Source organism: Orbicella faveolata, unplaced genomic scaffold (assembly GCF_042242905.1).
Source record: "Orbicella faveolata isolate gen_17 unplaced genomic scaffold, um_ofav_v1 contig_14, whole genome shotgun sequence".
Lineage (NCBI taxonomy): Eukaryota > Metazoa > Cnidaria > Anthozoa > Scleractinia > Merulinidae > Orbicella > Orbicella faveolata.
Window position 1 is genome coordinate 23,998,457 of NW_028301541.1, and position 62,580 is coordinate 24,061,036.

Consider the following 62,580-nt stretch of genomic DNA (forward strand, 5'->3'; position numbering starts at 1 on the left):
TAGATAGAAACTTTATTAAGAATGCCATCAGCCGACTAGCTGGGGGAAAACTCCCCTACTAATACGGGGACATAACAAAAACTGAAAAAAACAACCTAAAATGTGCTGTGAGTAGAATTCATTCTTAGTAAATCATCTTTGCGCGCTCATTGCTCGAACAGAGACAGCCGGCAATACCTCTGAAACTCTAAGCAGTTCACACGGGCCTCTGTCGGTATGAAATCAATCAGAGCTTGGAGAAAATAGCTCCACTTTAACTAAGTTAATTGAAGGCGGTTTTACCCGACAAAAACGAAACTAATCATCAAACCGAGTAGCTACTCAACTCTACGCACCTCAGAGAAAAATCCAGCCACCGACACTGCGTCCCGATGGTGGCGAATTGACGTCCGGCCAGCAGATGATATATGCCTCGATCTAGACACCGGCACAGGAGAGAGAACCGACATGAATGACATCAGACCATCATGATAAAAGGGGTCAATTAACTTCGTTCGCCATTGACCGAGAAAATTGAACTTGAGGTGATACATGTCTCAGTTAAAAGCGACGTTTCGCGTTAGTTGAAAACACAATAAGATAGATAGATAGAAACTTTATTAAGAATGCCATCAGCCGACTAGCTGGGGGAAAACTCCCCTACTAATACGGGGACATAACAAAAACTGAAAAAAACAACCTAAAATGTGCTGTGAGTAGAATTCATTCTTAGTAAATCATCTTTGCGCGCTCATTGCTCGAACAGAGACAGCCGGCAATACCTCTGAAACTCTAAGCAGTTCACACGGGCCTCTGTCGGTATGAAATCAATCAGAGCTTGGAGAAAATAGCTCCACTTTAACTAAGTTAATTGAAGGCGGTTTTACCCGACAAAAACGAAACTAATCATCAAACCGAGTAGCTACTCAACTCTACGCACCTCAGAGAAAAATCCAGCCACCGACACTGCGTCCCGATGGTGGCGAATTGACGTCCGGCCAGCAGATGATATATGCCTCGATCTAGACACCGGCACAGGAGAGAGAACCGACATGAATGACATCAGACCATCATGATAAAAGGGGTCAATTAACTTCGTTCGCCATTGACCGAGAAAATTGAACTTGAGGTGATACATGTCTCAGTTAAAAGCGACGTTTCGCGTTAGTTGAAAACACAATAAGATAGATAGATAGAAACTTTATTAAGAATGCCATCAGCCGACTAGCTGGGGGAAAACTCCCCTACTAATACGGGGACATAACAAAAACTGAAAAAAACAACCTAAAATGTGCTGTGAGTAGAATTCATTCTTAGTAAATCATCTTTGCGCGCTCATTGCTCGAACAGAGACAGCCGGCAATACCTCTGAAACTCTAAGCAGTTCACACGGGCCTCTGTCGGTATGAAATCAATCAGAGCTTGGAGAAAATAGCTCCACTTTAACTAAGTTAATTGAAGGCGGTTTTACCCGACAAAAACGAAACTAATCATCAAACCGAGTAGCTACTCAACTCTACGCACCTCAGAGAAAAATCCAGCCACCGACACTGCGTCCCGATGGTGGCGAATTGACGTCCGGCCAGCAGATGATATATGCCTCGATCTAGACACCGGCACAGGAGAGAGAACCGACATGAATGACATCAGACCATCATGATAAAAGGGGTCAATTAACTTCGTTCGCCATTGACCGAGAAAATTGAACTTGAGGTGATACATGTCTCAGTTAAAAGCGACGTTTCGCGTTAGTTGAAAACACAATAAGATAGATAGATAGAAACTTTATTAAGAATGCCATCAGCCGACTAGCTGGGGGAAAACTCCCCTACTAATACGGGGACATAACAAAAACTGAAAAAAACAACCTAAAATGTGCTGTGAGTAGAATTCATTCTTAGTAAATCATCTTTGCGCGCTCATTGCTCGAACAGAGACAGCCGGCAATACCTCTGAAACTCTAAGCAGTTCACACGGGCCTCTGTCGGTATGAAATCAATCAGAGCTTGGAGAAAATAGCTCCACTTTAACTAAGTTAATTGAAGGCGGTTTTACCCGACAAAAACGAAACTAATCATCAAACCGAGTAGCTACTCAACTCTACGCACCTCAGAGAAAAATCCAGCCACCGACACTGCGTCCCGATGGTGGCGAATTGACGTCCGGCCAGCAGATGATATATGCCTCGATCTAGACACCGGCACAGGAGAGAGAACCGACATGAATGACATCAGACCATCATGATAAAAGGGGTCAATTAACTTCGTTCGCCATTGACCGAGAAAATTGAACTTGAGGTGATACATGTCTCAGTTAAAAGCGACGTTTCGCGTTAGTTGAAAACACAATAAGATAGATAGATAGAAACTTTATTAAGAATGCCATCAGCCGACTAGCTGGGGGAAAACTCCCCTACTAATACGGGGACATAACAAAAACTGAAAAAAACAACCTAAAATGTGCTGTGAGTAGAATTCATTCTTAGTAAATCATCTTTGCGCGCTCATTGCTCGAACAGAGACAGCCGGCAATACCTCTGAAACTCTAAGCAGTTCACACGGGCCTCTGTCGGTATGAAATCAATCAGAGCTTGGAGAAAATAGCTCCACTTTAACTAAGTTAATTGAAGGCGGTTTTACCCGACAAAAACGAAACTAATCATCAAACCGAGTAGCTACTCAACTCTACGCACCTCAGAGAAAAATCCAGCCACCGACACTGCGTCCCGATGGTGGCGAATTGACGTCCGGCCAGCAGATGATATATGCCTCGATCTAGACACCGGCACAGGAGAGAGAACCGACATGAATGACATCAGACCATCATGATAAAAGGGGTCAATTAACTTCGTTCGCCATTGACCGAGAAAATTGAACTTGAGGTGATATTTTTATTTTGGGCTTTGGAACCTGGCAAGTCGCGGAAGATCCGGTTGCCAGGTTACATCGGTAGTAGTTATTTCGTTCCCAGGATAGCTCGGTAGATAGGGTCGCAGAGACTTGTTGGATTTTAGCACGGTTTTACCCGAATTAAATCCCACAAGTCCTTGCAACCCTTTGGAATATCTACCGAGAGACCCTGGGTACTAAGGATATCTGATATATATTTGTGCGTTGACCACTGGACCGATGTATTAGAGGCTCAAGAAAACTGTGCATGTGTTTCTTCGCACAAGTGAGTAATGAACTGAAGTGAAAAACGTTTTACGTCGTTGGCGTCGGAAGGTAAGCTGTCGCTTTGTTTTATTATATCCAACGAAGCGATTTTTGATGATGTTCGGCGTTAGTATTTCCTCCTGTCTGCTCATCACTTAGTTTTTGACATTCGACAACGAGTAAGTTAAACATGAGGATTTTGGTATTGTTTTGGGCATGAGGTCATCTTGAGATCTGTTTTGCCTATTTGTTGAAACTTCTGGCATAAAATCCCTGTGTTATTTCTGTGCAACAAACTATAGGCAGTGTTGGAGTGCTTTCAATACAATGATAGCATGTTTTTGTCAGCAACGAGGGGCACATGAAAACTTGTGTGTTATGTTTCACAGAATGCTTTGCCATCATGTTACAGTAGACAAAAATTGAAATGAAACCATTCAAACTGGACTTTTTCACTACCGCTTTATAAATTGCCGCTTAACTTCTATTGGCAAATAATCATAACTCGTGGCAGAAAAAGGTGAACCATCAACATTGAGATTTGTAGAAAGGTTACATTCAAAAATGCTGTCAGTACTTAAATGAACACTCTTTTTCTTGCTAAATTTCGCAGGTAAAGTTACTCTTCTGGCTGGAATAAAAGTTAACCACTGAAGGTATTTTAAGTTTGCACTGGTCAACTGAGAATTGCAACACCATCTCTTGTCCTAGTTTTTGGAACAGGCATGAGTAGCAATACCTTTGCTGCTTGTTGACTGGTGCTAATCCATTACAGGTTAGATGGGGAACATTTGGGGGTCTGGGTGCGGCGAAAAATTAACACCGCATCACTGCAAGATGAAACACCATCACCACAGCATATATTTTCAAAGAAATAAGCTACGTATTTCAGTCCTGAGTTCTTGGTCAAACAAGAAACTACAGTACACTGTATAGTAATGAACACAAACATCACACATCCTGTTTGAAGCTGTGAAAACTTAAACTCACCAGAAATTTTACACCTGGAGATGCCAGATACAATGATCAGCTTCCTGTAAGGTTGGGCCACATGAAGCGAGGGCAGTTGCAATCTTGGCAAGTTGATCTGCACTGAAGATGGAGGTCCAGTAGCTCTGATCGTGAGAGTAGATGACAAGTAGCTCCTCTCCAGCATTCACCTCTCGTGTTGTTTTAATCCAGATCTCATCATTCCATTTAGAAAACTCGCAATTGACTCTTTGGGCTATTATTTTTGAAAATTTAGCTTTTGCAAGTGATAGTGGAAAACTACCATCGTTGCAGAAAATTCCCAAACCTAGTTCGAAGGGGTTTTGTTTACCATCTACAGAAAGAATTTTGTCTTTGAAAGTCATTTCAATTACATAGTCACCATCCAAGTGTGACTCTCTGAGGTTGGCAGTAGGAGCATAGGCACACACGTATCTGTCTCTGGGGATTTTATGGAGGGTGAACAAACCTAGACCAGTGTCCACTCCACCCACCCCAACCACTAGACTAGGTCGGACTTGAAGGAATGCCTCGCCAGTTTTAACCACTTCAAAATTCTTTTCTGGATGACCTGACCTGTAAATATTAATTGACAAAGTGTAAGGACCTATTTACTTGTTGGAAGGTTGGTCATAGCACTTGGATCATTAAAACACCCCCACCTGAATTACTGAGAAAACACAAATGGCTCTCTTAAATTCCTTCACATTAGACAGTGATAACATGAGGTCAACAACTATTATGTTACGTTACGATTATTTTCTCCAGGAAAAGTTTGTCTTCAATTCAAGTGCACAAGGCCAGCCTTCTTCATTTCCTTCTGCAACTCATTAATAATTCATCAATTTGAAACAATGGAAATCATAACTGCGACTGTGTCTGGATATCAGATCTTATTTAGCATAGATTCTTACGAGTGTATTTCTTGTATTAGTTTTGGTTTTGATTGAAGAGATATATCAAACACTTGAGGCTGTATTTTATCACGTTTCCAAACATTCCAAAGTTCATCATAAATACTCCACTACACATCATGTTCTCAACTCTGTTCTTGGTGTTTGGAAATGTGATAAAAACTGTTTCTCATGTGTTACAGAATGGTTTTTCAATACTGATTTTAATTTTTGGCATTCGGCATTTGAACAACCAGGTCTGTTATATTTATCTAGTACCTTGTAATCTCGTTGTAAATTCCAAACTGGGGTTCTTTCTTGGGTAAATGCTGAGTTTGGTGCTCATGAGCTTGTGCTCGGGTAGTTTGGTTAGAACAAATCTGTTTGGTAGTTTTTCTCTCATGCCAAGGTAGGAATGCACTGGACTTGTTATAAGGATATCCTTTCCGCTGCAAATTCCTAGTTGTCTCAAGGTTAAAATGCTTCAAGATGTGGTCAGCACTGTTATCTGAATTGCACCCATAAATGAAATTTCTAGAGGCACCACACCAGATTGGACCCATTTTTTTCTCTTTTGCCACTCCCTGTAGACCGAGTAGTAGCTTGTCTTGGCAGTATCTCGTGAAAACATGGCAAAAACCAGTTACAACAAGGAGTGCATTGAGTGATAACAAGAAAGGACTCGTTGTAGTTGCATTACATACTGGAAATGGTGACATTAGCCTCTTGCGTAGCTCTGATTGAGTACTGACTAGCTGTTCAACAAACTCAAGGAATCTTGTCTCCATCTCATCAGAAGGTGGTGTCGTATACTTGAACCAAAATTCCTTTAACGGGCGGCCATAGTAATCGTGAGGGAGATCTATTCCCTCCGCCGGAATTTCTTCACACAGATCAGCTGTTCCTTGCAGAACAAACAAGCGCAGGAAAAGATGAACTGCACAGAGGCTTATGTGACCCATTCTTTTTAAATAAACATGTTTTAAATCATCTGTTTTCACAAAATGGATTGCTGCCAACTCCGGTGCATCTATTCCAAAAAGACGGGTGAAAACTGCATTCTCTAGGGGTTTGTCAGAATCAATATTAATGTTCATAACCAAACCATCACCATCACAGGGAATAACAGTGGGATAACATATTTTTTCGGAAAGTTCTGGACCTCCATCATCACACACCACAGATCTGTATGGACTTGTATTGTTGTAAGCTTCGTAGATGTTGCTGGGCACATCACACGTATGGTGTATTCTTGCTGGTAAATTAACTATGGCTGACCGTACTTCAGCACTAACAAAATGGCTCATTGGCTCGTTCACATAATTTAGCAATGGGAACTTGGAAACTGAATTGAAAACTGCAATCTGGTCATGGAGATTAGATGATGATGCTCCAAGTTCATCTATTCCATCAAGAATATCTAAAATAGAACTGTAGTTTGGCCTTCCACGAGAACGCTGCTGAGGAACATCTGGCATGCTTTCACTATGGTGTTGGGCTATGCATTCTGTAAGAAATCCACCTATGGCATAAGCCTGCTGTGTGGCAAGTTGATACCTTTGCTGCAAGGCTTGATGTAATTTTCCAATAACCTAACAGGTAATAGTCATAATATTTAATTCACTGCTTGTGTTTTGTGTAGTTTGAGGTTATTCAAACTCAAAAGAGGAGGCCAAACTATATAAACAGAAAACCTCACTGCAAAGTTACAAAAATCAAATCAAATCTCTGACTTATCCTGGGTTAGCTTAATCGGGTTTTGAACAACATGACCCGGGAGCTCCCCTTTTAGGCTTGGCTAAATCTGTATATTATGTAATAAGGAACAATCAAAATACAGCAGACAAACTTTGCTATTATCTGCATGTGAGCAAAGTGGCTCATCAGGCTGGCGCTTATCTAGGGTTTTAGTGACAGTTTCAGTTCTGAATTTGTAAAATTATTGTAAGGCACATCGGGTGTGAGCTAATAAGCCCTGTAATAATTTTAATTATATGTTAAATATACTATTGTTTTAAATTATCATGCATAAATTAAGTACTCAGATCCAGCCATTTCAGCAAGGTAGTTCAAAGCTTATGGAACAATGGCGGAAGGTATTCTAGGTTATAACATGTAAATGTTGATAAATTCCTAGAATCTGTGAAGATGGCTGATGATGGACAATTTCAATATAAATGTTTTGGGATATAATACTGATGAGCTGCTGTAAACTTTGATTAATCTGTGGTGAAGTGGAATTGCCCATAATACCTTTGTCATTGTTTTATATGCCTTTATGGGAGAATTACCAATTAGGGTTCCATGAGATTAAGTAGCAATTTACAAAAGAGCCAACCAATGTCTTAACAGGATGATACAAATGTTATTTTAACACACTGTGATTCTGAAAAGTTTTTTACCTGTATTGCCATGTCAGGATTGTCCTCAATAGAGAGAAGTTCTGTCACATCATCATTGTCAAACCGAATGATTGAATTGGGTGCCATGGTGGTATTAAAATCACAATTTTCCAGATATGTCATGTAAATGGCTGCTTTAAGTGATGGATCTTTAATAGGTGCCAAATGCTCCTTCAAATATTTGAATTCTTTGTTTTCTGCAAAGTTTACCTGAGGGACTGATTCACTTTCCAAGGCAGCTGGTGGTGTATGTGGAGATTCCTTTGAGATTGAAAGTTTATAAGCATCTTGGAGGTTTCATTTTATCTCGCTAGCCAACATGTAATAATTAATAAATCATGACAGCTTATATACCCAGACTCTGGTATTCTGTACATGCCTTGAGTTTGAATTGTAATAACCTATTAGTAGTTGTTTTACTCCATTATGTCAAAGAATTAAGAACACCAGAAGTTCGAGTAACAAGTGGACAGAAACTTTGTACCAAGATTATTTGCATCATATTGCAAACTTCTGTGTGACTATTTTGAATATCTTCTCAAAAGAAATCATTTCTTACAACACCAAATGTCAAAAACAAAGTTTGAAGTTCATAAGAAACACTTGAAAGTACTGGTGAAATAAAACTGACAATGAAATTTTACCTGTGATTGCACTATTTCTCTGAACTTCAAAATTCATTTTCTCCAGTTCCTTTGGAAAATTGTTTTTGGTGTTATTTCAGGCAATTATTTATATCTTTAGCTTTAAGAAAATGCAAAAAGGATCTTAATATACTTAACATTGTATTGGTACAAGATTTTTGTCCACAAAAGTCTGAAATTGCTCAATTTCCTATCGGATTTCGTCTTAAAAAATTCAACACTGCACATCAACTCAGTTGATTAATATGCAAGGTTACCTTAGAACATTTGATCTTTTTCTGAACCCTGCGTTTCCTCTTTTTCACTCTGCTAGTTCTTGCTCTATCTGCAGTCCAAGCAAGTTGGCAAGACCATAATCAATATTTAAGGCCTTTTAACTTATTATGTGTTCAAGAAAATATCAGTTCCATAGCCTTCCCAGAGTATTTTTTTGCTTAAGCCCTGTAAATTACAGTTTCCCCCACACTTACTATGACAAATGTTTAGGTTTGAACCCCCCCTCAAGTGCATAGATATTTTCTGAAGTTGCAGGATACGAGTAATCTGTACAAGTGCCACTTATTGTTTTGTAACAGCTCATAGGCTCATTGTGTTCACTGAAATATAACTCATTAAATTCATTGAAAAGTCATTAAAAATGTATTGTTTTCTTAACATACCTGATGTATCCATTGGGATTGGAGACATTTCTTGTGGTGTAGTTGTACTTACTAAAAAAGAAACCATTTGGGAACAGTTGGACTCAACTGGCTAATCAGCATACCTGCTTTTTAAATTAAGTAAGCAGTGTGCATAGCTTAATGAAACAAGTCAATATTCCTCAGAAGCAGAATTAAGTTAAAGGGTATTCCAAGAGCTCAGAGTATCTGAATTAAATGAAGTGAATGAAGAAAAAATGTTTTACCCCCAGGCCCCCTTTTTACTTGTTCTCACACCAAGCTCTCTTGGGAACTATGTGTCAAAAAGTGACATGAATATTTAACCCTTTACCCTCTAAGAGTGCAAATGGGCACACAAGGTCATAACTTCTATGAATAAGGTCAAGGTCGTAAATTCTATGAATTTTTGCCATGAAAATTGTCTTGTGAAGATCTGCTCATTGAAGTCATAAAATTTTGACCCCCTCCCATCCAAGACATGTTTGACCACCCCCAGAAGTTTTTAGTTCCTTTTTCAGGATGCAAATGGAATGCAAGGCTTGTTTCATATCAAGCTATGCATTAAGAGCTGCTAGATAAGCTATAGTTTAGTGGTATACCTAACATAGTAGAAGATTGACACATTTTTGAAGTCATTCATTTTCACATTTTAAAGCAATTTCTCTTAAAATGTCTACCTTCTTCATAGCTGCTGATGTCAATTCTTAAATAAGCTGATTAGTGGCTTTCAAATGGCATATTGTACACAGGCAGAGTGTCTTTATTTGCTGATTTGGGAAAAACTGCCGTTCGCCTGAGGGGTAAAGGGTTAACTTATCACAATGGGCAGGCATTAGCCTACATTTGTTTTTGCGAAAACTCAGAGCTGCATTTAAAATTACCTGTTGGGTTGGTGGGCTGATCATTGGCTCGGGTTCCTGGGGAGAGGAATGAAAAATTTTCAAATTGTGGGTAAATTCAGGGGCAGATCCAGGATTTTTCGTAGAAGGGGGTGCACCACTAAGGAATGGCATAACTGACTGGTGAGGTACACAAATTTTAAAAGCAAATACAGAGAAGGCTTCATCACAGGGGGGATGCACACTCCCTCCACCCTTTCCCTAGATCTGCCCTTGACATTATTCAACTGTCACAGTATGAGCTAAATTCCCTTTTCATACCAACCTGTTGTGTCGGTCTCTTGTGTCTTGTTAATTGCAGATGGCACTGGTACCTCCCTGGAGGGTACTTCACTAGCTGGTAGCATATCCGTATCTAAATATGAAATGAATAAAAAAATTCTAATTTGTATGGACAAGCATTAGTATACATAAACTCGAGAATGCATTAATCAAAATTACCTGGTGGGCTGGATGGCTGGTCAGTGATTGGAGAATCTGGAAAGAGGAATTAGTAAGACTTTTCAACTGGGGATAAATTATGCGTCTGGTCCCTAATTAAAAAGGTACTCTGGAGAGAAGTCAAGCAGAATATTCAATGGCTATTTAAACATACCCGGGATCTCACATTCCGATGAGCTCACTTGAATTTTAATTTTGCCAATTGTGTCACGAACTTTTCCAATAAGTTCCTGGGCATCGTCCGAAAGCGTAGGCGCCATGGACTCAACCTGTCTCCAAAGAACAACAAATTCTTGGAACAAAGTCTTCGGCAATCGAACGTAGTCGTCCATTGTCAAAGGAAACTTTTTTAAAGTCAGTCTTTTTAGTGCAACCGTTGGTTTTTTACCCACGTCTCAGCCAATAGGATCACGGCAAATTGTTTTTTCAAATTTTTCAACCAATCACGGAAAGAACTTGGCAACGGAAGTCTGCGTGAAGTCCTAGTCGTGATTAAAACAAATTAAATAGGACAAATCTAGACCACAAATAAATATCTACATTCATTTCCTATATAGAAATACGGATAAAAAGCCTGCTTCATATTTTTTAAATAATACGTAAGTTTAAGTTACTGTGAAACTCAGACAACCGTGAAAAAAAAAAAACGAAAACGTTCTTCCGACCGGAGGAATTTGAAAACGCCGGCTTTTCCCTCTAGTCTGGATGGAAAATATTTGAAAACGGAGCTTTTCGACAACTATGACATCACCATAATGTGAGTTTCTCTCCGGAGTCTTCCTCAAACACAAATCCAGACTTTTCGGTTGTTACGTTTTCAAAATTCCTCCGGTCGGAAGAACGTTTTCGAAAATTGCAAATAGTTGTCTTTTATGCTGTAATTAACTAGTCTTTTTGCGATTGGAATTCTGTAATTTTTATTAGTGTAAGTGTCCCCAATTAGCTTACTGTTTTACAGTGAGCTAGAATTTTGACACGTTAATAAAGTTATTTATTTCAAACTTTAATGCGTTTTCAGAGTGAGGGCTCCGTTTTGTGCCAATGACAGCATTTTTATTCTTTTGCTAAGAATTGTGTATTTAGGTAGCCCTTTACATAAGCCTTGTTGGCTTCTCTAGGCTTCCTTGCCTATAATATACAGTGATGGGAAATTTTTATGTTTATAAATGGCAAAAATAAGCAATAAACAAAATTTTGGAATTTTTCCGACGTAGTGTGGACGGTGCCTAAAGCCCTTACCACACTAATGCGGTTTAGTATGAAAACGCATAATTTTTTGATGCGTTTTCGCCTATCATCCCCACTAAAACGCCCGAAAACGCTGATGAAAACGGAGGCTTTCGGAAACGATTTCCAAAGTGGAGCATTTTGAAAACGTTTCGTTTGTAGTGTGGACATCTGGAAACGAAAGCTTTTGAAAACGGTGACGAAAAAAGCATCATATTCTAAAGAACTGGTTCATGCTTAGCGCGCGTGTATCGAGTTTTGGATGCACGCGGGAAGTTTCGAGGGCACGAAAGAAGCGTAAGAGCTGCTCGAGGCGATAGTCGAGAGCAACTCTGGCCTCTTGAGTGCTCTACAAACTTCCCAAGTGAACCCATAACTCGATATAGGCACAGCTAAAAGCATAAACCAATTCTTGTATAACATGGCGACAAAAACTTGGGCGCTAAAATATGCTTTATCTGTGATTGACTACAAGGTTCTCACAACACACGGTGAAGGAAAACAAAGGTTATTAGGATGTTAACACGCCACAATCAGTTGAGCAACAGTTGAACAAAACGGCTTATTGTCATAGAAAAATTCGCTTTTCCGAATTAATTATAATAAAATACAGGCAAACAAAGTCAAAAATACTCAATGAAGATGTAGACAAAGAAAGTCAAAATACTCAAGTTTAAGTAAACATCTTAGCTTGGCAAAAGTCAAAGGCTCGAAGTAGGGTTTGGATTGTTCAGAATAATCTTGACATTTCCGAAACTTAAACAAAGGGAACTTGCACCAAACTCGACGAAAACTGCACACGTCATGTTTTATACGCACGGCCGTATGAAAACGCACAATTTTTTGATGCGTTTTCGCCTATCATCCCTACTAAAACGCCCGAAAACGCTGATGAAAACGGAGGCTTTCGGAAACGGTTTCCAAAGTGGAGCATTTTGAAAACGTTTCGTTTGTAGTGTGGACATCTGGAAACGAAAGCTTTTGAAAACGGTGACGAAAAAAGCATCATATTCTAAAGAACTGGTTCATGCTTAGCGCGCGTGTATCGAGTTTTGGATGCACGCGGGAAGTTTCGAGGGCACGAAAGAAGCGTAAGAGCTGCTCGAGGCGATAGTCGAGAGCAACTCTGGCCTCTTGAGTGCTCTACAAACTTCCCAAGTGAACCCATAACTCGATATAGGCACAGCTAAAAGCATAAACCAATTCTTGTATAACATGGCGACAAAAACTTGGGCGCTAAAATATGCTTTATCTGTGATTGACTACAAGGTTCTCACAACACACGGTGAAGGAAAACAAAGGTTATTAGGATGTTAACACGCCACAATCAGTTGAGCAACAGTTGAACAAAACGGCTTATTGTCATAGAAAAATTCGCTTTTCCGAATTAATTATAATAAAATACAGGCAAACAAAGTCAAAAATACTCAATGAAGATGTAGACAAAGAAAGTCAAAATACTCAAGTTTAAGTAAACATCTTAGCTTGGCAAAAGTCAAAGGCTCGAAGTAGGGTTTGGATTGTTCAGAATAATCTTGACATTTCCGAAACTTAAACAAAGGGAACTTGCACCAAACTCGACGAAAACTGTACACGTCATGTTTTATACGCACGGCCGCACGTATATAGAGATTTCGTTCATGATGGCTCAATAGGAATTAAGTAGGACAAGCGCGCTCTGTTACAATGCAACATTTTAGAAAACAGCCCTGTGAAAATATACGCGCTGATTGGTTAATAATCGTGTTTCTATTAAGCAATTAGATTATGAGTTCGAGAATATACAAATTAAAGCTTATAGAGCTGGTGGCTATCACCCTGTCCCGAGTTTTTAAATACAGTCCAACCTCCACCAACGACCACCTCCTTACAACGGCCACCTCTCTACAGCGGCCATTTTGTTTCGTCCCGGCGGACGGCCCATAAATTTACTCTTCACCTCTCTACAACGGTCACCTCTTCATAACGGCAACGGCCACTAATTGCCAAAATAACCTCTCCACAACGGCCAGTTAATCAACGACTGACGAATGGTGTATACAAAAACCCATTTTATATTGTAAGTCGTCAGGAACCTTGATCCGTACCGCGCATCGTTGGTCTCTGTTTCTGTTTGGTTTTTGTTTTTTTGACATATTTTGACTGTTTTAGGTATTTCGATGCTAATATAAGCATTGTGTTTAATATACAAATGTTGTAGCCCCCGTAAAAACAGGTACCATCACACCCCTACCACCCCATAACGGCCCCTTACCCCAAGGTAGCCGTTGTAGAGAGGTTTGACTGTTACATGGATTGTCTAATTTTTCACGACCTCTTCGAAACATTTTTATCCGAGAACGATTTTTGTACGATCACTCCTTATTCGAAAATGTTCTGTAAATTTTCGCTAGAATTAAATATGGCAAAACACGGACACGTTTTTATAACGCTTCGGATCCGGAAACCGTTTTTTAGAGGTCGTGAAAAATTTGGCGTTTTGAAATGGCACGAAGTTCACAAGTTTTCTCGAGCTTCGGAGGTTCAGAATTTTGCTTTAAAATATAGGGATATATATAAGTGCGTTCTCTCTGATCGGCTCAAAAAGCTTTGCTTCACCTGAACATAAAACATAAACTGAAAGGCATGTTTCATGTCAAAGTCGAACAGTGTGGTCGCGTATGGACTAAGTAGTCATGTTAGAACCCACGCAAAGATAAACAAGATGATACTATGGATGTATCGAGCAAAACATAAGCACGAAAGAGTCTTCACGTCAAATCGGTAATATTCGAGAAAAAAGAACTAAGGACTTTCCTTGTTAGATCAAGGGGAAAAAAACCGGTCACGGAAAGTGGAACGCCCAAATCTCAAATGGGATGTCACAATGATATCCACTTGACCACTAAACCAGTGAAATCTTAGCGTGGCAATACGCTGTAGAAGGAAAGTCGTGTTTTTAGGATTTAAGAGAAACCCAAGTACACGCAGTTATGCGTCTACTTTAATTTACAGAAAACAGGGAAAAGTCATTTTTAAACTTTGTTACTGTCTACTTAATTGGAAAAAGGGATAAGAATCTTAAAAGGTTTTGTGAGTGATCAGCCCCACGAAAAACTTCAATCAAGACAAGCGCAATTGAGTGCAACCAAAACTATTTATTTGCGATCAACAATCTAACAATGTAATCAGCCTTCACTGGTCATGTTCTGTCTTATAAACGTCACATGTTTGACTTGCTAACTTCACAGTAAAACTCTGGAAAAAAGACAAATACATTTTCTTGTAATTGAGCTATAAAGAAAACTCTTTTCATCTGTTCTGTTCTGTTCTGTCTTATATGACCAAAAAAAGAACATTAACCTGACTGGCTTCATAGAGCCTCAAAGAAACTGTGAAATCACGAAAATTTTAGATCACTGCGCTAAACAAACACTCTGTAGTATTTGCCAATCTAAACGTAACAGGAACTATATAAACTCATATATACTAGGCTGACTTGGACAACGCTTACTCTTACTGGGGATTGAAATCGCGAAAATTTTAAATTACTGCACTTAACAAACAGTCTGTAGTATTTGCCGATCTAAACGCAACAGGAACCAAATAAAACTATATATGCAAGGCTGACTTGGACAACGCTTACCCTTACTGGGGGATTGAAAACACGAAAATTTTAAATTACTGCACTTAACACTCTGTTATATTTGCCACTCTAAATGCAACAGGAACCAAATAAAACTATATATACAAGGCTGACTTGGACAACGCTTACTCTTACTGGGGGATTGCTACCCATTTCTTAGTCTTAAAAGTTAGTCCTTGACCAACACAATCAAAACAATATAGCGACTCCAAATTCCCCGAAACGATTCCCTAATAAATCGAACATTAAACAAATACGTCTTTGACCCAAACACCACAATGGATGCGATTGGTTTTCAGAAAGCAAGCACCATCTAAAAGAGTGTATGTTGGTCAAGGGTTCACTAGCTATGTTATTTGCTGTACAAATTGCCTCTTAAACTCCTAAACACGACATACTGTTTTGGAAATACTTTGCCCGACTCAAGGACAACGTTTTCTCCCATTATCCAAATCGTTTTTCAGCGTAAAATGTATAGTACATTGTATCTCGAAGGTCAAATGCAACAGAATTGTCCCTTTTTTTGTCTGCCTAAGACAACTGTCCTTGAGGAATTTATAGCCTTGAAGACAGCTGATGATATTTTGACGTGGACGCACGTATACCGGAAAATCTTACTGAGACTTCCAATAACTGCAGTGAGTTTTACCTTATATCTGTCGTCTTCATGTTTTATGCTGAACAGAACAACCACTGAGCATCCTAGCAATACTTCAATCTTTCTATGATCTAGGGACATTTCCATATTCTGAAAGGCTGACAATTTTGTTGCACTTAAACTTAAAAGATTGCGAGGCCGTCTATTGTTATTAAATAAACGTTATCAAAGAGCTGGATCTAAGTGAGGCGTTTCAGTATCGTGAGGCGTTTCAGTGTCGATGTCCGAGCGTGTTACTTTTTTATCATAGACCACAGTCGTTTCTTTGGTGTTCGAAGCTCGTAAGTTCCGTCGAGTCGATGGAAAACGACATCTACGGGGTAGATCAGAGAGCTTGCCTTTTCCTCCCACACGTCGGTCCCTGCTTGGAATTCGAAGTAGGTTGGGCGCGTTTCGACTTCTTTAAACCAAGCTAGTCGAGCGGACCTCCCGTCCGCTGTGTATTTAAGAACCTTGGCTAAGAACACGGTGGGATTTTCCTGAGTTGCGTCGCAAGACACGAGAGCGCACATTTCTCCCGGGGAGGGCAAATCCTCTGTTTCCTGATCACTGTCATCTTTTGGGGAACATGGAGCTGGAGCTTCGTCCAGGATAAAATTGACAGCGGACCTATTCAGGTAGCTTAATGCTTGTGATCTGCGTTCAGACTCAGTGCGTCGATCGTAAATATTTATCTGCGTTCTCAAACTGTGCTTGCAAACACGTGCTAGGGACTCGGCTAGCCTTACATCAGAACTTTCTGGAGAAGAACGGAAGTGTTCCACGAGGGCGTGCCTCATTTCGTTGATGGCGCAAGGAAAACCAAGGTGTTCTTGAAAAATGAGCGACAGGTAGTGTGAAAAGGAACTAGACGTCTTGAATTGAGTGCCGCGCTTGTTGACAAAGAAGTAGTCATGCTTGTCTTCAGACAGGAGACGCGGTCTCGAGACGCCCTTGTACTCTTTGAGATGGAAGATGACAAACTGATACTCGGCAGTGTCAAATCGAACAACATTAAGACCGTATTTTGGCGCGGTTTTATAACCATGCTCTATTAGCCAGACAGGTCCCTCGCTCGAAAAGATTATCGCATTGTCTCCCTCTGGAAAACTCTGGGCGAATTTGTGAATTTCTTGCTCTGCTGGTTCTTTTGTTGACAGACGTAGGGTCCTCAGTTCTTTGGCTCGGCCAGGGTTCACAGCGAAAAGAAGGAGCATCGTGAAATTCATGTGTAACCTTGCTCTAACCACTCCAGAGGCCTCCTCGTACCTACAGTGGAGGTTTCGAACGACTTCCTGAAACTGCGGCCAAAGTAGTTTCACAGATGGCGCGCTCTTTGTAAGACGCTGTGCCTTTTCCAGTTGATTCCGCACTGAGCGAAGATCAGAGATGCTTTCCACGTGCTCGTAGTTTCTTCGACTCTGGTCTGCATGGATAAACTTTGCCGTTATTATCAGACTGTGAAGATACCGAGAAGCCGTAGAGTTCTGAACACGTCGGTCTTCCTTGAGGTAATTCACGAATCTCTCCACTGAGGTCAAGTCATCAACGAGAGACAAGGCGGGTTTCAGTTTTAAGTTGGTCTCGCAGTGAGCCAAGAATGTTACTAGCCTCTCCACGTGTTTCTGCCATGTGCTTTCTGCCATTCTCGGCGACCGCCTTCTGTGATTGAACTCGGCAAGATAAAACGCTTTCATCTCGCGAACCGAAGCTATGACATCTTGGAATGCAGAAATATTGAGTTTTCGTTTCTTTAACATCAGAGTGATTTCACTATCATCTTGCTGAAGGCAGTCTTCGCCATTAGATTCGTCAGAACTGTCCAAGTTAGATGAGTCTTCCTCCATTGATTGGAAGTCAGCGTTGTTGCATTCATCTTCGCTTGAGCTTTCCTCCCGGGGCGTGGCCTCGTTAATCGAGGAGCTCTTGGTGGCGGTCTCACCAGTTTGCAAGATATGGTCAATGGAGAAATTGGAAGTTGTTGCTACTGGACTTCTTTGATTAATGCCACTGTCGTAAGATAGAGCTGATGATTTGGAACTAGTCTCTCGACTGAAACGCCTCTCGACTTTGGAGAAAGCACTATAGCCGGCGCCAATGCGCTTTGTACTTAGCTGCCTTTCATTTTGCATGCGCGATTCGTGATAAGCTTGGAGAATGTTCACGTCTCGTTTAGATATAAGTGAAATTACCCTAAAATTAGCTAACTGAGGCCTTGCTCTTTTAACATTGTCCTGAATGTCCCCAGAGCAGTGGACAAGAGTCAATCCTAAGCTTCGCATGCGGGATTTAATCGTTTTTCTTGGAACGCCAGTAAACATTTTGTCGCATACTTCGATGAAAGCGTGATATGTCCGTCCTTGGTCATCAGAAACTGGGAAAAGGGAGTCGTTATATTCTTCATCACCACCAGTAAGAGAGGAACTTTTGTCTATCTAATAATAACCAAGAAAAACAAATTAACAATAGCACTTTACAGTAAGAGTTGTTCTAATGCTTAGGCTCAAGAGTAAAGAACATCCTATTTCTCTTCACATCACCTTGTCAAGCAGGTGAAAAATAATCTACAACTAGTAACACGGATGTAGACAGATTTATATATTGAACACTGGTGCACGAATGTGTACCAGGGTTATCATTTTAGAACAAATTATTTCAGTGATCCCTGTCTCTTGCACGAGAGGTTCTTTAGGAGTATGTCAAGCCCATTCAGTCAACAAGCTCAGTTTTAAGCTAAGTTTTCCAGATTTTCTGTCTGATGGCAACCGGATCAAAGTGGTCGCTTAGTAAAATGTACCCACATTCTTTACAAAGGAACATTTGAAGTACTATTTTCCATGGTTCTTGGCGTTTAGCAAATGGTGCCTTTAAATTCTATTGCTAAGAATAGAAAGCGCTTCGTCTCCGGAGATCGTCGTATCTCAAGTAGCAGCTCCCAGCTTTTACAACTCTTGTGACGAGAGATGAAATTGACACAGACTTTGATAGCCATTACCGAAGCCTTAATCAGACCCACTAGCGAAAGCTTAGCTCAATCCTTTTCCTTTCGACGTCGTCTTATTTCGAAACAGTGTAAACACACAACTCACCGAATCTTCCAGTACTGGGTTTGATGTCCAGCTTGAGTTTTGTAGCTCTTCGCGTCTAATCCGCACTTCACTCTGAAAGAAAAACATATAATCAAAAACTATATCTCATCATTCATCACCAAAACCAGAATTCTCCGACACTAGTGAAAATACTTCACTCAATCATTTCTCCGCCAAAGTTTCAAAAACTAATAACCTAATAAACAGCGCAATTTCTACGTGCAAGACCTCACACTTGGCTTCTATGTTTTCCGAAAATGATCAACCGCAATTGATTTCTCGGCTCAGTAAAGTTAATGTCCTTACTCCATGTAATCAGTGATGTACCCATTTTTCTACCAAACGCAAATTCAAAATCTGAAATGGACTGTTTTAAACGAGAATCAAGCAGTGGTTCTCACTCAACTCACCGGATCTCCAAGCTCCGTTCTCGTTGAACTACTGGAGGTTTGTTTTCGTCCGATGCCCGCTTTTCTCTGAAGAACAAAAGAAAAGAAATGATTAATGTTAAAGGATGTGAATTAGGCGCTACTACGCACCTTGCAAATCTGTTCTTTCTCGTTATTGATCTTTTCTTTCAGAAAATTCTCTTTCAATCTTATTTTATTGACTGTGATGATTTCGGTTTCCTAGGTTGACGAAAAAATCTCCCTCAGTGACTTCTTTTGGAACAAATGATGCAATAATCACACAGGAAGTAATTAACTTTCAATTAGTAACTGGAGCCGCCAAGTACTAATCGACTTACACCTTGAACGTTCAAGCATTTAAGTGCTCAAACGTTCAAACGCCTAAGCATTTCGATGGACTGACTGAAAAGAGATTTGCCTCTATTTTCCGAAAAGGATTTACTGCAACTGATTCCTCGGCTAAGTAAAGTTAACGGCCGAGCTCCATCTTATCAGCGATGCTCGCATTTTTCTGCTCAACGGAATTTGAAATCCGACATTTTTGGGCTGTTTCAAATGAAAATAGGGTGGTGGAAGACCGTTTGCAACAGATCAGGAAAAGAGGTGAAGTAAAGAAGCGTAGGCTTAGTAGGCTTAGTAGGCTTAGTAGGCTTAGTAGGCTTAGTAGGCTTAGTAGGCTTAGTAGGCTTAGTAGGCTTAGTAGGCTTAGTAGGCTTAGTAGGCTTAGTAGGCTTAGTAGGCTTAGTAGGCTTAGTAGGCTTAGTAGGCTTAGTAGGCTTAGTAGGCTTAGTAGGCTTAGTAGGCTTAGTAGGCTTAGTAGGCTTAGTAGGCTTAGTAGGCTTAGTAGGCTTAGTAGGCTTAGTAGGCTTAGTAGGCTTAGTAGGCTTAGTAGGCTTAGTAGGCTTAGTAGGCTTAGTAGGCTTAGTAGGCTTAGTAGGCTTAGTAGGCTTAGTAGGCTTAGTAGGCTTAGTAGGCTTAGTAGGCTTAGTAGGCTTAGTAGGCTTAGTAGGCTTAGTAGGCTTAGTAGGCTAGGGTTAGGGTTAGGGTTAGGGTTAGGGTTTAGGGTTAGGGTTAGGGTTAGGGTTAGGGTTAGGGTTAGGGAGGAATCTTGGCTGGGCCAAAGTAGGGTGTTTAAATCAATTTCCTCACCCCCAAAAGTTTGAAAAACTTGAAAAGCTTGAAGCTTGAAAACATTGATTTTCACCTCTCTCAAACAGGAAAACCGATCACCAGTATAAAAAAAACATACCGCATCAGATGAAACCGCTAAAAGCCAGCAAGATAACAACACCCAAGATAATAATGGCCAGTTGCAAGTTCCCATGAACACTGAAAACAGCAGTGCCTAAAAATCATAAATGACATAGAAACAGTAATTACACATCGTGATAAAAAAGACCCTTCAATTAGTAAACAATTTCATCAACCTTTTGTTTTATTGCAAGGATATTCTCTAATGCCTTACTTCGTTAACAAGTTCATGTTGTGTTTTTGGAGGAGCCCTTCAATTTTTGTTCCGTTGTATTGCAAGGACATTTTGTATTACCTTACATTATTAACGAGTTCATGTTTTTTTCTGGAGAATATTACATTTTGAATACCATTACACCAAATATTACTAAATGCTTTTATAGTGTGCATCCTTATAAAATGGACACCCTTAAAACAAAATTTTCAATAAGACAATTTATGCTGTCATAAACTTAGTGAGGACAATGACGAGTATATAACCCTTGAACAGTAGCAACTCTACTCAGTCCCACATAATGAATGTGTGGAATAGTTGTTCTAGTGTTGAAGTTGACAACTAATTTTGACAATGTTGACAACTAGTTTCAATGAAGATCTGCCACAGGATGGGCTAGAGAATGGATTTTGAAGTAATCATCAATGACTTCTCTCATTGAAGAATATTTTTAGGTATGTTTTTTAGGATGTATTAGAAGAATGAAGTCACAGGTCAATCAGTCGATGGTCCTTGGGGTGAAATCATGATAAATGTTAAGCTTAAAGCTTGAAAACATTGATTTTCACCTCTCTCAAACAGGAAAACTGATCACCAGTATAAAAAAACATACCGCATCAGATGAAACCGCTAAAAGCCAGCAAGATAACAACACCCAAGATAATAATGGCCAGTTGCAAGTTCCCATGAACACTGAAAACAGCAGTGCCTAAAAATCATAAATGACATAGAAACAGTAATTACACATCGTGATAAAAAAGACCCTTCAATTAGTAAACAATTTCATCAACCTTTTGTTTTATTGCAAGGATATTCTCTAATGCCTTACTTCGTTAACAAGTTCATGTTGTGTTTTTGGAGGAGCCCTTCAATTTTTGTTCTGTTGTATTGCAAGGACATTTTGTATTACCTTACATTATTAACGAGTTCATGTTTTTTTCTGGAGAATATTACATTTTGAATACCATTACACCAAATATTACTAAATGCTTTTATAGTGTGCATCCTTATAAAATGGACACCCTTAAAACAAAATTTTCAATAAGACAATTTATGCTGTCATAAACTTAGTGAGGACAATGACGAGTATATAACCCTTGAACAGTAGCAACTCTACTCAGTCCCACATAATGAATGTGTGGAATAGTTGTTCTAGTGTTGAAGTTGACAACTAATTTTGACAATGTTGACAACTAGTTTCAATGAAGATCTGCCACAGGATGGGCTAGAGAATGGATTTTGAAGTAATCATCAATGACTTCTCTCATTGAAGAATATTTTTAGGTATGTTTTTTAGGATGTATTAGAAGAATGAAGTCACAGGTCAATCAGTCGATGGTCCTTGGGGTGAAATCATGATAAATGTTAAGCTTAAAGCTTGAAAACATTGATTTTCACCTCTCTCAAACAGGAAAACTGATCACCAGTATAAAAAAACATACCGCATCAGATGAAACCGCTAAAAGCCAGCAAGATAACAACACCCAAGATAATAATGGCCAGTTGCAAGTTCCCATGAACACTGAAAACAGCAGTGCCTAAAAATCATAAATGACATAGAAACAGTAATTACACATCGTGATAAAAAAGACCCTTCAATTAGTAAACAATTTCATCAACCTTTTGTTTTATTGCAAGGATATTCTCTATTGCCTTACTTTGTTAACAAGTTCATGTTGTGTTTTTGGAGGAGCCCTTCAATTTTTGTTCCGTTGTATTGCAAGGACATTTTGTATTACCTTACATTATTAACGAGTTCATGTTTTTTTCTGGAGAATATTACATTTTGAATACCATTACACCAAATATTACTAAATGCTTTTATAGTGTGCATCCTTATAAAATGGACACCCTTAAAACAAAATTTTCAATAAGACAATTTATGCTGTCATAAACTTAGTGAGGACAATGACGAGTATATAACCCTTGAACAGTAGCAACTCTACTCAGTCCCACATAATGAATGTGTGGAATAGTTGTTCTAGTGTTGAAGTTGACAACTAATTTTGACAATGTTGACAACTAGTTTCAATGAAGATCTGCCACAGGATGAGCTAGAGAATGGATTTTGAAGTAATCATCAATGACTTCTCTCATTGAAGAATATTTTTAGGTATGTTTTTTAGGATGTATTAGAAGAATGAAGTCACAGGTCAATCAGTCGATGGTCCTTGGGGTGAAATCATGATAAATGTTAATCGTCGACTCGGAATATAATGTAATAAATACAGTGAGATTAAAAGCATCTTCATGGATGTGGAGTGGTTAACCAAGTTACAACTCTATAAATTCTGGAAGTTGAACTGTGAGGCATGGATTTAGTAGTGGTGTAACTTTGGCAATTTTCAATCAATCATCTGCCGGGAGAATGAAAGATGATAGATTTGAACTGTTAGAGGTCTCATTAATATAAATTTAAAACACTCAGCCCAGCAGCACAATTAGAGCTGATCATATGTGGGACTGCTGTTACATTAGCTCTGAGGTTGATATAAGATTCGAGCTTTGCAAGTAGCAAGTCAGATGGCTTCAGAGTTCAAAAGCTCAACGACTACAAATCAGTAATATATGAAAGTGATAATTTTGCAGCTTAAGGCAAGTGATAAAGTTGCCTTACTGTTAGAAAAATATTTATTTCTCTTTGAAAAAATACTGAATTAAAACTGGTAATAACTGTAGATGGAAGTAATTCCAAAGATCTCAGTTGACCGGGTTACTAGCATGATTTGATGCCCTAAACTATGCAATCACTCAGCTAAACAGAAAAAAATCTAAGAACAAACAAAGATCAAAATTGAACTGACTGTTCGGTAAATAATGGGATGGTGAAATCATGAATTATTCGAAACGTCAATACACTGTAAGAGATCTTTCTGTATTTTCTCACCCAACAATTTCAATATTACTACGATTAAAATTCGCTCTCTATAAATACGAAGATTTAGTCCGTAATTTGATAATTTTATCTCAGCACAATCCGTAGAAATCGAGGTCTTCCAAAGCGTAAATTCCTTGGAGACACATGCGCATGCCCCATGCATAACTAATGAGCAAATGAAACACGCTTGTGTTTCATTTGGGATTAATGTTTCTCAATAATTTTCATTGAAGTGTTGTGACTAATCTATAAAACTGTCTTTCGAAGGAAACACGAAAACAAATTGCATGCGTTGACCTCACAGCTTTGTTTGTTTTACGGTCAATTCGTATTGATGTGATGATGGTATTACCAGGGAAAAAGTCGGATAAGAATGAACATAACGCAACTAAAACAGCAATTATTAAAACGCTATCGAATACCTTTCTCGTCCCCGAGATCGCATGCGTTCACTTGTCTGCTTATCGACGGTCCACTTCTCTGTGACTCAAGCCATTTCTCTCTGATGGCAAAAAGGGAAATTTAGCACTAACCAGATTCCGTGCCGCACTTGACATCGGACTCAGAGAACAAAAAGCATTTTACAGACTTTTTTCGACATGCCGCCATTGTCGGGCGAATTGAGCACGTCTTTTTCGACTACGTCATATGAAAGATAAGATACCACCCATATTTGGATCAACCTCGTCCCCAGGGCTTATTTGGATAATCACGATCAAATCGCTGAAAGTGAAAGGGAAACTTGTTATTTCAGAGCTGACCTGAATTGTTTTTGCGATTACTAAAATGGCAAAAGATTTTGTAAACAGTTTCGATCACAGTCCATTTTTGGTCGAGGTAAGACTATACTGAATAATAATGGATTTTTCCAGCGGTAGAGAACTCCTTTTTTGCTTATATTAAGTTTACTTCAATTCACGGTTAAATTGTCCTAATCAAAAGAATAAATTTATCCTGTGTTTAAATTTTGTTTCTCCAAGCTGGATTAGCACTATCCAAGGATTAAACTAAAGGTTAAATTTAACCCACCTAGCGAGGTGAATTAACGTGCTAATCGGATGAAAATGCGGACAAACAAGTCAAAATAGCGGACATTTTGCTTAAAGTACTGGGCCCGGTACGGAATGCTCTGAGTAGTTACCAAATATGGACGGACCATTCTTCGGCGATACGCCAGCTTTTTAGTTTTTTACACGACTAGTGCGAAGGAAGAAGTCTCAACATTTGTGCTCTCAGAAATAGAAATCGTTTCATGCTGTAATGTAAAAATGAAAGATCAGTGATTCAGTGATGCCTGATTCAGTAAGCTTCGCCCAGCGTACAAATCTCATTTTAATTTAATCATTTTTGTTAGTCTTCATAGAAGACAAGTATAGTTGAGATATAACTATCGGGCTTTCTGTTTCTCTTTATTCAACAACAAGTTCGCATCAATTTTGTAGGAAAACGATCTTCGCAGCGCAGCAACATTTGGACCATTTTAGGATTTGACATTTTAAAATTTAAGTTTTTAATCTTATTGTAATTAATATACTCGCGTCTCATAAGTTTAGGATTTGAACTTTTATTATACTGTATATTTGTATTCATAATTTTATTTTCTGAGGGCCACAAGTTTATTAGCCTTTGGTTATTAAGTGTTTAACCCTCGTTAAATAATGTCTATTATTATTATTATTATTATTATTATTATTATTATTATTATCGTCTTCACGTAATGTTTGCTTAGAGTCCTTAGGGCCGAGACCAAACCATGGTCCTGGGGCACTAGAGGATAGCCAGTTTTTTTGCTTGATAGCACCCTCCTAAGAATGTTTATTATTATTATTATTATTATTATTATTATTATCACTATTATCATAACCATCATAATTATCCCTTCCCTTCCCTAATACTCCAGCTACAGACCGGTTTTACTGGCTTAATGGAGTTTAATCGAAGGATAGTTAAACGGTGAATAAACACAATTTTATTCCTCGATTAATTATCCCGCTAACCTCGGGTTATGGTATTCGGGTTTTGAACAACCGGGGTCTGGCCTTCATTTGGCAGAGTCTGCATTTTACGCGAAAATACGGTGGAGAGCAGATGCTATGGAGTTGTACGCATCTAGAGTCATTCTGTTCAAATAGAAAACTCTCTCAAACAGTTACAGCTTTAGTTGCAACATGTGCTTATCCAATTCTATATTTTTTTCAGACTTTCGATGACGGTGCTACTGTACTGACGAAGTGTTCAGTAGAAAGACTACAATCCATCCTGAGCCCAGACGAAGCCAAGAACAACCGGCTGATCGTCAGCAGTTACAAGAACGCCGTCCAGCAGTTTTGTAATGAAGGCAAAAGTGACGACAAGATCATGATTGTCGCCTTCGAGAAGGAGTCCAGCGATCCCTCTGGCTTGATTTTGCTCAAAAAACGGAGTTACGAAGCCAGCAAATTAACATCTATTTCAGGGCATGCAGTTGCCAGCGACATGAGGGCCACGACCCGGAAACTGATGTGGGAGGTCAGCTATTGTGTTAGAAGAGCTGACAAGCGTTCCTTGTGTTTAGGAGACATTCTTCTTTCCTGTGCCATAGAAGAGGTTAGAAATAGAGCGAAGAATGATCCCCACGGAGCTAGTACCTACATCTGGCTTGTTCTAGCAGGAGGATTCTCCAATGTACCTGCTCTACGCCTGTATCTGGCACATGGGTTTGAGATCATTGGTGTTTACGAAGTAGAAAGCGAGGTCTTGATGGCAGTACGTAATGTTGGTGACGAAAGCACACGTAGGGTTTTAAAGCAGGTGAAAGGCAAATTGGAAAGCACTTTCCTTCTACCTGTCCTTAAGAATGCTGCCGCTGTACAGCCAGCGATAACATGGATGGCGCCCAATGACATTTTCGCACCCAGCAGCACCGGGGAAAGCCAAGAAAGCCAAAGTACAGAGGTTTCTGGGGTGAAGTTATTCTCACAACAGTCTTCTGTAGCTACGGGAAAAGCAACGGCAGAAAGCGAGTTGCAATCACTCGAAATCCATATGGCGAGTCCTCAAGAAACCCAGGAGGACGAAATCCAGATGGCGACTCCTCAAGAAACCCAGGAAGACCAATTTCCGCATTCAGGAGTTTCTGACGAGGAAGTTATCTCCGAACAATCACCTGCGGCTACAAAAGTAGGAGACAACCCAGCAGAACAAGAAGATGAAGAGGAGGAGGTAAGCAAATAAAAACTAAGACTTAAAGAGGAGAGGTTCTCGGGCCACTAGATCGTTACTGAGATAGAAAGCTACACAGTGAAATCTCCATATAAGAAAGTTCTGCATTGCTACAAAAAAAACGTTTAACAGTGCTTTTGACCCTATGTTCTTGATCAGTAGAGTTCTACTGGTATACTAATGCAAATGCTGTAATCGGATTGACTGAGCCATTGAACACTATCAGCCATTAGTGTGCAGTGGCTGGAGATCGTCTTGGAAATGGCGACTTTTTTTCGTTTTTCCAAAGTTTTGGAGGAAAATTTTGATGCAAATGGATAATTGAATTTCTGACAAGCCTAAACGAAGGACATTTAGGGTTTCTTGACTTTTAAAAAAGTTGAAATTATTGAAAAAGCTGATGCGCAACTTCGATTTTAAATGGCACTTAAATCCGAGCGATCTTTTTCAGGCGCAAAGTTTAATAATGCGTCAAGAAATAATTGGAAACCGTTATTTGAAGTAAATTTTAGTAAGAATTCTACTAAAACAATTAGATTATGCGCTCTCGATAGTTGGTTCGGCCATCGGCCTCATCAACTATCACCTTATAGAAATCTGGAGCTCATAATCTAATTGTTAAATAGAACAATGCATACAATATCTCTGTCTCATTGTCCTACGCACCAGGAATACGAGGACACGGCGGACACGAAGAAAGGTACAAGTTGCGCTGTGCACGATGACGCGCAAGTCGGTGTTGATTCTAGACTTAATATTGTTTTGCAAGTGATCCGTGGTTTGGAAGGAAATAGGGAACTTTCCTCAGACGTTCGCGCCTCCTACACTCAATCTAAATTTTCACCATGTATGCAGGAATTATTTACTTCCTAAGACCTCGCCCTGATTAGTTTGTTGACGCTGCGCGCTTGGCGCGTTAGTTCTTTATGCCGGCTAGAGGTTGACCAGAAACTCGTAGCGTTGATATAGAATCTCTCTTAATTGCAATTCGCACAAAAGTCCTGATGGTTATTCTAATATTGTATCTTACTTGTAGGAGGAAAGTGAAAGCGAGACGCCAAGCCAGCCAAAAAGAAGAAAAAGGGCACATGGTTCACTAAAACAACAAGTAGCTAGAATTGTCGGTGGTGAAACTCAAGAAGATCTCGAGCGGTACGTGTCTAGCTTGGAGTTCAGGTCTTACAGAGACAATTTGAATCTCTTGCACGCGCAAAGCGTTTTAAGATGTGTGGAAGGAATTCCGCAACAAGAAATGATACAAAACATAGTATCTATGACTGAGAAATTGAAGGGAGATATTTCCCATCCTTTTCTGCAGCAACTACAATTAGCTAGACAGCTTGAGAGCTTAAGCAAAATTCGAGATGAACATATCTTGAATACTGCGAAGTGGCTGGTTGACGAAGGAATGGTATCGTTAAAAATAACAGCATGGAGGGAGATCGTACGGATTGCCTGGATTGTTTACCGTTACCCCGTACTAGGCCAAGTGCAATTAAGTTGGTCAGAAGCAAGGATTGTGCTGCCTGCTTTGCGAGATCTTTTTGATGAAAAGGTCGCGAGAAACGAGCCCTTGCCTAACAACGTAATCAGGGCACAGCAGTCCAGATGTGACGCACCGTACCTGCGCATTTCCCTTGAATTTCCAAACACACCTCCCGGGGATGGGGATGGATTATGTGACCTTAGAGTTACACAGCTACATGGCGTGTTTGTTAATGACGAAAAAGTAAACGGTGTTCAGGAAATCAATTTTGTCCAACGGGTCTACCCCAGTTCGTTCGGTCAGATCGAAGGAGTCCCAGCAGATTTTGTTGAAATGCGAAGCAGGCTATTAGGATTTGACACACAAGAGGCGCCAAGGGGTCCCGGAAGAAGGGACTGTCAAGTACCACAACCTCTGTGGCGCGAGGGAAGACAATTTTTACAGGAGGAACTCCAGGGACTCAAAGGAGACATAGATTGCGATCAGGCGAGAATCCTGGGTGACTGTTATGGTGTGGACATCTATAACAGGCTATTGCTGGACATTCGTGGTGTCTATAATGCGGAAACGCTGCCAGAGGAAGATGAGCCTGTTCCAACACTACAAAGGCTTGAGATGGCCAAAAGGGCATTGCGTACAGGATATGCTTTTCCGACAAATCACTATTTTGTCACGAATGATTTGTGGCAAGAATTTCAGGAGGCTATCCGACAAAGAAAAGGCGGTTTCTCCGGAGAGCAGTTTGTTCATCCCTCTCTTTGCAGGAGGGAACGATACAGGATGGAAGTTAATGCAAATGCCAGGAGACGAAACAGGTATGCTGAATAAATAGCTTTCATTACTGATTGTTTCTATCAGTGAACATAAGAGCAGTGAGTCTGCCTGGAGATCCTATGAAGATTTGGCAAGGACGAGGAGAGAGCTGTATTAAAGGGACACTGTCACGATATATTTGCCAAAAGCTGTTATAAATTCACCAAATGGTCCCTACATTTATGTAATAACTTAATTAGCTCTAACTAAACGATTAAAAGCAATTTCGTTACGAACATCGACACAGCAGCATCATTTTTGCACACTTTGAACGATTTTCGAGCCAAACTTGAATTTTTTTAAACCTGACAGCCTAACGCTTTTTAAAAAATCCATATTACAATCCGTTTCCATCCTCGCTATCGTTAGCCATTCTCACTTCCTAGTGGGTTTTAATCATTTGTTGGGTACTGCTCTGCAAAATAAAACTATAATTGTTCAGCTTCCAGTGAATTGTGAAACGACCAATTTATTTTCCGTTAAACGTGATTTCGACCCCCTTTACCACCCTCAGTGGTAAGTGCAGTGTCCCTTTAATAATAACTTGCCCTCTCGTGAAACCTGGTATAGGTTTGATATATGAAGGAGCTGTGAAGCTCTGTGACATTATCCTTGCCTGGAGATCTTCATAGTATTTGGCACCAGGGTCGAGATGGTGAACAGAAGGCTTTGGAGTCTAGATATAACAAATATGTATATTTTTGACCCACGATTTTTTGCAATATAAAAATATATAGTCCAATTTTACGATTGAATTGACGAGTGCATCCTTCTAAATTCATACGTTTTCTAATTTTATCATTTTCCTTATACACCCATTCTTAGCTAACAGGGACCATTGATGTCACACGCTTTGAGCTTTCTTTTATTTTCCTATCTGACATTCTATATCACTGAAATGTATTTTATTTAGATCTTAAATACCAAACGACATACCCAGAGAAATGTCATTGAATTAGCTTTTCAGGTTACTCTTTAGTAAATATTTATATTATCCCTTGTTGCTGAAAATAGGTTGTCACATGGCAGAAAATTTCTTTTCAAATGTCCTTTAAGCCAGTTAACGCTTTGGACTTTACAATGAAACCATGCTCATTTTGTACATATTTCACATAAGTTTATATTGAACACATTTTCCGTTATCTGTAACGGTAATTTACATTAAGCAACAACACATGTTATTGTCCATTTAGAAGTGTATAAAAATATTTAAAAGATAATTTGAACAGTTAAAGGGTTACCAGTTCCCAGAAATAACTAAAAACCTAAAAATGTCAGGCAACTGGTTTAAATAATGTAAATTAAATGTTTACAGCGGAGGTAATATAGTTATACAAACAAATATGTTAAAATTATCCTCATGATTAGGACAAAGATTGTTTCTTCCGGATACGATGTTTCAAAGGCGGATTTTTTCAACGTCGTATATAATGCAGTGCGCAAGTTCCGAGGACACGCAAATCTAGCGACTCTGCCGTATTCTCAGCTAAAACGACTAGCAGAACACCTTCTGAAGGGTGAGGCAATAGACAGACAGCCACAACTCACAGTACCGGAACAAGAGCATCTTTGCAGTGACAGCTAATCGCAGTGACAGTTAATCACAAGAGTGAGTTTGGGTTTCCTGTTGTATGGAACCATTTGGAAGCCGGTCACGGAAATCATCGTAGTTATATAAACAACTTACATAAACACAGCAGCTGTGAAATTAAAGCCTGAAAAAAGATCAGACCTAAACGGGATTTGAACCCATGACCTCTGCGATGCCGGTGCAGTGCTCTACCAACTGAGCTATCAAGCCAACTGGAAGCTGATCATGTTGTGAGTTCGTTATATACGCGTAGACGGTGAAGAATGCAAGTGAATATATGAAAGATCATATATTTGAACTGCGGAGAAAGATATGAAGACACGATTGATCATCGCAGTTATATAAACAGCTTTAGCAGTTGTGAATTTAAAGCCTGAGAAAAGATCAGGCCTGAACGGGATTCGAGCCCTGGACCTCTGCAATACCGGTGCAGTTCTCTACCAACTGAGCTATCAAGGCAACTGGGAAGAGTATGAGAAGCGTACGGTGAGGCAGAAGCATACCTTGGGAGAAAATACAAAGAAGTCGAGGGAGTTCCAAATACGATGAAACTTCATTCTGCGGTTGGCAACTCAGCAGAAAAAGTACTGGTGAGGTAAACGTTCTTGTTATTGCAGTAGCTACCTTCATGACGAAGAATTCCAAGCAGATTCAACTTGTGGCTGAAAAGCAGTATTACAAATTGACCAAGATGACGGTGACTTGGAGGTCTCCTTCATAATAAGACGAAAAGTAATAAGTTTCAAGTGGCTTGCTCAAAAGGATGGGTTAGGGCTTGAAAGGTACAGCATTATCTGCGTAATGGAGCCTCCGGTACCTATTGGCAAAACTGGACGCGCCTTTTAATGTTACAGATCGAGCAACTTAAAATCTTTGAAAATGAAAACAATGTACCTGATGGCCGCCTTACCACCAGTGTCTACAGGAAACCAACACATACTGATCAGTACCTAGCGTATGATTCACACCACCCTCAGTCAGTAAAGCGCGGTATTGTGAAGTGTTTGTACGACCGGGCTAAACGTGTCGTGACCAAACCATCAGTAATCACTGGAGAGAAGAAACATCTGTCATCTGTACTTGTTTCTAACGGATATCCCTCCTCTTTTGTACAGAAGATCACAAAAGCACGAACAACCCCAAGAAGAGAGCCCGTCGCGGAATTTAAATCCAACGCCGTTTTACCTTATGTCCAAGGAGTTTCGGAGTCTCTCCGCCGCTGCCTTGAACAACAAGGCATTCGCACCGTCTTCAAGTCCGACACGACACTTCGGTCACACTTAGTGCAACCAAAGGACACCGTCAACCCGGCTAAACAAGATGGTGTTGACTACAGGATTCCCTGTGAGTGCGGCAAAGTCTACATCGGGGAAACAGGGAGATCTATGCAGGAGAGGATCAAAGAGCACGACAGGGATATACGACTCGCCCGTACTCAGACCTCCGCCGTTTCTGAACACACCCACGAGACCGGCCACTATCCTATCTGGAATGAGGTCAAGTTTATTGATCGAGATCCTCACTGGTACACACGTAGGGTCAAGGAAGCTATTCACATAAGACTTCACCCTAATAACATCAACAAGGATAGTGGAATTGAAATTCCTGAAGCATGGATGCCCACGATCAAAAAACACAACAACAGGAGAACGGTACAACAGCGGACCACTGAGGGAACACCTACTCGCCAGAACAATGGAACAATAGGAGGATCGAAATGCACCAATCACAGCCGACCTTTGTGATGTAAATGATACCGTGCAATCAGTCGACCTTATCGCCTGAAGAAGACTAGCAGTAAGCAATCGAAACGTCGCGATCTACATCTCAAGTGACTACATCGTGAGACAAACGATAATACACTTTATTATTACATCTACCAGGATGAATAACAAAAACCTTTTCCTCGACAATGTACTAAAACTTGACTGAAAACACTAATTGTGGTACTTTTGTTAGAAAGAACTGAAAAGAGGGGTATTTTGATAACTGCTTTTCACATTCCATTTCCATTTAATTCAGCTTTTGCTTTGAGTGGTTGTAAATTACATTACTTAACGAAATTAAGTATATGTTGCAAAGAACTGCAGAGACTCGAACACATTGCTATTAATCCTCCGTTCAAAGTCATAGTCAATTTTTCATTTTAATTGTGTTAAGTTTACTAGGAGTAGTTAACCGAGTGTGTAGCTCACATTTTCTCTCGTGAGAATGAAAGCTCACAAAGCATGAGTTTCGCTAGACCTGTGATTTTCTATCGTTACTGTCCTTTGTACATTACGTTATCATGTTTCAGGCCGTTTCTGCTTATCTTTGGGCCTAACATACCGTTTAAAAGGTTTGCAGAAAAATAGTTTCGTTTGTAGCATTTATGGTCAAATGAGTGCAGACTTTTAGATTCCCAAAGTAAAACCGTAACAGGAAACATAAAAAACGGAAATTTCATATCGATAAAAATATGATTAAACTTGTAAAATTGCTAAAAAGTTATTTCTGTCAAGTTTCAAGTTAGTACAAATGATATAGCAAGTAAACTTTTTCCCATATACATTGCTAATTAAAAGCGACAAAACGTTACTTGCAGTGACATCTAACCATTATGAGTATAAATCTACTAGCATTCTACCACGAATGCTGCTCTCTGATTGGTTACGCTACTCACTGTCTACTCTGTGATAGACAGTGAGTGGCGTAGCAGTGTACCCTTGTACCTTGTAATTAAAATGACGGCCGCTTCTTGGCGTTTTGGAAGAGGATTTAGATAAAGTTTTGAAGGACGAGTAGACTTATACTAAAACAATCAGATTGCTCGCACTCCATTGCTATTGCGTGATAGTTGAAAAGTTAAAGGTTGAAGGGTTGAACACTTTTTCGTTTAACTTGCAAACTACTTTGTCGTTTTTTGTGGAAATTCAGAAAATGAAAGTTTACATATTATATTCAGAAATGTTAGTAACTTAACAAACTGTAATGGGTGTATAACCAAAAGTTTCAATCAAAATGAAAAAAAAATGAATATCGTTTAATGGCATATTCCTGAAGACTTGATACAGTTTTGTTATTCTAGATTAAGCCTACTCGACCCAGAGCTTTTTAACTCTGCCTTAGATGTGCGAAAACTGTCATCTAAGCCGGTCCCAAGCCCGGATAAAAGAGGAGGGTTGCGACTGGAGAAAATCTCTCCATTGCATAAAAAAGTAACGAGGAAACAGTAATTTCTTTCAGAAAATCGCATTTAGCATATTGTGCAGTAAGTGGTTAAATTGCCGGTGCTAAGGAACTTACCTTGCCAAAGTTTTTGCTCCGCCAATATTTTGCAAACGTCATCACATTGAGTGTTATTTTACAGATATGAACGTAACCTCGAGTTCACTTTTTGATCTGTCGAAAAAGGACGAAGAATCCCCGCAATCGATAGACAATACATACATTTCCCCCCTAACATGAAATAAACTTTTCCCTTGAGCATACGGACATTCTTTCAGCATGCAAACGAGGTAGACCGCTGCCGTTTGGATAGCACCATATCATTTCTCGTCCCAAGGCCTCGCTCCTTTTGGTCAGCAACAAGAATCGCGACCTCTGGCCAGATCCGATTTTCTGAACATCCGCTGAGAATTCGTTTCGTACTCTCAGCCAATCAGATTTGTCAGACTTGACTCTGAGTATGTGCAGAGTGACGGGAAGTCCGCGATTCACGAACTTCCGGTGTTGAACCCGGCCAGAGGTCAAGAGTCCTGGTGCTGACCAAAAACGGCGCGGCCCCTGGGGTCGAGAATATGGCACTATATAAAACTGACGTGAAATTTGTAACCAGCCTCTTTCGTCTCGTTAAGTTGGACCAAGGTGAGCTACCTTAAAGACTTATCTGAACGCCGTTCGTTATTTCGGTAAAATTTAAAGCAAGCGAAGCAGACTTAGGTCAGGAGCATTTTAAACAAACCGAGGAGATTCGCTGATAATTTAAATCTTTAAACTAGACATCGAGCGAAACATTGATAGGTAGGCCTGTCCCGATTGCGCTGGAAAAATCGCAAGTGCTCAAAACATGGCAAAAAAAGTACTTAACTAGTGCTCGATTTCTATAAAAAGTGCTTGAAATTTAGAAATGGTGCACGAAAATTGCTCGCAGTTTACGTTTGTTTATTTCCCAGCAGATGTTTGTACATATTCCTAGTTTTATCAAACTTTTAACTAAACACGAAGTCACGATCCAATGAAAATCGCCTGTTCCCACGGTTAAAAGGACCATAGCACGCGCATTTCCATGACAACAGTCAGCCGATCAGGCGACAAGCTAAAATTACTCGTACTCGGCTTTACTGAAAACGTTTCAAACACAAAATATTGCATTTAACATGTGGAAAATTGTGAAAAATGTGCTGAAATGTTTTCCAAAAAGCCAAAACATGCTCAAATTCTGCTCAAAAGTCAATTAAGTGCTCACAAGTGCTGCAAATGTAAAATAGTGCTCCAATTTCGCCTACCCTCCTTTCGCGCGACCATTTTTTTCTCGCAAATTTCTTTCGCGTCACGCACGACGGACTAAGCGAAAGAGGGACTACTCGTAGTCTAGTACAGTGCGGTTCGGAGCGGGCAAGATGGGCGTATCTCTTGCTCGCTCAACATTGCTTGCATTGTTCCCGCAGAAAACTAAAAAACTCTCAACACCATCACCATGTAATAAATCTTTTTATTAGCAAGCTTTTTTGGTCAAGAGAGCTCGTCTGGCCTTTGTCTTGGTCAATAACAACGCAAAAGAACGAGGCCAATATTCAGGCAAGCATCTTGACCGACAAAGATTGTCAACAACTTATGTATAATGATACAGTCACAGTCGTGGAATAAACTGTTCAGGTTAATTTAAGATGTTACGATTAACGTAATGCGATGCATTTGTGTTATACGTTTCCCCGTTTAGACATTCAACACAAGATGTCATCAAGTCAAACCAACGGTAACACCTTTACTCATTTGTCTACTGAATGGATATTTTTATTTGTGCATTTCTTTCTTTTTTTAAAAGAGCCACAAAGAAAATTTAGGGGCTTTTTCAAACGGGTAAACTCTCAAATTCCTGTTTGTAGCACAACAACAACAACAACAAAACACACAAAAAGATTAACTCAATTCAAAGCTTCCTGAAAAGAGCTGCGTTACTCAAGCAGTGTAAGGCCAGGGTCAGGAATGTAAAGTAGAATTATGGTTGGGCAGCTACATCTTTTGTTCTATTTGTTTTACGAAGCTGAATTTTTCCCTTGTCATAAAGGTGGCCAAAGATGGTTATAATTTAGCATAGCCCTAACTGTGGAGGCCACTAAAGATACACACTAAAAACGAGTATTTTGCTTTTCCCGCAGAAAACAAGGGAGAGGCAGAACCTTCTGCAGGTAACATATAAACAACTGTCAATTTTTATTTTTAGGATCTGTCTACACTATACCGAACGGCTCATTATGTCGACATGAAAGATAGTCCGGCCTGGTATGAGCAGAAACGACCGCGCAGCTTGGCTCGTTACGTTTTGTGTGAACGAAAGGCCTATCCTATATGGTTTTCGCGCCGGCCCAAAAACTATACGCTATAGTGTAGACATAGCCTTATTAGGTCAGACTAACAAAAATGAGGTTTTACGTGAATCGGACAAGGGTGCGAAACCTCTGAATAGTAAAAGTTTTAAAATAACAGGATGATATTGAGGTTTAATTCATTGCAAAATGACATTTGTTTGGTTTTCTACAGGGGACGACATAAGAGAGGTGGTGCAGTTAAAGGAGAAAGAAGGTAACGTGTGAAAAACCTGTCAAAAAAATAAAGTTTCAGGGACAAAGGATGTGAAACTTTTAATAGTACAAGTTCGAAAATTGCAGTTTGATTTCGAAGTTTAATTGGTAAGAAAATGACTTTTTTTGTCTTTTCTACAGTTGTGCCGGAAAAGACAGATGGAGGTGAGAAAGGAGCTTCAATAACCTCTATTATCATTGTTATACATTATAAAATTTCTGCAAAAAAGGAAAAGTTGAGAACATAACTGACATACACATTGGTTTCTCTATAGATCCTAAAGAAAATGTGGAAGCCCTGAGGGCAGAAATAAGCGGTAAATATACCAAAGATTGTCATTACTACCTTTTTGAAAACGACGACGTTTCGACCTTAGGCTAATATCACTATCCAGTCAATACTATATTTTATGATAACTGCAGAAATTCTCGCCCGCTCATTGGCTAATTTTCATTGTCAATATGCGGACAGACACATTAATTTATAATTTATGTGATGCGGCAACGAGCGAGAGCGGACAATTTGACAATTTGTTATGTAAAAAAACAAACTGACGTTAGTTTTTCATGCGTCTGTCCTGTTATTGAAGATGAATTTCTTCATAACATTGTCAAAGTAGTCTGTGATCCATTCGGCGATCCACAGTTACTTTGACAATGTTATGACGAAATTCATCATCAATAACCTGACAGAGACATGAAAAACTGATGTCAATTTGTTAAGTTGATAAAAATGTATACTACGTAAAAACAGTAAGTCGATCGCAAAAGGAATAAAAGTAATAGAATGCTCTTTCAAAAAAATAGTTTCGCATGGATGGAGTCAGTCTGTGTGGTTAATTTTATATTCCATTCCTTTATGAAAAGCATCTCATAAACGAGACAATCAAATTTTCTTTAACACTTCGGAGCATGCAAAACTGGCTTATTTTCAGGAGTCTGGCGCTTTCCTGGCCTTATCAAATTCTAGAAATATTGTTATACTATTTCCATTGTAAATATCTATTGCTAATGTAGTATTTAATGTAGTTTTTATTATTTGTATTTTTTTAGAGGCCCTTACTTACTTACAATATTCTTTTTCAGAATTAAAAGAGCAGTTGAAGCTCTCAAACAGTAAGTTTTCAAATTCTGTTTGTCTGTATATAATTCTTGATAGCCAAAGAAACACAAACTCGCCAGTCATGTAAAAAGCTTGCAAAATACAGTAATGCCTTTTGCTCATTGGTTGTAATATTGTCCGACGTTTGATTGACTGTTGTCCTAAATCGGAGTGAGTAATACTTGTTTGTGACGCTAACAAGAAAATTTCCCTAAAATAGGAAAAATAGAAATGTGTTAAACAAAAAACTTATCTCACAATTTTGTCTTTCTTTCATTTTTAGTGCGCTGTTGGCGTTGCAAAAGAAAAGGCCACAGGGCCAAGGATTGTACAGAAAGAGGGGGAGGGAGAAGGCAGTGGGGTGGCCATGGGAGGGGACGTGGGTGGGGGAGAGGAAGGGGAGGGGGAAGAGGGAGGGGAAGAGGGGGGGGAAGAATGGTAGTCAGTATGGGAGGGGCAACATTTTCCGTCTCGTCTTAAATTTATTCTTATTTAACATAAACGGGGGGGAGAGAGACAGAAAATGCCAATAGGGAGGGGAATGGGGGCTAAGAGGGGGGCTATATTTCTAAGGGTAAGGGCATAAGTTATATAAATTTTGTAAATAGACGTTGAAATTAGTGTATGTAATAATAATAATAAAAAAAAATGTAAAACATATATACCAAAAAAAATCGTTAAGATGTATTGTTAATCTTGCATTCTAAAAAGTTGAATTGCTGTAAATAGTTTTGTAAATAGAATTGTAAAATACACGATATTAACTTAAGTCTTATTTATTGTAAATGTTGTTGTACATAAAATTGTATATATTTTAACCTCTGTAGAAACAACTATGTAAATATATTATTGTAGCTTTAGACTTGGGCTCGGCGCTTCCCACGGGAACATGTAGTGTCTTTACAGTCTAAGTGCCTATTGGACGTTACACATTGTCAAATGTCAAACCGTTTTCTGTAAAAAAAATACACAATGAAGAGCTTAATAAAAGTGTCCACCGTTTTATTTATTGTGTATATTTTGTTTTGTAGCCCCCCTTAGCTGAGCCAAAATCCCCTTTCCAGGTCTTACATTCATAGATTGACATAGATTTATTGATTGATATCATGTATTCGTAGGATATTGTAGTTGTTAGAATAAAGTTGTTCTTTCCAGATAAAAATGTTTCTTTGATGATAAAATGGCGTGTGGTACCTCAAGAGGAATAGGGGTCTGATTATGGCTGAAGGACCTTATAGGGTAGCATAAAAAAATTGTTTCGATCAGAATTCAGCTTCCGATAAACGACTCTAAAGACTTTTAAGTGCCGATATGAAGTGTCACTCTAATCTCTGACGTGATTAAATAATATACACTTAAATATGAAATATCAAATGATACTGGATGAAAAAATCATGATGGCTGAAATAGAGAGAACTATTCAAATATTCAAAACATTGAAAATATTGCGAGTCCAAAGATTTGTTGCAAGTCTTAGCAAAACTGATAGATTTTAGAATCAGATATGAAATAAATGTTAGGATTCCCTCACCCCCACGCATGCAGTTAGCCGTCTTGAAGCACTTGACTCCAGCGACTCCAGAACCCGTACAGCAAAGAACAATTCCTGGTCATTTCACCGGACGCTGGTTTATCTCGTCAAGGATCGAATGCTACTTCAACTAGCCAATCTAAGTGTCCCTATCTAGGTCCCCTAACTAAAATTACAATCTAAAATTTAAGCAATGAAACGAACCTTTCTCATCTCAGAGAATCAAGCAAAGAGGCATGTACTGGCTTACAAGCAGTGTCAATTACCTAAGTTTTATCACAAAAGTACTGCATCAAGCGTGTTCATGCAGCCAGCAAAATACAAACAGCGTAATGATTGAAGTCATAATGTCTGTAAGACACTCGAGAACCTTCTCAAATTAATTGCCCAAAGGTATCGAGAGCATCGTGGACTCGCAACGCAGAATCACCCTTAGACTGAACTATCTGCGTGCCTTACACTTTTCCGTATCTTTTTTCCCACCAGTCATGTTGTCAAGGAAGCATTGGTTACGATATGGTTTCTTGCTTATTTTTAACAGAAGATTTCCTTTATTCTGATTTGATTTCAATCTTGTATGAGAAGAAGTTGATTTAGATATGATCTCCTTTTTCTAAAGATTATTTTTTATCTGTATAGACTTCCTTATGGCTGGAGTGACTGTTTTCTTCATCGGTTGCTATCGACAATCGATATCGATCAAATTGTTAATTAAGCAAATTGTTCATGGATTCTATGAATATTTCGTTAACAGTGCACCTTACCTTGCTCAGAAAATAACAGCTAACACCAACTGATCATTCAAATACCACTTGAAGGGAAATTACATGGATTAAGTGCTCTTGTCACCTGACTGCCAACAAGACTGAAATCACGAAGGAATTAGTAATAACGACTGCGATCTATAACAAAGAATTTGCCAGTGATTAGCCATCTGATTGAAGAATATTCTCATCTGCGTCTACACTTTTAAGGCGGCAAACGACTATCATAAGTCATCACACCAACTATCAAAATTAAAAGATTAATAATAAATAGTAATAATAAAATAATAAATGAACACAAAAATATCCCAGTAATTGAAAATAAACATATAAATAATGATAACTCCAATAATAGTGAAAATAATAGTACAAGACAAGTGGTCAAAATCTTAGGTACCCGCATAGAATGGGGACCGACGCCCAGTCTTGTTGCCTAGAGAACAGAGACCCTTTAACGATGGTCTAAGAGCGCCAAACTTGGCGCCTCAACTTAGCTAAGAGTGGCCAATAGTTTCCCACCAAAGGTTTCGAAAATGGTCAAAATCTTAGGTACCTGCATAGAATGGGGACCGACGCCCAGTGTTGTTGCCTAGAGAACAGAGACCCTTTAACGATAGTCTAAGAGCGCCAAACTCGGCGCCTCAACTTAGCTAAGAGTGGCCAATAGTTTCCCACCAAAGGTTTTGAAAATGGTCAAAATTTTAGGTACCTGCATAGAATGGGGACCGACGCCCAGTCTTGTTGCCTAGAGAACAGAGACCCATTAACGATAGTCTAAGAGCGCCAAACTTCGCGCCTCAACTTAGCTAAGAGTGGCCAATAGTTTCCCACCAAAAGTTTTGAAAATGGTCAAAATCTTAGGTACCCGCATAGAATGGGGACCGACGCCCAGTCTTGTTGCCTAGAGAACAGAGACCCTTTAACCATAGTCTAAGAGCGCCAAACTCGGCGCCTCAACTTAGCTCAGAGTGGCCAATAGTTTCCCACCAAAGGTTTTGAAAATGGTCAAAATTTTAGGTACCTGCATAGAATGGGGACCGACGCCCAGTGTTGTTGCCTAGAGAACAGTGACCCTTTAACGATAGTCTAAGAGCGCCAAACTCGGCGCCTCAACTTAGCTAAGAGTGGCCAATAGTTTCCCACCAAAAGTTTTGAAAATGGTCAAAATCTTAGGTACCCGCATAGAATGGGGACCGACGCCCAGTCTTGTTGCCTAGAGAACAGAGACCCTTTAACGATGGTCTGAGAGCGCCAAACTTGGCGCCTCAATTTAGCTAAGAGTGGCCAATAGTTTCCCACCAAAGGTTTTGAAAATGGTCAAAATTTTAGGTACCTGCATAGAATGGGGACCGACGCCCAGTCTTGTTGCCTAGAGAACAGAGACCCTTTAACCATAGTCTAAGAGCGCCAAACTCGGCGCCTCAACTTAGCTCAGAGTGGCCAATAGTTTCCCACCAAAGGTTTTGAAAATGGTCAAAATTTTAGGTACCTGCATAGAATGGGGACCGACGCCCAGTGTTGTTGCCTAGAGAACAGTGACCCTTTAACGATCGTCTAAGAGCGCCAAACTCGGCGCCTCAACTTAGCTAAGAGTGGCCAATAGTTTCCCACCAAAAGTTTTGAAAATGGTCAAAATCTTAGGTACCCGCATAGAATGGGGACCGACGCCCAGTGTTGTTGCCTAGAGAACAGAGACCCTTTAACGATGGTCTGAGAGCGCCAAACTTGGCGCCTCAACTTAGCTAAGAGTGGCCAATAGTTTCCCACCAAAGGTTTTGAAAATGGTCAAAATTTTAGGTACCTGCATAGAATGGGGACCGACGCCCAGTCTTGTTGCCTAGAGAACAGAGACCCTTTAACCATAGTCTAAGAGCGCCAAACTCGGCGCCTCAACTTAGCTCAGAGTGGCCAATAGTTTCCCACCAAAGGTTTTGAAAATGGTCAAAATTTTAGGTACCTGCATAGAATGGGGACCGACGCCCAGTCTTGTTGCCTAGAGAACAGAGACCCTTTAACGATAGTCTAAGAGCGCCAAACTCGGCGCCTCAACTTAGCTAAGAGTGGCCAATAGTTTCCCACCAAAAGTTTTGAAAATGGTCAAAATCTTAGGTACCCGCATAGAATGGGGACCGACGCCCAGTCTTGTTGCCTAGAGAACAGAGACCCTTTAACGATAGTCTAAGAGCATCAAACTTGGCGCCTCAACTTAGCTAAGAGTGGCCAATAGTTTCCCACCAAAGGTTTTGAAAATGATCAAAATTTTAGGTACCTGCATAGAATGGGGACCGACGCCCAGTGTTGTTGCCTAGAGAACAGTGACCCTTTAACGATCGTCTAAGAGCGCCAAACTCGGCGCCTCAACTTAGCTAAGAGTGGCCAATAGTTTCCCACCAAAGGTTTTGAAAATGGTCAAAATTTTAGGTACCTGCATAGAATGGGGACCGACGCCCAGTCTTGTTGCCTAGAGAACAGAGACCCTTTAACGATAGTCTAAGAGCGCCAAACTTCGCGCCTCAACTTAGCTAAGAGTGGCCAATAGTTTCCCACCAAAAGTTTTGAAAATGGTCAAAATCTTAGGTACCCACATAGAATGGGGACCGACGCCCAGTCTTGTTGCCTAGAGAACAGAGACCCTTTAACGATGGTCTCAGAGCGCCAAACTTGGCGCCTCAACTTAGCTAAGAGTGGCCAATAGTTTCCCACCAAAAGTTTTGAAAATGGTCAAAATCTTAGGTACCCGCATAGAATGGGGACCGACGCCCAGTCTTGTTGCCTAGAGAACAGAGACCCTTTAACGATAGTCTCAGAGCGCCAAACTTGGCGCCTCAACTTAGCTAAGAGTGGCCAATAGTTTCCCACCAAAGGTTTTGAAAATGGTCAAAATCTTAGGTACCCGCATAGAATGGGGACCGACGTCCAGTGTTGTTGCCTAGAGAACAGAGACCCTTTAACGATAGTCTAAGACCGCCAAACTTGGTGCCTCAACTTAGCTAAGAGTGGCCAATAGTTTCCCACGAAAAGTTTTGAAAATGGTCAAAATCTTAGGTACCCGCATAGAATGGGGACCGACGCCCAGTGTCGTTGCCTAGAGAACAGAGACCCTTTAACGATGGTCTGAGAGCGCCAAACTTGGCGCCTCAACTAAGCTAAGAGTGGTCAATAGTTTCCCACCAAAGGTTTTGAAAATGGTCAAAATCTTGGGGCCCTGCATAGAAGAAGGCCCGACGCCCAGTGTTGTTGCTTAGACAACAGGGTCCCTTTAATGATGGTCTAAGAGCGCCAAACTCGGCGCCTCAACTTAGCTAAGAGTGGCCAATAGTTTCCCACGAAAAGTTTTGAAAATGGTCAAAATCTTAGGTCCCTGCAGCTAACACCAACTGATCATTCAAATACCACTTGAAGGGAAACTACATGGATTTAGTGCTCTTGTCACCTGACTGCCAACAAGACTGAAATCACGAAGGAATTAGAAATAACGACTGCGATCGAAAACAAACAATTTCCCAGTGATTAGCCATCTGATCGAAGAATATTCTCATCTGCGTCTACACTTTTAAGTCGGCAAACGACTATCATAAGTCATCACACCAACTATCAAAATTAAAAAATAAATAATAAATAGTAATAATATGAAATATCAAATGATACTGGCTGAAATAGAGAGAACTATTCAAATATTCAAAACATTGAAAATATTGCGAGTCCAAAGATTTGTTGCAAGTCTTAGCAAAACTGATAGATTTTAGAATCAGATATGAAATAAATGTTAGGATTCTCTCACCCCACGCATGATGTTAGCCGTCTCCAAGCACTTGACTCCAGCGACTCCAGAACCCGTACAGCAAAGAACAATTCCTGGTCATTTCACCGGACGCTGGTTTATCTCGTCAAGGATCGAATGCTACTTCAACTAGCCAATCTAAGTGTCACGTGGTTTTCTGCGAAAAAAAAACAAAACAAAACAAAAAAAGAAAGAAAGAACCAACCAAAACATACTAAGGAAATGAAAACAACACTCACTCAACCCCTCCCTGCCCCCTCCCCCCCCCCCTGCCAAAACCTAGAGTCAGACTGGAGAAGACATGTATGTAAGTTGTCCGGTTCGTGCGTGCTGGAATACACCCCAGCTGCCCGTAACCAGTAGTCAACTTATTCCCATGAGATGAACACAACACTCAGTAAGTATGTTACCTACACAGATACTACATAATTTAGTTGGTAAAGCAGCTTGATACGGGTTAACTGGCAAGGCATTAAGTGCCGATATGAAGTGTCACTCTTTAATCTCTGAGGTGATTAAATAATATACACTTAAATATGAAATATCAAATGATACTGGCTGAAATAGAGAGAACTATTCAAATATTCAAAACATTGAAAATATTGCGAGTCCAAAGATTTGTTGCAAGTCTTAGCAAAACTGATAGATTTTAGAATCAGATATGAAATAAATGTTAGGATTCTCTCACCCCACGCATGATGTTAGCCGTCTCCAAGCACTTGACTCCAGCGACTCCAGAACCCGTACAGCAAAGAACAATTCCTGGTCATTTCACCGGACGCTGGTTTATCTCGTCAAGGATCGAATGCTACTTCAACTAGCCAATCTAAGTGTCACGTGGTTTTCTGCGAAAAAAAAACAAAACAAAACAAAAAAAGAAAGAAAGAACCAACCAAAACATACTAAGGAAATGAAAACAACACTCACTCAACCCCTCCCTGCCCCCTCCCCCCCCCCCCCTGCCAAAACCTAGAGTCAGACTGGAGAAGACATGTATGTAAGTTGTCCGGTTCGTGCGTGCTGGAATACACCCCAGCTGCCCGTAACCAGTAGTCAACTTATTCCCATGAGATGAACACAACACTCAGTAAGTATGTTACCTACACAGATACTACATAATTTAGTTGGTAAAGCAGCTTGATACGGGTTAACTGGCAAGGCATTAAGTGCCGATATGAAGTGTCACTCTTTAATCTCTGAGGTGATTAAATAATATACACTTAAATATGAAATATCAAATGATACTGGCTGAAATAGAGAGAACTATTCAAATATTCAAAACATTGAAAATATTGCGAGTCCAAAGATTTGTTGCAAGTCTTAGCAAAACTGATAGATTTTAGAATCAGATATGAAATAAATGTTAGGATTCTCTCACCCCACGCATGATGTTAGCCGTCTCCAAGCACTTGACTCCAGCGACTCCAGAACCCGTACAGCAAAGAACAATTCCTGGTCATTTCACCGGACGCTGGTTTATCTCGTCAAGGATCGAATGCTACTTCAACTAGCCAATCTAAGTGTCACGTGGTTTTCTGCGAAAAAAAAACAAAACAAAACAAAAAAAGAAAGAAAGAACCAACCAAAACATACTAAGGAAATGAAAACAACACTCACTCAACCCCTCCCTGCCCCCTCCCCCCCCCCCTGCCAAAACCTAGAGTCAGACTGGAGAAGACATGTATGTAAGTTGTCCGGTTCGTGCGTGCTGGAATACACCCCAGCTGCCCGTAACCAGTAGTCAACTTATTCCCATGAGATGAACACAACACTCAGTAAGTATGTTACCTACACAGATACTACATAATTTAGTTGGTAAAGCAGCTTGATACGGGTTAACTGGCAAGGCATTAAGTGCCGATATGAAGTGTCACTCTTTAATCTCTGAGGTGATTAAATAATATACACTTAAATATGAAATATCAAATGATACTGGCTGAAATAGAGAGAACTATTCAAATATTCAAAACATTGAAAATATTGCGAGTCCAAAGATTTGTTGCAAGTCTTAGCAAAACTGATAGATTTTAGAATCAGATATGAAATAAATGTTAGGATTCTCTCACCCCACGCATGATGTTAGCCGTCTCCAAGCACTTGACTCCAGCGACTCCAGAACCCGTACAGCAAAGAACAATTCCTGGTCATTTCACCGGACGCTGGTTTATCTCGTCAAGGATCGAATGCTACTTCAACTAGCCAATCTAAGTGTCACGTGGTTTTCTGCGAAAAAAAAACAAAACAAAACAAAAAAAGAAAGAAAGAACCAACCAAAACATACTAAGGAAATGAAAACAACACTCACTCAACCCCTCCCTGCCCCCTCCCCCCCCCCCCTGCCAAAACCTAGAGTCAGACTGGAGAAGACATGTATGTAAGTTGTCCGGTTCGTGCGTGCTGGAATACACCCCAGCTGCCCGTAACCAGTAGTCAACTTATTCCCATGAGATGAACACAACACTCAGTAAGTATGTTACCTACACAGATACTACATAATTTAGTTGGTAAAGCAGCTTGATACGGGTTAACTGGCAAGGCATTAAGTGCCGATATGAAGTGTCACTCTTTAATCTCTGAGGTGATTAAATAATATACACTTAAATATGAAATATCAAATGATACTGGCTGAAATAGAGAGAACTATTCAAATATTCAAAACATTGAAAATATTGCGAGTCCAAAGATTTGTTGCAAGTCTTAGCAAAACTGATAGATTTTAGAATCAGATATGAAATAAATGTTAGGATTCTCTCACCCCACGCATGATGTTAGCCGTCTCCAAGCACTTGACTCCAGCGACTCCAGAACCCGTACAGCAAAGAACAATTCCTGGTCATTTCACCGGACGCTGGTTTATCTCGTCAAGGATCGAATGCTACTTCAACTAGCCAATCTAAGTGTCACGTGGTTTTCTGCGAAAAAAAAACAAAACAAAACAAAAAAAGAAAGAAAGAACCAACCAAAACATACTAAGGAAATGAAAACAACACTCACTCAACCCCTCCCTGCCCCCTCCCCCCCCCCCTGCCAAAACCTAGAGTCAGACTGGAGAAGACATGTATGTAAGTTGTCCGGTTCGTGCGTGCTGGAATACACCCCAGCTGCCCGTAACCAGTAGTCAACTTATTCCCATGAGATGAACACAACACTCAGTAAGTATGTTACCTACACAGATACTACATAATTTAGTTGGTAAAGCAGCTTGATACGGGTTAACTGGCAAGGCATTAAGTGCCGATATGAAGTGTCACTCTTTAATCTCTGAGGTGATTAAATAATATACACTTAAATATGAAATATCAAATGATACTGGCTGAAATAGAGAGAACTATTCAAATATTCAAAACATTGAAAATATTGCGAGTCCAAAGATTTGTTGCAAGTCTTAGCAAAACTGATAGATTTTAGAATCAGATATGAAATAAATGTTAGGATTCTCTCACCCCACGCATGATGTTAGCCGTCTCCAAGCACTTGACTCCAGCGACTCCAGAACCCGTACAGCAAAGAACAATTCCTGGTCATTTCACCGGACGCTGGTTTATCTCGTCAAGGATCGAATGCTACTTCAACTAGCCAATCTAAGTGTCACGTGGTTTTCTGCGAAAAAAAAACAAAACAAAACAAAAAAAGAAAGAAAGAACCAACCAAAACATACTAAGGAAATGAAAACAACACTCACTCAACCCCTCCCTGCCCCCTCCCCCCCCCCCTGCCAAAACCTAGAGTCAGACTGGAGAAGACATGTATGTAAGTTGTCCGGTTCGTGCGTGCTGGAATACACCCCAGCTGCCCGTAACCAGTAGTCAACTTATTCCCATGAGATGAACACAACACTCAGTAAGTATGTTACCTACACAGATACTACATAATTTAGTTGGTAAAGCAGCTTGATACGGGTTAACTGGCAAGGCATTAAGTGCCGATATGAAGTGTCACTCTTTAATCTCTGAGGTGATTAAATAATATACACTTAAATATGAAATATCAAATGATACTGGCTGAAATAGAGAGAACTATTCAAATATTCAAAACATTGAAAATATTGCGAGTCCAAAGATTTGTTGCAAGTCTTAGCAAAACTGATAGATTTTAGAATCAGATATGAAATAAATGTTAGGATTCTCTCACCCCACGCATGATGTTAGCCGTCTCCAAGCACTTGACTCCAGCGACTCCAGAACCCGTACAGCAAAGAACAATTCCTGGTCATTTCACCGGACGCTGGTTTATCTCGTCAAGGATCGAATGCTACTTCAACTAGCCAATCTAAGTGTCACGTGGTTTTCTGCGAAAAAAAAACAAAACAAAACAAAAAAAGAAAGAAAGAACCAACCAAAACATACTAAGGAAATGAAAACAACACTCACTCAACCCCTCCCTGCCCCCTCCCCCCCCCCCTGCCAAAACCTAGAGTCAGACTGGAGAAGACATGTATGTAAGTTGTCCGGTTCGTGCGTGCTGGAATACACCCCAGCTGCCCGTAACCAGTAGTCAACTTATTCCCATGAGATGAACACAACACTCAGTAAGTATGTTACCTACACAGATACTACATAATTTAGTTGGTAAAGCAGCTTGATACGGGTTAACTGGCAAGGCATTAAGTGCCGATATGAAGTGTCACTCTTTAATCTCTGAGGTGATTAAATAATATACACTTAAATATGAAATATCAAATGATACTGGCTGAAATAGAGAGAACTATTCAAATATTCAAAACATTGAAAATATTGCGAGTCCAAAGATTTGTTGCAAGTCTTAGCAAAACTGATAGATTTTAGAATCAGATATGAAATAAATGTTAGGATTCTCTCACCCCACGCATGATGTTAGCCGTCTCCAAGCACTTGACTCCAGCGACTCCAGAACCCGTACAGCAAAGAACAATTCCTGGTCATTTCACCGGACGCTGGTTTATCTCGTCAAGGATCGAATGCTACTTCAACTAGCCAATCTAAGTGTCACGTGGTTTTCTGCGAAAAAAAAACAAAACAAAACAAAAAAAGAAAGAAAGAACCAACCAAAACATACTAAGGAAATGAAAACAACACTCACTCAACCCCTCCCTGCCCCCTCCCCCCCCCCCCTGCCAAAACCTAGAGTCAGACTGGAGAAGACATGTATGTAAGTTGTCCGGTTCGTGCGTGCTGGAATACACCCCAGCTGCCCGTAACCAGTAGTCAACTTATTCCCATGAGATGAACACAACACTCAGTAAGTATGTTACCTACACAGATACTACATAATTTAGTTGGTAAAGCAGCTTGATACGGGTTAACTGGCAAGGCATTAAGTGCCGATATGAAGTGTCACTCTTTAATCTCTGAGGTGATTAAATAATATACACTTAAATATGAAATATCAAATGATACTGGCTGAAATAGAGAGAACTATTCAAATATTCAAAACATTGAAAATATTGCGAGTCCAAAGATTTGTTGCAAGTCTTAGCAAAACTGATAGATTTTAGAATCAGATATGAAATAAATGTTAGGATTCTCTCACCCCACGCATGATGTTAGCCGTCTCCAAGCACTTGACTCCAGCGACTCCAGAACCCGTACAGCAAAGAACAATTCCTGGTCATTTCACCGGACGCTGGTTTATCTCGTCAAGGATCGAATGCTACTTCAACTAGCCAATCTAAGTGTCACGTGGTTTTCTGCGAAAAAAAAACAAAACAAAACAAAAAAAGAAAGAAAGAACCAACCAAAACATACTAAGGAAATGAAAACAACACTCACTCAACCCCTCCCTGCCCCCTCCCCCCCCCCCTGCCAAAACCTAGAGTCAGACTGGAGAAGACATGTATGTAAGTTGTCCGGTTCGTGCGTGCTGGAATACACCCCAGCTGCCCGTAACCAGTAGTCAACTTATTCCCATGAGATGAACACAACACTCAGTAAGTATGTTACCTACACAGATACTACATAATTTAGTTGGTAAAGCAGCTTGATACGGGTTAACTGGCAAGGCATTAAGTGCCGATATGAAGTGTCACTCTTTAATCTCTGAGGTGATTAAATAATATACACTTAAATATGAAATATCAAATGATACTGGCTGAAATAGAGAGAACTATTCAAATATTCAAAACATTGAAAATATTGCGAGTCCAAAGATTTGTTGCAAGTCTTAGCAAAACTGATAGATTTTAGAATCAGATATGAAATAAATGTTAGGATTCTCTCACCCCACGCATGATGTTAGCCGTCTCCAAGCACTTGACTCCAGCGACTCCAGAACCCGTACAGCAAAGAACAATTCCTGGTCATTTCACCGGACGCTGGTTTATCTCGTCAAGGATCGAATGCTACTTCAACTAGCCAATCTAAGTGTCACGTGGTTTTCTGCGAAAAAAAAACAAAACAAAACAAAAAAAGAAAGAAAGAACCAACCAAAACATACTAAGGAAATGAAAACAACACTCACTCAACCCCTCCCTGCCCCCTCCCCCCCCCCCCTGCCAAAACCTAGAGTCAGACTGGAGAAGACATGTATGTAAGTTGTCCGGTTCGTGCGTGCTGGAATACACCCCAGCTGCCCGTAACCAGTAGTCAACTTATTCCCATGAGATGAACACAACACTCAGTAAGTATGTTACCTACACAGATACTACATAATTTAGTTGGTAAAGCAGCTTGATACGGGTTAACTGGCAAGGCATTAAGTGCCGATATGAAGTGTCACTCTTTAATCTCTGAGGTGATTAAATAATATACACTTAAATATGAAATATCAAATGATACTGGCTGAAATAGAGAGAACTATTCAAATATTCAAAACATTGAAAATATTGCGAGTCCAAAGATTTGTTGCAAGTCTTAGCAAAACTGATAGATTTTAGAATCAGATATGAAATAAATGTTAGGATTCTCTCACCCCACGCATGATGTTAGCCGTCTCCAAGCACTTGACTCCAGCGACTCCAGAACCCGTACAGCAAAGAACAATTCCTGGTCATTTCACCGGACGCTGGTTTATCTCGTCAAGGATCGAATGCTACTTCAACTAGCCAATCTAAGTGTCACGTGGTTTTCTGCGAAAAAAAAACAAAACAAAACAAAAAAAGAAAGAAAGAACCAACCAAAACATACTAAGGAAATGAAAACAACACTCACTCAACCCCTCCCTGCCCCCTCCCCCCCCCCCTGCCAAAACCTAGAGTCAGACTGGAGAAGACATGTATGTAAGTTGTCCGGTTCGTGCGTGCTGGAATACACCCCAGCTGCCCGTAACCAGTAGTCAACTTATTCCCATGAGATGAACACAACACTCAGTAAGTATGTTACCTACACAGATACTACATAATTTAGTTGGTAAAGCAGCTTGATACGGGTTAACTGGCAAGGCATTAAGTGCCGATATGAAGTGTCACTCTTTAATCTCTGAGGTGATTAAATAATATACACTTAAATATGAAATATCAAATGATACTGGCTGAAATAGAGAGAACTATTCAAATATTCAAAACATTGAAAATATTGCGAGTCCAAAGATTTGTTGCAAGTCTTAGCAAAACTGATAGATTTTAGAATCAGATATGAAATAAATGTTAGGATTCTCTCACCCCACGCATGATGTTAGCCGTCTCCAAGCACTTGACTCCAGCGACTCCAGAACCCGTACAGCAAAGAACAATTCCTGGTCATTTCACCGGACGCTGGTTTATCTCGTCAAGGATCGAATGCTACTTCAACTAGCCAATCTAAGTGTCACGTGGTTTTCTGCGAAAAAAAAACAAAACAAAACAAAAAAAGAAAGAAAGAACCAACCAAAACATACTAAGGAAATGAAAACAACACTCACTCAACCCCTCCCTGCCCCCTCCCCCCCCCCCCTGCCAAAACCTAGAGTCAGACTGGAGAAGACATGTATGTAAGTTGTCCGGTTCGTGCGTGCTGGAATACACCCCAGCTGCCCGTAACCAGTAGTCAACTTATTCCCATGAGATGAACACAACACTCAGTAAGTATGTTACCTACACAGATACTACATAATTTAGTTGGTAAAGCAGCTTGATACGGGTTAACTGGCAAGGCATTAAGTGCCGATATGAAGTGTCACTCTTTAATCTCTGAGGTGATTAAATAATATACACTTAAATATGAAATATCAAATGATACTGGCTGAAATAGAGAGAACTATTCAAATATTCAAAACATTGAAAATATTGCGAGTCCAAAGATTTGTTGCAAGTCTTAGCAAAACTGATAGATTTTAGAATCAGATATGAAATAAATGTTAGGATTCTCTCACCCCACGCATGATGTTAGCCGTCTCCAAGCACTTGACTCCAGCGACTCCAGAACCCGTACAGCAAAGAACAATTCCTGGTCATTTCACCGGACGCTGGTTTATCTCGTCAAGGATCGAATGCTACTTCAACTAGCCAATCTAAGTGTCACGTGGTTTTCTGCGAAAAAAAAACAAAACAAAACAAAAAAAGAAAGAAAGAACCAACCAAAACATACTAAGGAAATGAAAACAACACTCACTCAACCCCTCCCTGCCCCCTCCCCCCCCCCCTGCCAAAACCTAGAGTCAGACTGGAGAAGACATGTATGTAAGTTGTCCGGTTCGTGCGTGCTGGAATACACCCCAGCTGCCCGTAACCAGTAGTCAACTTATTCCCATGAGATGAACACAACACTCAGTAAGTATGTTACCTACACAGATACTACATAATTTAGTTGGTAAAGCAGCTTGATACGGGTTAACTGGCAAGGCATTAAGTGCCGATATGAAGTGTCACTCTTTAATCTCTGAGGTGATTAAATAATATACACTTAAATATGAAATATCAAATGATACTGGCTGAAATAGAGAGAACTATTCAAATATTCAAAACATTGAAAATATTGCGAGTCCAAAGATTTGTTGCAAGTCTTAGCAAAACTGATAGATTTTAGAATCAGATATGAAATAAATGTTAGGATTCTCTCACCCCACGCATGATGTTAGCCGTCTCCAAGCACTTGACTCCAGCGACTCCAGAACCCGTACAGCAAAGAACAATTCCTGGTCATTTCACCGGACGCTGGTTTATCTCGTCAAGGATCGAATGCTACTTCAACTAGCCAATCTAAGTGTCACGTGGTTTTCTGCGAAAAAAAAACAAAACAAAACAAAAAAAGAAAGAAAGAACCAACCAAAACATACTAAGGAAATGAAAACAACACTCACTCAACCCCTCCCTGCCCCCTCCCCCCCCCCCTGCCAAAACCTAGAGTCAGACTGGAGAAGACATGTATGTAAGTTGTCCGGTTCGTGCGTGCTGGAATACACCCCAGCTGCCCGTAACCAGTAGTCAACTTATTCCCATGAGATGAACACAACACTCAGTAAGTATGTTACCTACACAGATACTACATAATTTAGTTGGTAAAGCAGCTTGATACGGGTTAACTGGCAAGGCATTAAGTGCCGATATGAAGTGTCACTCTTTAATCTCTGAGGTGATTAAATAATATACACTTAAATATGAAATATCAAATGATACTGGCTGAAATAGAGAGAACTATTCAAATATTCAAAACATTGAAAATATTGCGAGTCCAAAGATTTGTTGCAAGTCTTAGCAAAACTGATAGATTTTAGAATCAGATATGAAATAAATGTTAGGATTCTCTCACCCCACGCATGATGTTAGCCGTCTCCAAGCACTTGACTCCAGCGACTCCAGAACCCGTACAGCAAAGAACAATTCCTGGTCATTTCACCGGACGCTGGTTTATCTCGTCAAGGATCGAATGCTACTTCAACTAGCCAATCTAAGTGTCACGTGGTTTTCTGCGAAAAAAAAACAAAACAAAACAAAAAAAGAAAGAAAGAACCAACCAAAACATACTAAGGAAATGAAAACAACACTCACTCAACCCCTCCCTGCCCCCTCCCCCCCCCCCTGCCAAAACCTAGAGTCAGACTGGAGAAGACATGTATGTAAGTTGTCCGGTTCGTGCGTGCTGGAATACACCCCAGCTGCCCGTAACCAGTAGTCAACTTATTCCCATGAGATGAACACAACACTCAGTAAGTATGTTACCTACACAGATACTACATAATTTAGTTGGTAAAGCAGCTTGATACGGGTTAACTGGCAAGGCATTAAGTGCCGATATGAAGTGTCACTCTTTAATCTCTGAGGTGATTAAATAATATACACTTAAATATGAAATATCAAATGATACTGGCTGAAATAGAGAGAACTATTCAAATATTCAAAACATTGAAAATATTGCGAGTCCAAAGATTTGTTGCAAGTCTTAGCAAAACTGATAGATTTTAGAATCAGATATGAAATAAATGTTAGGATTCTCTCACCCCACGCATGATGTTAGCCGTCTCCAAGCACTTGACTCCAGCGACTCCAGAACCCGTACAGCAAAGAACAATTCCTGGTCATTTCACCGGACGCTGGTTTATCTCGTCAAGGATCGAATGCTACTTCAACTAGCCAATCTAAGTGTCACGTGGTTTTCTGCGAAAAAAAAACAAAACAAAACAAAAAAAGAAAGAAAGAACCAACCAAAACATACTAAGGAAATGAAAACAACACTCACTCAACCCCTCCCTGCCCCCTCCCCCCCCCCCCTGCCAAAACCTAGAGTCAGACTGGAGAAGACATGTATGTAAGTTGTCCGGTTCGTGCGTGCTGGAATACACCCCAGCTGCCCGTAACCAGTAGTCAACTTATTCCCATGAGATGAACACAACACTCAGTAAGTATGTTACCTACACAGATACTACATAATTTAGTTGGTAAAGCAGCTTGATACGGGTTAACTGGCAAGGCATTAAGTGCCGATATGAAGTGTCACTCTTTAATCTCTGAGGTGATTAAATAATATACACTTAAATATGAAATATCAAATGATACTGGCTGAAATAGAGAGAACTATTCAAATATTCAAAACATTGAAAATATTGCGAGTCCAAAGATTTGTTGCAAGTCTTAGCAAAACTGATAGATTTTAGAATCAGATATGAAATAAATGTTAGGATTCTCTCACCCCACGCATGATGTTAGCCGTCTCCAAGCACTTGACTCCAGCGACTCCAGAACCCGTACAGCAAAGAACAATTCCTGGTCATTTCACCGGACGCTGGTTTATCTCGTCAAGGATCGAATGCTACTTCAACTAGCCAATCTAAGTGTCACGTGGTTTTCTGCGAAAAAAAAACAAAACAAAACAAAAAAAGAAAGAAAGAACCAACCAAAACATACTAAGGAAATGAAAACAACACTCACTCAACCCCTCCCTGCCCCCTCCCCCCCCCCTGCCAAAACCTAGAGTCAGACTGGAGAAGACATGTATGTAAGTTGTCCGGTTCGTGCGTGCTGGAATACACCCCAGCTGCCCGTAACCAGTAGTCAACTTATTCCCATGAGATGAACACAACACTCAGTAAGTATGTTACCTACACAGATACTACATAATTTAGTTGGTAAAGCAGCTTGATACGGGTTAACTGGCAAGGCATTAAGTGCCGATATGAAGTGTCACTCTTTAATCTCTGAGGTGATTAAATAATATACACTTAAATATGAAATATCAAATGATACTGGCTGAAATAGAGAGAACTATTCAAATATTCAAAACATTGAAAATATTGCGAGTCCAAAGATTTGTTGCAAGTCTTAGCAAAACTGATAGATTTTAGAATCAGATATGAAATAAATGTTAGGATTCTCTCACCCCACGCATGATGTTAGCCGTCTCCAAGCACTTGACTCCAGCGACTCCAGAACCCGTACAGCAAAGAACAATTCCTGGTCATTTCACCGGACGCTGGTTTATCTCGTCAAGGATCGAATGCTACTTCAACTAGCCAATCTAAGTGTCACGTGGTTTTCTGCGAAAAAAAAACAAAACAAAACAAAAAAAGAAAGAAAGAACCAACCAAAACATACTAAGGAAATGAAAACAACACTCACTCAACCCCTCCCTGCCCCCTCCCCCCCCCCCTGCCAAAACCTAGAGTCAGACTGGAGAAGACATGTATGTAAGTTGTCCGGTTCGTGCGTGCTGGAATACACCCCAGCTGCCCGTAACCAGTAGTCAACTTATTCCCATGAGATGAACACAACACTCAGTAAGTATGTTACCTACACAGATACTACATAATTTAGTTGGTAAAGCAGCTTGATACGGGTTAACTGGCAAGGCATTAAGTGCCGATATGAAGTGTCACTCTTTAATCTCTGAGGTGATTAAATAATATACACTTAAATATGAAATATCAAATGATACTGGCTGAAATAGAGAGAACTATTCAAATATTCAAAACATTGAAAATATTGCGAGTCCAAAGATTTGTTGCAAGTCTTAGCAAAACTGATAGATTTTAGAATCAGATATGAAATAAATGTTAGGATTCTCTCACCCCACGCATGATGTTAGCCGTCTCCAAGCACTTGACTCCAGCGACTCCAGAACCCGTACAGCAAAGAACAATTCCTGGTCATTTCACCGGACGCTGGTTTATCTCGTCAAGGATCGAATGCTACTTCAACTAGCCAATCTAAGTGTCACGTGGTTTTCTGCGAAAAAAAAACAAAACAAAACAAAAAAAGAAAGAAAGAACCAACCAAAACATACTAAGGAAATGAAAACAACACTCACTCAACCCCTCCCTGCCCCCTCCCCCCCCCCCCTGCCAAAACCTAGAGTCAGACTGGAGAAGACATGTATGTAAGTTGTCCGGTTCGTGCGTGCTGGAATACACCCCAGCTGCCCGTAACCAGTAGTCAACTTATTCCCATGAGATGAACACAACACTCAGTAAGTATGTTACCTACACAGATACTACATAATTTAGTTGGTAAAGCAGCTTGATACGGGTTAACTGGCAAGGCATTAAGTGCCGATATGAAGTGTCACTCTTTAATCTCTGAGGTGATTAAATAATATACACTTAAATATGAAATATCAAATGATACTGGCTGAAATAGAGAGAACTATTCAAATATTCAAAACATTGAAAATATTGCGAGTCCAAAGATTTGTTGCAAGTCTTAGCAAAACTGATAGATTTTAGAATCAGATATGAAATAAATGTTAGGATTCTCTCACCCCACGCATGATGTTAGCCGTCTCCAAGCACTTGACTCCAGCGACTCCAGAACCCGTACAGCAAAGAACAATTCCTGGTCATTTCACCGGACGCTGGTTTATCTCGTCAAGGATCGAATGCTACTTCAACTAGCCAATCTAAGTGTCACGTGGTTTTCTGCGAAAAAAAAACAAAACAAAACAAAAAAAGAAAGAAAGAACCAACCAAAACATACTAAGGAAATGAAAACAACACTCACTCAACCCCTCCCTGCCCCCTCCCCCCCCCCCCTGCCAAAACCTAGAGTCAGACTGGAGAAGACATGTATGTAAGTTGTCCGGTTCGTGCGTGCTGGAATACACCCCAGCTGCCCGTAACCAGTAGTCAACTTATTCCCATGAGATGAACACAACACTCAGTAAGTATGTTACCTACACAGATACTACATAATTTAGTTGGTAAAGCAGCTTGATACGGGTTAACTGGCAAGGCATTAAGTGCCGATATGAAGTGTCACTCTTTAATCTCTGAGGTGATTAAATAATATACACTTAAATATGAAATATCAAATGATACTGGCTGAAATAGAGAGAACTATTCAAATATTCAAAACATTGAAAATATTGCGAGTCCAAAGATTTGTTGCAAGTCTTAGCAAAACTGATAGATTTTAGAATCAGATATGAAATAAATGTTAGGATTCTCTCACCCCACGCATGATGTTAGCCGTCTCCAAGCACTTGACTCCAGCGACTCCAGAACCCGTACAGCAAAGAACAATTCCTGGTCATTTCACCGGACGCTGGTTTATCTCGTCAAGGATCGAATGCTACTTCAACTAGCCAATCTAAGTGTCACGTGGTTTTCTGCGAAAAAAAAACAAAACAAAACAAAAAAAGAAAGAAAGAACCAACCAAAACATACTAAGGAAATGAAAACAACACTCACTCAACCCCTCCCTGCCCCCTCCCCCCCCCCCTGCCAAAACCTAGAGTCAGACTGGAGAAGACATGTATGTAAGTTGTCCGGTTCGTGCGTGCTGGAATACACCCCAGCTGCCCGTAACCAGTAGTCAACTTATTCCCATGAGATGAACACAACACTCAGTAAGTATGTTACCTACACAGATACTACATAATTTAGTTGGTAAAGCAGCTTGATACGGGTTAACTGGCAAGGCATTAAGTGCCGATATGAAGTGTCACTCTTTAATCTCTGAGGTGATTAAATAATATACACTTAAATATGAAATATCAAATGATACTGGCTGAAATAGAGAGAACTATTCAAATATTCAAAACATTGAAAATATTGCGAGTCCAAAGATTTGTTGCAAGTCTTAGCAAAACTGATAGATTTTAGAATCAGATATGAAATAAATGTTAGGATTCTCTCACCCCACGCATGATGTTAGCCGTCTCCAAGCACTTGACTCCAGCGACTCCAGAACCCGTACAGCAAAGAACAATTCCTGGTCATTTCACCGGACGCTGGTTTATCTCGTCAAGGATCGAATGCTACTTCAACTAGCCAATCTAAGTGTCACGTGGTTTTCTGCGAAAAAAAAACAAAACAAAACAAAAAAAGAAAGAAAGAACCAACCAAAACATACTAAGGAAATGAAAACAACACTCACTCAACCCCTCCCTGCCCCCTCCCCCCCCCCCTGCCAAAACCTAGAGTCAGACTGGAGAAGACATGTATGTAAGTTGTCCGGTTCGTGCGTGCTGGAATACACCCCAGCTGCCCGTAACCAGTAGTCAACTTATTCCCATGAGATGAACACAACACTCAGTAAGTATGTTACCTACACAGATACTACATAATTTAGTTGGTAAAGCAGCTTGATACGGGTTAACTGGCAAGGCATTAAGTGCCGATATGAAGTGTCACTCTTTAATCTCTGAGGTGATTAAATAATATACACTTAAATATGAAATATCAAATGATACTGGCTGAAATAGAGAGAACTATTCAAATATTCAAAACATTGAAAATATTGCGAGTCCAAAGATTTGTTGCAAGTCTTAGCAAAACTGATAGATTTTAGAATCAGATATGAAATAAATGTTAGGATTCTCTCACCCCACGCATGATGTTAGCCGTCTCCAAGCACTTGACTCCAGCGACTCCAGAACCCGTACAGCAAAGAACAATTCCTGGTCATTTCACCGGACGCTGGTTTATCTCGTCAAGGATCGAATGCTACTTCAACTAGCCAATCTAAGTGTCACGTGGTTTTCTGCGAAAAAAAAAACAAAACAAAACAAAAAAAGAAAGAAAGAACCAACCAAAACATACTAAGGAAATGAAAACAACACTCACTCAACCCCTCCCTGCCCCCTCCCCCCCCCCCCTGCCAAAACCTAGAGTCAGACTGGAGAAGACATGTATGTAAGTTGTCCGGTTCGTGCGTGCTGGAATACACCCCAGCTGCCCGTAACCAGTAGTCAACTTATTCCCATGAGATGAACACAACACTCAGTAAGTATGTTACCTACACAGATACTACATAATTTAGTTGGTAAAGCAGCTTGATACGGGTTAACTGGCAAGGCATTAAGTGCCGATATGAAGTGTCACTCTTTAATCTCTGAGGTGATTAAATAATATACACTTAAATATGAAATATCAAATGATACTGGCTGAAATAGAGAGAACTATTCAAATATTCAAAACATTGAAAATATTGCGAGTCCAAAGATTTGTTGCAAGTCTTAGCAAAACTGATAGATTTTAGAATCAGATATGAAAATAAATGTTAGGATTCTCTCACCCCACGCATGATGTTAGCCGTCTCCAAGCACTTGACTCCAGCGACTCCAGAACCCGTACAGCAAAGAACAATTCCTGGTCATTTCACCGGACGCTGGTTTATCTCGTCAAGGATCGAATGCTACTTCAACTAGCCAATCTAAGTGTCACGTGGTTTTCTGCGAAAAAAAAACAAAACAAAACAAAAAAAGAAAGAAAGAACCAACCAAAACATACTAAGGAAATGAAAACAACACTCACTCAACCCCTCCCTGCCCCCTCCCCCCCCCCCTGCCAAAACCTAGAGTCAGACTGGAGAAGACATGTATGTAAGTTGTCCGGTTCGTGCGTGCTGGAATACACCCCAGCTGCCCGTAACCAGTAGTCAACTTATTCCCATGAGATGAACACAACACTCAGTAAGTATGTTACCTACACAGATACTACATAATTTAGTTGGTAAAGCAGCTTGATACGGGTTAACTGGCAAGGCATTAAGTGCCGATATGAAGTGTCACTCTTTAATCTCTGAGGTGATTAAATAATATACACTTAAATATGAAATATCAAATGATACTGGCTGAAATAGAGAGAACTATTCAAATATTCAAAACATTGAAAATATTGCGAGTCCAAAGATTTGTTGCAAGTCTTAGCAAAACTGATAGATTTTAGAATCAGATATGAAATAAATGTTAGGATTCTCTCACCCCACGCATGATGTTAGCCGTCTCCAAGCACTTGACTCCAGCGACTCCAGAACCCGTACAGCAAAGAACAATTCCTGGTCATTTCACCGGACGCTGGTTTATCTCGTCAAGGATCGAATGCTACTTCAACTAGCCAATCTAAGTGTCACGTGGTTTTCTGCGAAAAAAAAACAAAACAAAACAAAAAAAGAAAGAAAGAACCAACCAAAACATACTAAGGAAATGAAAACAACACTCACTCAACCCCTCCCTGCCCCCTCCCCCCCCCCCTGCCAAAACCTAGAGTCAGACTGGAGAAGACATGTATGTAAGTTGTCCGGTTCGTGCGTGCTGGAATACACCCCAGCTGCCCGTAACCAGTAGTCAACTTATTCCCATGAGATGAACACAACACTCAGTAAGTATGTTACCTACACAGATACTACATAATTTAGTTGGTAAGCAGCTTGATACGGGTTAACTGGCAAGGCATTAAGTGCCGATATGAAGTGTCACTCTTTAATCTCTGAGGTGATTAAATAATATACACTTAAATATGAAATATCAAATGATACTGGCTGAAATAGAGAGAACTATTCAAATATTCAAAACATTGAAAATATTGCGAGTCCAAAGATTTGTTGCAAGTCTTAGCAAAACTGATAGATTTTAGAATCAGATATGAAATAAATGTTAGGATTCTCTCACCCACGCATGATGTTAGCCGTCTCCAAGCACTTGACTCCAGCGACTCCAGAACCCGTACAGCAAAGAACAATTCCTGGTCATTTCACCGGACGCTGGTTTATCTCGTCAAGGATCGAATGCTACTTCAACTAGCCAATCTAAGTGTCACGTGGTTTTCTGCGAAAAAAAAACAAAACAAAACAAAAAAAGAAAGAAAGAACCAACCAAAACATACTAAGGAAATGAAAACAACACTCACTCAACCCCTCCCTGCCCCCTCCCCCCCCCCCCTGCCAAAACCTAGAGTCAGACTGGAGAAGACATGTATGTAAGTTGTCCGGTTCGTGCGTGCTGGAATACACCCCAGCTGCCCGTAACCAGTAGTCAACTTATCCCATGAGATGAACACAACACTCAGTAAGTATGTTACCTACACAGATACTACATAATTTAGTTGGTAAAGCAGCTTGATACGGGTTAACTGGCAAGGCATTAAGTGCCGATATGAAGTGTCACTCTTTAATCTCTGAGGTGATTAAATAATATACACTTAAATATGAAATATCAAATGATACTGGCTGAAATAGAGAGAACTATTCAAATATTCAAAACATTGAAAATATTGCGAGTCCAAAGATTTGTTGCAAGTCTTAGCAAAACTGATAGATTTTAGAATCAGATATTGAAATAAATGTTAGGATTCTCTCACCCCCACGCATGATGTTAGCCGTCTCCAAGCACTTGACTCCAGCGACTCCAGAACCCGTACAGCAAAGAACAATTCCTGGTCATTTCACCGGACGCTGGTTTATCTCGTCAAGGATCGAATGCTACTTCAACTAGCCAATCTAAGTGTCACGTGGTTTTCTGCGAAAAAAAAAACAAAACAAAACAAAAAAAGAAAGAAAGAACCAACCAAAACATACTAAGGAAATGAAAACAACACTCACTCAACCCCTCCCTGCCCCCTCCCCCCCCCCCTGCCAAAACCTAGAGTCAGACTGGAGAAGACATGTATGTAAGTTGTCCGGTTCGTGCGTGCTGGAATACACCCCAGCTGCCCGTAACCAGTAGTCAACTTATTCCCATGAGATGAACACAACACTCAGTAAGTATGTACCTACACAGATACTACATAATTTAGTTGGTAAAGCAGCTTGATACGGGTTAACTGGCAAGGCATTAAGTGCCGATATGAAGTGTCACTCTTTAATCTCTGAGGTGATTAAATAATATACACTTAAATATGAAATATCAAATGATACTGGCTGAAATAGAGAGAACTATTCAAATATTCAAAACATTGAAAATATTGCGAGCAAAGATTTGTTGCAAGTCTAGCAAAACTGATAGATTTTAGAATCAGATATGAAATAAATGTTAGGATTCTCTCACCCCACGCATGATGTTAGCCGTCTCCAAGCACTTGACTCCAGCGACTCCAGAACCCGTACAGCAAAGAACAATTCCTGTCATTTCACCGGACGCTGGTTTATCTCGTCAAGGATCGAATGCTACTTCAACTAGCCAATCTAAGTGTCCACGTGGTTTTCTGCGAAAAAAAAACAAACAAAACAAAAAAAGAAAGAAAGAACCAACCAAAACATACTAAGGAAATGAAAACAACACTCACTCAACCCCTCCCTGCCCCCTCCCCCCCCCCCTGCCAAACCTAGAGTCAGACTGGAGAAGACATGTATGTAAGTTGTCCGGTTCGTGCGTGCTGGAATACACCCCAGCTGCCCGTAACCAGTAGTCAACTTATTCCCATGAGATGAACACAACACTCAGTAAGTATGTTACCTACACAGATACTACATAATTAGTTGGTTAAAGCAGCTTGATACGGGTTAACTGGCAAGGCATTAAGTGCCGATATGAAGTGTCACACTTTAATCTCTGAGGTGATTAAATAATATACACTTAAATATGAAATATCAAATGAT

General features: G+C 40.1%; 3 protein-coding genes, 1 long non-coding RNA gene and 1 other non-coding gene across 5 annotated transcripts; 1 reads left to right on the forward strand and 4 right to left on the reverse strand.

Moving 5' to 3' along the window:
• Positions 1-5,239: 5,239 nt before the first annotated feature.
• On the reverse strand, positions 5,240-10,394 carry LOC149114565 (uncharacterized). The gene is made up of 7 exons (XM_089286084.1): positions 10,217-10,394; positions 9,887-9,976; positions 9,604-9,639; positions 8,723-8,773; positions 8,321-8,388; positions 7,420-7,680; positions 5,240-6,609 (listed from the first exon to the last, which is right to left on the reverse strand). Exons 1-7 carry the CDS (start codon positions 10,392-10,394, stop codon positions 5,290-5,292), a joined length of 2,004 nt encoding a protein of 667 aa, XP_089142210.1. The 3' UTR covers positions 5,240-5,289.
• Positions 10,395-14,406: 4,012 nt separating this feature from the next.
• On the reverse strand, positions 14,407-19,516 carry LOC149114566 (uncharacterized). The gene is made up of 3 exons (XM_089287218.1): positions 19,051-19,516; positions 18,641-18,712; positions 14,407-17,986 (listed from the first exon to the last, which is right to left on the reverse strand). Exon 3 carries the CDS (start codon positions 17,870-17,872, stop codon positions 15,806-15,808), a length of 2,067 nt encoding a protein of 688 aa, XP_089143344.1. The 5' UTR covers positions 17,873-17,986; positions 18,641-18,712; positions 19,051-19,516; the 3' UTR covers positions 14,407-15,805.
• Positions 19,517-24,956: 5,440 nt separating this feature from the next.
• LOC149114567 (uncharacterized) lies at positions 24,957-36,300 on the forward strand. Its single transcript, XM_089287219.1, has 3 exons — positions 24,957-26,594; positions 27,631-35,874; positions 36,227-36,300. The coding sequence occupies exons 1-2, from the start codon at positions 25,482-25,484 to the stop codon at positions 28,906-28,908; spliced, it is 2,391 nt and encodes a 796-aa protein (XP_089143345.1). The 5' UTR covers positions 24,957-25,481; the 3' UTR covers positions 28,909-35,874; positions 36,227-36,300.
• Trnaa-ggc (transfer RNA alanine (anticodon GGC)) lies at positions 30,622-30,694 on the reverse strand. Its single transcript has one exon. It is a non-coding gene; the product is annotated as a tRNA-Ala (tRNA).
• A 1,829-nt stretch (positions 36,301-38,129) lies between the features above and the next one.
• On the reverse strand, positions 38,130-43,713 carry LOC149114569 (uncharacterized). The gene is made up of 2 exons (XR_016206508.1): positions 43,446-43,713; positions 38,130-38,323 (listed from the first exon to the last, which is right to left on the reverse strand). It is a non-coding gene; the product is annotated as an uncharacterized LOC149114569 (long non-coding RNA).
• Between the last annotated feature and the right edge of the window lie 18,867 nt (positions 43,714-62,580).

Coding starts and splice junctions, on each gene's coding strand:
- LOC149114566 (XM_089287218.1), bottom strand. CDS start 17,872: ATGTTTACTGGCGTTCCAAGAAAAACGATTAAATCCCGCATGCGAAGC.
- LOC149114567 (XM_089287219.1), top strand. CDS start 25,482: ATGCTATGGAGTTGTACGCATCTAGAGTCATTCTGTTCAAATAGAAAA. Junction 26,595..27,630: donor AAGAAGATGAAGAGGAGGAG/GTAAGCAAATAA, acceptor TCTTACTTGTAG/GAGGAAAGTGAAAGCGAGAC.
- LOC149114565 (XM_089286084.1), bottom strand. CDS start 10,394: ATGGACGACTACGTTCGATTGCCGAAGACTTTGTTCCAAGAATTTGTT. Junction 9,977..10,216: donor ATCGGAATGTGAGATCCCGG/GTATGTTTAAAT, acceptor TTTCATATTTAG/ATACGGATATGCTACCAGCT. Junction 8,389..8,722: donor AATCCCAATGGATACATCAG/GTATGTTAAGAA, acceptor CTTGGACTGCAG/ATAGAGCAAGAACTAGCAGA.